Genomic DNA, 71,826 nt, shown 5'->3' on the forward strand with positions numbered 1-71,826 from the left:
TAAAAATAGAAAACAAAAACAAGTTTTTAAAAATAGAAAACAAAAACTGTTACTGTAGGGTTAGTTTTTAAGGCCCAACCCCAGCAAGTAGGTGACTTTGGCCCAAAGAGCCCTATACAATGAATTTGTAGAGAGCGGGTTACAGAACTAGGACTCAACGAAGTGAATGTTAATTAATTTCAAGCCATGCAGCGGTTGAATGTAAGAATATCTCCTTTATCTCCATTGGATGTTCGGTCCGAGGAAATGTGTGGGTGCACCTATGTTCCTGATTAAAGGATATAGTCTTACTCTCTTTCTTCTGGCTTTTTCCGATCCCTTCTTCATGGGGATGCCCTTCTCTTATATAGGCTCCTTAAAGTGATAAGAGCCCTACACTTGTTGATTATCTGGACCTTCACTTGAGTGCCTGTCCCATCGGACATCCACCCTACCTTTCTGTGAGTTGCAGTGGCCAAGGTAACACTGTTCGCCTGTCCTCTCCACATTAATGCAGCCAGAAAAGTAGTTTCCTTGCATTTAATGCAGCAGTTGGGGTCTCCCCCTGAACATCCTATGCTCTCGTTCTTCTTCCTGCTTTGTGAGGCTCATCCTTACTACCAATATTTGTTTGGAATGACTCCTCATTATGGATAGGGTGCATGTTGAGCCCATATTTGGCACGTCCGAGGAGACATTCCTCCTCGGATGTCTTTTTTAAATAAGTTTGGACTTATTAAGGTTGGGCTGGAAGTTGTTTTGGCGACCCATTTTCTCCTTGGTTGTAGCTGGACTCTGTATAGGGCCCAAGGCCCGTTGTTTGACTTGGGAATTTTATCCTTACAATAGCCCCTCAAAATTCCGGTTCTTTCCCTCTTATCCGAGGAGAAAAAGCGGGATTTTGACACTTACAGGGTCATTTATTGTGGATTCCTGCTTCACCTGTGCGGAGGTACGCTCCCCACGTGCCTCATTACTGCTAAAAGCGTTTTGCAACCCATAAGGCGCTAATTATTGCGCTTAGCGGCTTCATATCCTTTCTATCCAACGGTGGGGCGCCAGATCAACGGCTGATATTCTCTCCATTTCTCTGGGCGGGAGTAAGTCCGTTCAGCTTCTCCCGGGTATATAAGATTTTTAAAGGAACTTACTCCCATTTTTGGAAAAGCACTCGAGCACTCAGAGCACTCTAGCAAGTTCTCTTTCAAAGCGTTCAAACCTCCGCAGACATTCCCTTGAAGATTCCCAGTGACTTCCTCACCCGTAAGTGCCTATTTCCTTTCCGTTGCCTTTTCCGGCGTTTTTCCTTAAGTAAATCGTCTTCGCGTCACCTAGGATTAGGGGAACGGGTAAGCTTGAAAAAATGGTAGATTTTCCGACCGGTATGGAAGGCTTTAGGGCTAAGTACCGTATTCCGCCGGAAGTAGGTCTAGAGTATTGCTCTTTGGAGGAAGTCTTGATCAAGAGAAGGACGGGGCAGGTCGCCATTCCAATGATAGCCTTTGTGGAAGGAGGAATGACCATCCCTATGGGGAGGATTACTAGGGATTATTTGCGTGGCCATAGGTTGGCCCCTCACCAATGCATCGCGAACATGTTCCGGATCCTGGGGTGCATAGACGTCTTGAACGATCAGATGAACCTCGGCCTTTCATGGCACGACGTGGTTCATCTATATGAATGCCATAACCTCGGTGAGTCATATTACTTGAAATCTAGGTCCGAAGAGCTAAGGTTGATATCCTGCCTTCCCAAGTCCAACAAAGGCTTGAAGGACGACCTTTTGATCGTCTCCGGACTATGGCACGACGGTATTCACTGCCCGGTCAGGGCAGGAACACCAGGTGGGGCATCATAGAATTAGATCCCTTGGAGGGGACCTTAGTCTTGATCTTTCTTTTCTTTGTTTCATTTTTGGTTTTGCTTATTTGCCTCCTCGGACTAACGTAACTCTTTCTTTGGGCTTCGCAGACAAGGCGCGTACGACTCCTCGGCTAAGTTTGGTTAACGTCCCGGCACTCAATTTCCTTATGAGGTCTGAAATTTACGTGAGTGCGGACGGGCAACTGCGGGCTGCACCTCTGATCTTGGACTAGGAGCCCCTTTCACGTACTCTAGTGGACGCTGGTCAAGCTATTAGGGCTGGTAGTCTGTGATTAGCACGCATCGACATCTCCATACCAGGATTTCTCGCTTCGAGAGATTTACCTCTCGTCCAGGTACCTGCTCAACGTGCTCTTCCCTCAACAGTTGTCCCAGGGAAAGAAGCTGGTTCCTCGCATTCATCCTTGGAAGATCAGATAGACTGGTTCCACTTCGCCGAGGAGGGAGAGGTGTCGGCCAGGCCAGTAGAGCTCTCGGACTCCGATTCAGACTTAGACTGCACTTCGGCAGCCCCCAATCTTGGTTTGGTAATTGCACAAGTTGATACCAGCCAAGAGATCGAGGAAGAAGGAATGGATCTGAAACCAAGGTCTGGTCTCAGGGGCCTCATTTCCAACAGAAACAAGGGGCAGTCCTCCAAAGATGCCCCAAAGGAACAGCTTACCTTTAAGGCTCCTCCTCCTCTTCCTCCCACATCGGATGCAGCATTACAGCTTATACCCAATTTGAGGCGAAAAATGCCTGTGGAAGAATTGGAGGAGGGCGAGGTTGGCCATGAAAAGCCCAAGCACCAGAAGAAGGCCAAAGAGCCCAAGGAGAAGAGGACCAGGTCCGTTGACAGCCGAGACGAGGCAGCTATTCGGAGGGAACAGCGAACCTGGTCGCCAAGGCTTGAGTTGGATGGCGCTCCAATTTCTTGGGATGCAACTCTATGGGAGTCCCAACGAGGATAGGCGCCATTCCTGGCTGAGGCCCTGCAACAACCCCTCCTCTTGCCTCACGATATGGAGGGTCTCAGGGCTACTCGGCAACCAGACCTTTTCATGTCGCTGAAGAGAGACATGGCTATGGTAAGTAAGGTTTCTCTTATCTAGCTTTCTTGTTCCGTATCTGTTTATTTATCATTTTCCTTTAATTAGGCCTCTATTTTTTGGCCTAGGTCACTCAACAAATTTTTGTTGCCGAGGAGTGGGCAAGAAGGCCCGCGAGGACTTGCACAGTGAGGCTCAGTCCCGCCTCGCTGCTGAGAAGGCTGTCGACGCCCTTAGGCAGGAAAAGGATCGCCTAAGCAGCGATGTGAAGGAGGCGCAAAGGGGTCGCCCGAGCGCCGAGGCCGGATTGAAAAACGCCACCAAGCAAGCTGAGGATCTGCGCCAACAGCTCTAGCAGTCCGAGGCAGAACTCGCGGCAAAGAAGCAAACAGTCTCAAATCTCAAGGTCGAGCTTGCAAAGGTCAAGGAGGCGGCCCGCGTGGCCAGGGAGGTGGCCGAGAAAGCAGTGGCGACCTCATATGATCGCGGAGTCAGGGACACAGAGGTTAGGCTGACCGAGGAGGTGGTTGTCGTATGCAGGGATTACATCACCATGTCTTGGGGTGTAGCCTTGGATCGGGCAGCAGTTCCAGCGGACTTCGATCTCCGGAAAGTTGAGAATATCTTTTTTCCGGAAGATATTCGTGAGATTCCGGACGCGGTTGCCCCTGAGGAGCCTCTCTCAACGAAGGCCTTAGCCTCGGACTCCCCTATGCTTGAAGCTGAGGACGCGCAGCCGGCCACGAAGGACAAGTTGCCCGAGGACAGTCTCTCAATTAGGGATGTTGTTGCACAGGCTAAGGAGACTGTTCCGGGACCTCAGGCAGCAGATGATCAACATGAGCCTACTCAGGGTTTAGACTTAGGAAAGTAGTGTAGGATTTTATTTGTAGCTGCCCCCTTTTTTTTTGTTTTACCCTTTATATTTTGTTCTGTTAATGTTTGTAAAACAACGCTTTTGGATTTCAATGAAAGGTGTCGTTTTCCTTTAAATCTTGTTGTTCTACCTTCTTTTCTGCTTTTATCATGAATGAATGTCTATTCTGCCATTAACTGTTGAAAACCAAGCATGAATGAATGAATATGTAAAAAATGATAGTCAATAATTAGATAAGACTGATTCGAGGTTAATTTCCCCCAAGCCTGTGGTCCGAGGGGTTAGGCAGGACTTGAGTTCTGTTTAACACTTAGTGAAAATGGCTTCGAGGTTAATTTCCCCCAAGTCTGTGGTCCGAGGAGTCAGGCAGGACTTGGGTTCTATTTAACACTTAGAGAAATTGGCTTCGAGGTTAATTTCCTCCAAGTCTGTGGTCCGAAGAGTCAGGTAGGACTTGGGTTCTGTTTAACACTTAGCGAAATTGGCTTCAAGGTTAATTTCCCCCAAGTCAGTGGTCCGAAGAGCCAGGCAGGACTTGAGTTCTGTTTAACACTTAGCGAAAATGGTTGAGCTGTTAATTTCCCCCAAGTCTGTGGTCCGAGGGGCCAGGCAGGACTTGGGTTTTGTTTAACACTTAGCGAAATTGGCTTCGAGGTTAATTTCCCCCAAGTCTGTGGTTCGAGGAGCCAGGTAGGACTTGAGTTCTATTTAACACTTAGCGAAAATGGTTGAGCTGTTAATTTTCCCCAAGTTTGTGGTCCGAGGGGCCAGGCAGGACTTGGGTTCTGTTTAACACTTAGTGAAAATGGTTGAGCTGTTAATTTCCCCCAAGTCTGTGGTCCGAGGGGCTAGGTAGGACTTGGGTTCTATTTAACACTTAGTGAAAATGGTTGAGCTGTTAATTTCCCCCAAGTCTGTGGTCCGAGGAGTCAGGTAGGACTTGGGTTCTGTTTAACACTTAGTCCAAGTAGCTGTACAGTAGTGTGGCGCCAAGAATTATGTCTTTCATTAATAACAGTACCTTTTCAGGTTATTTACATTCCAAGGGCGTGGCACCGCACGTTCATCCAAATCTTCCAAAAAGTAGGCTCCTATGCCGGCTATGGAGGTGATACGATATGGGCCTTCTTAATTTGGTCCGAGTTTTCCCCATTCAGGGTTTCTCGCAGTGCCCAGTACCTTCCTTAGTACCAGATCCCCTGGCGCCAAGTGCCTTAGCTTCACCTTGGCATCGTAACCTTGCTTGAACTTTTGCTGATAGTGGGCAAGCTGGACCATTGCGCTTTCCCTTCTTTTCTCGATGAGGTCTAAACTTTTTTCCAGAAGTCCGTTGTTGGCACTGGGGCAGAATGCAGTGGTCCTTTATGTTGGGAAGTTTACCTCCAGTGGAATGAGAGCCTCGGCCCCGTAGGTTATCGAAAAGGGGGTTTCCCCTGTGGACCTGCGAGGTGTGGTGTGGTGTGGTATGTCCACAAGACATGGGCCAACTCTTCAACCCACCTCCCTTTCGCGTCGTCTAGCCCCTTTTTCAGCCCATTCACTATAGTTTTATTGATGGCTTCTGCCTGTCCATTACCCTGCGGGTAAGCCGGTATGGAGTATTTGTTGGTAATTCCCAGCTCGTTGCAATATCTTCTGAAAGCCTTGCTGTCAAACTGGATACCGTTGTCCGAGATCAGTGTGTGATGGGTTCCGAATCTAGTGACGATATTTTTCCAAATAAATTTCTTGGCATCAACGTCCCTAATATTCGCCAGCGCCTCAGCTTCGACCCATTTCGTGAAATAATCCGTGCCGACGAGAATAAATCTCTTGTTCCCTGTTGCTTTGGGGAATGGTCCCAGGATGTCTAGGCCCCATTGTGCGAATGGCTAAGGGCTGGACAGCGGGTTAAGGTTTCCACCAGGCTGGTGTATATTCGGGGCGAACCTTTGACACTGGTCGCACTTGTTCACATATTCCTGCGCCTTTTTCTGCATGCTCGGCCACCAGTAGCCCTACGTTATGGCCCTATGGGACAGGGACCTACCCCCCGTATGACTTCCACAAATTCCTTCGTGTAATTCCTCCAGGATGAGTTTAGTGGCGTCTGGGTGCACACACAACAAGTACGGCCCTGAGAACGAGCACCTATACAGTTTGGAGTCCTTGGACAACCAGAATCGAGAGGCCTTCCTTCTAATCTTGTCGGCCTCGTGCTTATCATCTGGCAAGGTGTCATGTTTCAAGAACAGCACTAGAGGATCCATCCAACTAGGTCCAGACCTGATATTGTGGACTCGTGTTCTGTTGGCCCTTTCCGTTGCTGGGCGGTAGAGATCTTCTACTAGAACAACCCGGGGAAGTGTCTGGGCCGAGGAGGTGGCGAGCGTTGCAAGAGAATCAGCATGGGTGTTCCCGCTCCTGGATACGTGCGCCAGATTGAAGTGACAAAAATGGGTTTGCAGGCGTTTAACTTGGGCGAGGTACTCTCGCATTCTTTCGTCCTTCGCCTCCAACTCTCCATTTACTTGTCCGACGATGAGTCTTGAATCCGAGAACATGGTCGCGGATTTTCCACCCAATTTCTAGATCATTGACATTCCTTCCAATAATGCCTCATACTCTGCTTCGTTATTCGTGGCCGAGAAGCCAAGCCTTAACAATTTTTCGATGGTGATACCTTCGGGGGAGACTAGAACGAGCCCCACACCTGAGCCCCTTTGGTTGGCTGCGCCGTCGATGTGTGCTTTCCACCAACTAGGCTCTTGCTGAGTGATTGTGCTTATCAATTTCCCGTCAGGGCTTAGTAATCCTCCCCCTTCTTCTAGAGTGGGCTCCGCAAATTTGGCTACTAGATCTGTGAGGACCTGACCCTTCACAGCAGTGCGAGGCATGTACCTAATGTCAAAGGCGCCCAGGATTGTCCCCCATTTTGCAATTCTGCCCGTGTAGTCGGCGCTTCGGAGAATGGACTTTAGCGGAAGCTGGGTTAGTACAACTACAGTATGTGCCTGGAAATAGTGGGGGAGCTTTCGCGTGGCTTGTACGATTGCCAAGACGGCCTTTTCGAGGGGGAGGTAGCGGATCTCTGCCTCGTGCATCGATTTGCTTACGTAGTAGACGGGTCGTTGCATGCCATTGTCTTCTTGGATTAGCACTAAGCTTACTGCATGAAAGGCCACAACAATGTAGGCGAATAGCACCTCATCGGCCTCAAGACTTGACATAATTGGTGGTCAGGCGAGGTACTCCTTAAGCTGTTGGAAAGCTAAAGCACATTCCTCGGTCCACTCGAAACCCTTCCACTTGTTTAAGAGGAGGAAGAAAGGTCTGCATCTGTCTGCTGAGCGAGAAATGAAACGGTTTAAAGCGGCGATCATGCCGGTGAGCTTTTGGACCTCTTTGGGATTCCGAGGGGGCTGCAGGCTATGGATAGCTCTAATTTGGTCAGGGTTAACTTCGATGCCTCTGTGGGTCACCATGTAACCTAAGAATTTCCCTGATCCCACCCCAAATGAACACTTGGACGCGTTGAGTCGCAGCTTGTACTTTCTCAGAATTTGAAAGATGTCGCCGAGGTCTCTGACGTGGTTGGCCACTACTTTGCTTTTTACCACAATGTTGTCTATATAAACTTCAATGCTCTTACCCATCTGTGTTCAAACATCCTGGTCATCATCCTTTGGTAGGTCGATCCGGCATTCTTCAAGTCAAAGGGCATCACCTTATAATGATAATTTCCGACGGGGGTGACAAAAGCAGTTTTTTCTTGGTCCTCGGCAGCCAGGGGTATCTGATGATAGCCCTGGAAGGCGTCCAAAAAACTCATTCGGGGGTGTCCGACGGTCGAATCCACCAATCGGTTTATCTGCGGCATGGGGAAGGGATCCTTCGGGCAGGCCTTGTTTAGGTCCGTGAAATCTACGCAGACCCGCTATTTCCCATTCTTCTTTTTTACCACGACTGTGTTGGCTAACCATTTGGGGTAGAATACTTCCTTGATAGCCCCCGCTTTCTTCAATTTTATGACCTCCTCTCTCACGGCGTCTGCATGTTCTTTCGACGGTCGCCGAGGAGGCTGCTTCTTGGGTGTTATAGCCGGACTAACATTAAAGCGATGGCAAATGAAGTTTGGGTCAACCCTAGGGCCCTCGTAGGCGTCCCAGGCGAATACGTCCACATTTTGTCTTAGAAAATCAATCAGTATCGCTTTCTCTTGGGGCGGTAACTCCGAGTCGACCTGAAAAAACTTCTCTGGGTCTGATCCAACAAGTACTTTCTCTAGATCCTCGCAGCTCACCTCCATGGTGGGTCCTCCACTACCCGGGGCTCGGACCAATGTCGTTAGTTGCTATAAGCCTTTCTCGGCTGAGATGGAGGGCTCACTGTTTGGTCGTCGTGAGATTGCTGACACGATGCATTGCCGGGCCATAACCTGATTCCCTATTATTTCTTTCACTCGACCTCCTGACAGATACTTCACTTTTTGGTGTAAGGTTGACGACACAGCCCCTAGTGCATGAAGCCACGGGCGGGCCACGATGACTGTGTAGGGGGAGTACGCATCTACCACGATGAAGTTCACTTCCACCACGTCTGAGTCTGTTTGTACAAGCAGCCTGATCATACCTTTCGTGGTGACTGTTTTTCCTTCAAAACTGACCAAAGGGGAGTCGTATGCCGACAAGTCCTCTGGCTTCAGGTTCAATCCTTTATACAAGTCGGGATACATTACTTCCACGGCGCTGCCTTGGTCAACTAGCACCCTCTTCACGTCATAACCCCCAATTCTGAGCGTGACGACTAGGGCGTCGTCGTGGGGTTGAAGGGTTCCCAGTTTGTCCTCATCCGAGAATCCGATTAAGGGCGTGAGACTCGCTCGGGCCCTTTTAGATTCCCTGTCATCGGCTTCAGGCGGGAGCGTGCTCACTGACATTACTCTGAGAGGATTGGATCCGGTCCTTCCAGGTGCGGCGAGAATGACATTTATTGTGCCAATGGGCGGCCTCAATGCGCTTTGCCTGGTTTCGATATTTGATTGTTTCTGCCATCCCACAGGGTGATGTAATAGATGTCTCAACTTCCCTTCTCGGACTAACCGGTCCAAGTGGTTTTTCAGATTTCTACAATCATCGGTGAGGTGACCCGGCTCTTGGTGGTACGCGCAATATAGATTCTGGTTACGCTTCGAGGGGTCACCTGCCATCCTGCTTGGCCATTGGAAGAATGGTTCGCACTTCACCTTCTTTAGGATCTTGTGTAATGGTTCTCGGAACATAGCATGGACTGCCTGTGCCCTAGTGGATCCAGACTGTTCCGCGTAGTCTCTTCTCGGCCTGTTACTGCTGTTAAAGTGGTCCGACTTGAAGTCCCTCCTCTCCTGAGGGACAACCTTCGCTTTGCCCTTCCCCGTCTGCTGGTCCTCCTCAACCCTTTTGTACTTGTCAATTCTATCCATGAGTTGGCGCACACTAGTGACCGGCTTCCCAATCAGGGATTTTCTTAAACCGTGCTCTGTCGGCAGGCCCCTTTTGAATGTGCTAATGGCAACGTCGTCGTAATTTCCCTCTATCTCATTGTTCATTTCCCAGTACCTGTCTGAATAGGCCTTCAGTGTCTCTCCTTCTCGCATGGACAGGGATAGGAGGGAATCTAGGGGCCGAGGGACTCTGCTGCTGGTAATGAAGCGGAAGCCAAATGCCTGTGTCAGCTGCTTAAAGGAATTTATGGAATTTGGCTTAAGGCCATCAAACCATCTCATCGCCATAGGTCCCAAGCTGGACGGAAACACCTTGCACATCAACGCCTCGTCCTTGGAATGGACGGCCATCGTCTGATTAAACTGACTTACATGCTCTACTGGGTCTGTCCGACCATTGTATATGGCAAAGGTTGGTTGATGGAACCGCTGAGGAAGTTCTGCTTCCTCTATTCTGCGCGTGAAAGGCGACTGGGAGATGCGGTCCAGGGCCTTACTCATGGCATCGTTGGCCAGGCCTTGGTATGGCGGGCTCTTGTGGCCGCGTTTACGAGGCTGCTCTTCCTCATAGGAAAAAGTTTCGCTTGGAGGGGTTCTTGATCTTCGCCTGTATTCATCGTTCTCATCACTACTGGTGTCTGAATCGGGTGAAGGACACTTTCGCTACGCTTGGCGTAGCTTCTTCTTCAAGTCATCAATTTCTTGCTATAAAGCCTTTCGATCGTTTCGCTTACGGAATGCATGGCCTTTCCCTTTCGAGCGGCTTCTGCTCGTGTGGGAGGTGTTCACACTGCCCTCTTGCTGCTTGTCTTGATCTTTCTCCCGTTCGAGATTCAAAAAGTTGTCCTGCCGTTGGGAATCTGCGCGTCCGGTTTGGCGTGAACCTGATCCTTCCATCTCTAATGGTTTCACTTGTCGAGACATAAGTTTTTCCCACAGACAGCACCAATTGTAGGGTCAGTTTTTAAGGCCCAAGCCCAGCAAGTAGGTGACTTTGGCCCAAAGAGCCCTATATAATGAATTTGTAGAGAGCGGGTTACAGAACTAGGACTCAACGAAGTGAATGTTAATTAATTTCAAGCCATGCAGCGGTTGAACGTAAGAATATCTCCTTTATCTCCACTGGATGTTCGGTCCGAGGAAATGTGTGGGTGCACCTATGTTCCTGATTAAAGGATATAGTCTTACTCTCTTTCTTCTGGCTTTTTCCGATCCCTTCTTCATGGGGATGCCCTTCTCTTATATAGGCTTCTTAAAGTGATAAGAGCCCTACACTTGTTGATTATCTGGACCTTCACTTGAGTGCCTGTCCCATCGGACATCCACCCTACCTTTCTGTGAGTTGCAGTGGCCAAGGTAACACTGTTCGCCTGTCCTCTCCACATTAATGCGGCCAGAAAAGTAGTTTCCTTGCATTTAATGCGGCAGTTGGGGTCTCCCCCTGAACATCCTATGCTCTCGTTCTTCTTCCTGCTTTGTGAGGCTCATCCTTACTACCAATATTTGTTTGGAATGACTTCTCATTATGGATAGGGTGCATGTTGGGTCCATATTTGGCACGTCCAAGGAGACATTCCTCCTCGGATGTCTTTTTTAAATAAGTTTGGACTTATCAAGGTTGGGCTGAAAGTTGTTTTGGCGACCCATTTTCTCCTTGGTTGTAGTTGGACTCTGTATAGGGCCCAAGGCCCGTTGTTTGACTTGGAAATTTTACCGTTACAGTTACCAAATATAACTTAAGGATATGTTTAGTAACTGTTTTTCCTCTTTTATTTTCAGTTTCCAAAAACAATTTTCTATTTTTGAAACTAAAAAACTTGTTTGGCAATTCAAAATGAACAGAAAACAAAAACTGTTCTCAAAACTCAATTTGTAAAGAAAACTAAAAACATGCAAAATGCTGTTTTTAGTTTCTAATTTTCAAAAATTAATGAAAATACGCATTTAATTTAATAAATCTCTCTCCTTTAATGAATTAGCATTAGTGTTCAAATCCAAATAACAACATATTTTAGTATTTTATATTTTTTTCTTCAAAAAACTTTTTTTTTTTTTTTTAAATTTCAACTAACTAAACATGTTTTGATTTCAAAAATATTTTAAAAAAAATTGTTTTTTCTTCAATTCAAAATGAACAGAAAACAAAAACTGTTCTCAAAACTCAATTTGTAAAGAAAACTAAAAACATGCAAAATGCTGTTTTCAGTTTCTAATTTTCAAAAATTAATGAAAACACATATTTAATTTAATAAATCTCTCTCATTTAATGAATTAGCATTAGAGTTCAAATCTAAGTAACAACATATTTTAGTATTTTATATTTTTTTCTTCAAAAAACTTTTTATTTTTTATTTTTTTATTTTTAATTTCAACTAACTAAACATGTTTTGATTTCAAAAATATTTAAAAAAAAAATGTTTTTTCTTCAATTCAAAATGAACAGAAAACAAAAACTGTTCTCAAAACATATTTTAGTATTTTATATTTTTTTCTTCAAAAAACTTTTTTCTTTTATATATTTCAACTAACTAAACATGTTTTGATTTCAAAAATATTAAAAATAATTTTGTTTTTTCTTTATATTCCTAAAAAAACATGTTTTGATTTCAAAAATATAAAAAAAATTATTTTTTCTTTATATTCCTGAAAACAAGATTTTGAAAATAAAAAACAAATACGATTACCAAATATCACCTAATATTCTGGTCCATTTAAGTGGTCAAATTATACTTTTTCACAGGGTACAAGCGTCCTGAAATTTTATTATCATTGTTATACACATTGGAAATCATTACTATGTTTTTTTTCTTTAACAAAGTGTTAGTACATTTTAAATTAAATATGTTAAAACTCAAAATAACTGAAGATGAATAAAGAGATGAGTTATAATAAAAATTGTTAAAGAAAGAGTTACTTGTATGTAAGTTAGATTAAATAAATTAAGAGAAGTTTTCTAAATTAATAAATAACATGTAGGTTATGTGAAGGGTTGGAAGACTATATATACGGCTATGCTATGGACTAATTTCATATCAAGAGTGAATGAAGAAAATAGTTAAAAGCAAAGTGTATTGTGTGAGAGAGTGAATTCTATAATATTTCTAAACACTTAAGAAATTTCGGGCCAAAGAAAGGTGTTTTTCTGGTGGAGCTTTGGGTTTGAACACTTTGTGCAGAAGTTGTTCTAGCCATACAACATTTGTTGGGCTGTTGTATCCTAGGGGAGACAAGTCAGAGAAGGTCTGCACCGGTTACAAAGTTTAGCCAACCAAGGGCTTGAATCTCCTTAAAGAGAGCGAGTGCCGCGCCTCAGTCCAAATAGTGTTGTGTAATTTTTCTCATTGAATTAATAATATTTAGAAGTACTATTCAGTTTCTCATTGTGTTATTTCCATTATTATTGTGTTTGCACCAACAATTTTAAGGAGATTCAACACATGGAGCCTACACAAGAGAAACCAAATGAACCTGTTGGAGATCTCAACAAGCCCTTTCGCTTTAAGGGAGCCCACTTCAAGAGGTGGAAAGGAAAGGTCCTCTTCTACTTGAGTCTTCTCAAAGTCGCCTACATTCTCACTGACAAGAATCCATCAAAAGTTTCTACCGATGAGATGAGTGAGGAAGAATATATTCTCCATCAAGAAAAAATAGATAAGTATACAAAAGATGAATATAATTGTCGCTCTTATCTATTGAATTGTCTTGCCGATCATTTCTATGATTATTATGATACAACTTACAATTCTGCCAAGAAAATTTGGAAAGCTTTACAAAGCAAGTATGATACCGAGGAGGCTGGTGCAAAGAAGTATGTTGCTAGTAGATTTTTCCGTTACCAAATGGTGGATGGAAAATCGGTGGTGGATCAAGCACAAGACTTCCAAATGATTGTAGCAGAATTGAGATCCGAAGGCATAAAGATTGGAGACAATTTGGTGGTAGCTGGCATAATTGATAAACTACCACAATCTTGGAGGGAGTTCCAAAAGACTTTGCGGCACAAACAAAAGGAGACATCTTTAGAGACTTTGATCACACGCATCCGTGTGGAGGAGGAGGCTAGAGGACAAGATGCACTCATGACACAAGAGAGCAATGGTAATTCCACCACAAAGGTAAACCTTATTTCAGCCAATAATAATATGCCCAAAAATCATTTTCCTAGAAATGTTCAATTGAAGCCTAAAAAAAGAGCCTTTAAAAATAATAATAGACCTCAAGGAAGGGGAAACCCAAATAAAAATTACAATAAGAACCAAGGACCCCCTTCACAAGATCAATTTAATAGATCCTGTTTTGTCTGTGGCAAGAGTGGGCATATTGCTCGATTTTGCAAATTTCGGAAACGTGAATCTGTCCCGCAGGTTAACGTAACCGAAGAGCCTTTAGTGGCTATGATTACAGACATCAATATGGTGCAATATGTTGAAGGGTGGTGGGCAGATTCTGGTGCTAATAGGCACGTCTGTTATGACAAAAATTGGTTCAAATTGTACACTCCTTTTGAAGAAGAAAAAACTATTATGCTTGGTGATTCTAGCAAAACCAAGGTTCTTGGGAGTGGTGAGGTTGAATTGAAATTCACTTCTGGACGTGTGCTAACATTGAAAGATGTTTTTTACACTCCGTCCATGAGGAAGAATTTGATGTCAAGTTTTTTACTTAACAAGGCTGGCTTCAAGCAAACTATGGAATCTGATAATTATGTAATCACTAAAAAAGGATTATTTGTGGGCAAGGGTTATGCTTGTGATGGAATGTTTAAATTGAATGTTGAGAATAATAAAGCATCCACTAGTTCAGTTTATATGCTTTCTTCTATTAATTTTTGGCATGCTCGTTTATGTCATATAAATAGTAGATATGTGGGAATCATGAGTAGTTTAGGATTAATTCCAAGACTGTCAAAAGATTTTGAAAAATGTGAAACTTGTAGTCAAGCTAAGATTACAAAAAGGCCTCATAAAAATGTTGTAAGAAATACCGAATTGCTTGAGTTAATTCATTCCGATTTATGTGAATTTGAGGGAATTTTAACTCGTGGAGGAAATAGATATATTATCACTTTTATTGATGATTTCTCAAAATATACAACTATTTATTTGTTGAAAAATAAAAGTGATGCTTTTGAAAAATTTCAAGATTTTTTAAAAGAAGTTGAAAATCAATTCGGTAGAAAAATAAAAAGAATAAGAAGTGATAGAGGCCGTGAGTATGAATCAAGTGCATTCAACTCATTTGCTCAGTCTTTGGGAATTATCCATGAAACTACTGCACCATATTCACCTGCTTCTAATGGTGTGGCTGAAAGAAAAAATAGAACTTTAATTGAGTTAACAAATGCCATGTTAATTGAATCTGGTGCACCTTTACATTTTTGGGGTGAAGCTATTTTAACTGCATGTCATGTTTTGAATAGGGTGCCACATAAAAAGTCACATACCACACCTTTTGAGATGTGGAAAGGACATAAGCCAAATTTGGGATATTTGAGAGTATGGGGTTGTCTTGCTTATGTAAGGCTTACTGACCCTAAAATACCTAAATTAGATATAAGAGCTAATACCTGTGCTTTTCTTGGTTATGCGATTAATAGTGCAGCCTATAGATTTTTTGATCTTGAAAACAAAATAATTTTTGAATCTGGTGATGCAATTTTTCATGAAGAAAAATTTCCTTTTAAATTGAAAAATAGTGGGGGTGAAGAAAATATTTTGTCACAACCTAGTTCTTCTACATCACATTTACAAAATCAAGAAAATTTTGAAATGGAACCTAGAAGAAGTAAAAGAGCTAGAGTTGAAAAGGATTTTGGTCCTGATTATTATGTTTTTAACATTGAGGAAAATCCCCAAAATTTAAAAGAGGCTTTAACATCACCTGATGCTATATTTTGGAAAGAGGCTGTAAATGATGAGATGGAATCTCTAATTTCTAATAGAACTTGGAAATTAGTAGATCTTCCACCGGGTTGTAAGACCATAGGTTGTAAATGGGTCCTTAGGAAAAAATTGAAACCGGATGGATCAATAGATAAGTTTAAAGCTAGACTTGTTGCAAAAGGCTTTAAACAAAAAGCTGATCTTGATTTCTTTGATACATTTTCTCCGGTAACAAGAATTACATCTATTAGATTGTTAATTGCTATTGCTGCAATTTTTGATTTGAAAATTCATCAAATGGATGTAAAAACTGCTTTTCTAAATGGGAACCTAGAGGAAGAGATTTATATGGACCAACCTGAAGGCTTTGTAGAGCCTGGACAAGAAAGCAAGGTATGTAAGCTAACTAAATCCCTATATGGCTTAAAACAAGCACCTAAGCAGTGGCATGAAAAGTTTGATTCCTGCATGATTGAGAATGGTTATAAATCAAATGAATGTGATAAATGTATTTATTCTAAATCATGGAATAATCTACATGTTATTATTAGCCTCTATGTGGATGATATGTTGATTTTTGGCTCAAATATGCATGTTATAAATGAGACAAAAAATATGCTTAAAAGCCATTTTGATATGAAAGATCTTGGTGAGGCTAATTTTATTTTGGGTATGAAAATTACAAAAACATGTGATGGAATATATCTTGATCAATCACATTATGTTGAGAAAATATTGAGAAAATATAATTTTCATAATCACAAAAGTGTAGCTACTCCTTTTGATTCTAGTGTTTATTTATTTCCTGTGAATAATGATGATGAGATTTTTAATCAAAAGGATTATGCTAGTATCATTGGTAGTTTGCGTTATGCTACTGATTGTACTAGACCTGACATTGCATATGCAGTAGGAGTGCTTAGTAGATTTACTAGCAAGCCTAGTAAAGATCATTGGCTAGCTATTGAGCGAGTCATGAGATATTTAATTGGTACCAAAAACTATGGCATATTTTATAAAAAGTACCCTGCTGTGATTGAAGCTTTTAGTGATGCCGATTGGAATACTTTGTCAGGTGATTCTCTCTCTACCACTGGTTATATTTTTACCTTAGGTAGTGGTGCTATTTGTTGGAAATCTAAAAAACAAACAATAATTGCTAATTCAACAATGGAAGCTGAATTAATAGCATTAGCTTCAGCTAGTGAAGAGGCAAATTGGCTTAGAGATTTGTTATATGAAATTCCACTTTGGGAAAAGCCAATTCCACCTATATTAATTCATTGTGATAGCACTGCCGCAATTGGTAGAGTTAAAAACCGTTACTACAATGGTAAATCCAGACCTATAAGAAGAAAGCACAGTACCGTGCGATCTTATTTGAGTAGTGGCATCATAACTGTGGATTATATTAAATCTAATGATAATCTTGCAGATCCATTTACCAAGGCCTTGGCAAAAGATAGAGTCTGGAATACATCGAGGGGGATGGGACTAAAGTCCATAAAATCATGAGCCATGTATGAGGATACCCAACCCAAGGACCAGAGATCCTGAGAATTGGGTTCAATGGGAAAAACGAATCATACGATGGTCGTAAGAAATGCACTATTCATTTTTTAATTATTTATTTTATAAATAATTTTTAATTGTTCATCCCTATGATGTAAGTGCATTTATCCTGTAATGTGGAGAGGTTGAGTAAAAAACTCTTAATGAAATTTGTAGCTCGTATGAGTGGGGTGTCAAAATTACAGGAGCACCCTTGACAAAATTTCACCTATGTGAGTGTGGGGGTGGGGCCGCTCTCTATGAGATTTGGACTTAATCTCAAATACACTCATGAAACTGGGATCAGCACACGGCCGTAAAGTGCTAGCTATAAAAGCTCATGTCAACACCTGGATCATTATGTGTGAGCATCAATACTTTATTTCCCTTAAGTAGTCATAGTTCAAGTCGGAGACCACTACTGACTCTGGAGTAGAGATTGTTGTTTCACTAAGTGAAGGTTCAATGCAGAGCACACCTTCATGATGCATAATAATCCCTCTTTGCCCGGTAATCTCTCATTTTCCAAATTTAATATTAAAATGAGTGGGGGAATGTTAGTACATTTTAAATTAAATATGTTAAAACTCAAAATAACTGAAGATGAATAAAGAGATGAGTTATAATAAAAATTGTTAAAGAAAGAGTTACTTGTATGTAAGTTGGATTAAATAAATTAAGAGAAGTTTTCTAAATTAATAAATAACATGTAGGTTATGTGAAGGGTTGGAAGACTATATATACGGCTATGCTATGGACTAATTTCATATCAAGAGTGAATGAAGAAAATAGTTAAAAGCAAAGTGTATTGTGTGAGAGAGTGAATTCTATAATATTTCTAAACACTTAAGAAATTTCGGGCCAAAGAAAGGTGTTTTTCTGGTGGAGTTTTGGGCTTGAACACTTTGTGCAGAAGTTGTTCTAGCCATACAACATTTGTTGGGCTGTTGTATCCTAGGGGAGACAAGTCAGAGAAGGTCTGCACCGGTTACAAAGTTTAGCCAACCAAGGGCTTGAATCTCCTTAAAGAGAGCGAGTGCCGCGCCTCAGTCCAAATAGTGTTGTGTAATTTTTCTCATTGAATTAATAATATTCAGAAGTACTATTCAGTTTCTCATTGTGTTATTTCCATTATTATTGTGTTTGCACCAACACAAAGTATACTGTTCTGCATCAATGTAGAGGTTTTAGCATTTTATACTTTTTGCGTGCTTATTATAGGATTCTTCCAATAAGGCAAAACTGAGTTCTCAACACCCAATAAATTAAAACATCAACCTAAAATTATGACAACATTGGCTAACAAGGCTGATTTGTTTAAAATTTGTTTCTTGAACGCCAAGGGCACACAAAATTCTGAATGCTGAAAACTTTCAATGTAGAAATCAAAACTCATCTAGTAATCTAACATATATGTATACAAAAGAATTAGTGCCCTTCATGCTTATACTTCATTGCTAAAGAAAGATCTGTTATTTAATTCATCCAGACATTCCTTTTCTTTACCTATACTGTTCGTTTTGTTAAGTGTAATTTGTATTGATGGTTTTCTTCAGGTGGCCACAGGCTTATTGTGTTATTCTTGGCCTGAGCCACTCGTTAACGTGTCCCACCCAGGAATATTTGCTGTAGCCTCATTCACCATCTTCACAAGTCTAACCTGCAAAAAGAATAGTGAAGGATCCATGAGAGAGAAAGAGGGATCACACGTTGCATTCAAATCGATAATGTGCAAATGGAAATGGTAGAAAGGCTATGTAGCATGCTAATATCAGTCATCAACAAATGCAAGAGTAAATTCATAAATCATATACATTAGTAACAAGGTGTCATAGTCAAAGCACTAGGTAGGCAAATCACAATGATGATCAGGGCTAGAAAAGACATTCTTTGAAGATACAAGGCAATGACATCCCAAGAATAGACAATGAGCCATGTGGATCCCAAAAGATCAGATAGTAATGCACCACATATATGAGTGCAAAGAGATACTTGGCTTGGGTATCATAGAATTCTATATAGGTATGTAGACATTTTTGTCTGTAGAAGTTTGAATATATTAAAAAAGAAAAAGTGGTTCAACTGAAAGGAAAGAAAAGAAATCAGACAAATACAAGGGCTACCTCCTAAAATTTAAAATACTCAAGATAAAATGATGAGAAAGAAAAGCCAGCTGATTTAGGCATCAAATCCAAAAGCAAAAACATGAGCTTATATGTAGGAAGCTCAACGGTAACTCATATCGTTCCTCTTTTTTTCTTTTTTATAAGTAAATAAGTAATAAATCTTATTAGAAAAATTAATTCAACAAGTACACCAGGAGTATACTAGCTGAGAGTTAAATGAAAGTTCTAAAATTACAATGATCAATAACCTCAAACAAGTTTGAAAGAAAAAACCTCCCTCAAGCTCTCACCCACTCTAGCAAAGCCTTCAAAAAAAAAAAAAAAAACTCTTTTAGTTCTAATAATGCCCATTCACACCCTTCAAAACTCCTAGCATTTCTTTCCTGGTAACTCCTATTGTTCCTCTCCCACCATGGACACTGTGATAAGAAGAAGCACAAGACACAATCCTCTCACACCCTTCCAAACCTTCCTTTCTTACTACCTAATCAATACCTCAACCACTGATATTGTCATTACCCAAGAGATCCCAAAAATAGAAAAAACCAGTCCCTAGTAACAAAGCAAGGTATCTGCTCCTCTCCACACTCACGTATAACATTATTTCACTATGAAATTGACAGCTTTAACATGATTTACGTTGTAAGATATTGGCATCCCAAAACTCTTCCATGGAAATGCCTAATCCCTTTTTAACATCTGATTGTCAGGGTTATCCTCAGCTCCCACCCTTAGAAAACCTGTTTTCCATCCTATTGTTATCTACATAAGGGATCTTCACTAATGCAATAAAGGCAAAGAGAGAAATATGGCAATGTAGCTAAGTCTGCATCAACCCCATTGGAGTTCTTAGAATGTAGACCCTCTTATGAGTTATTATTAATTTATTGTATATTCTAAAACAAAGAAGTCCCATCCTTTCTTTCACAAATCTTGTCAATAGCACTTTTACATTCAAAGCAACCACGTCGTCAGAAATATTTCCTTTCTCTAATTTCTTAATGGTTAGTCCTAGCAGTTAACAGTTTTGGGAGGCATATTTTGAAAATTCTTGGTCTATTTTGCTGGCATGATATCCTTATAATTTTAATAAAATAGATAATCGAGTTTCTTTCAGAAAAAAAGGGTGTAGCCCTGGAGGCATGCAGGAGATATGCAAAAGAAATGAACAAAACAAAATCCTAGATTCTATGATTACAAAGATCCAAGAACTCCAAAAGAACTGAACCCCCTATGGCCCTCATCCAACTGAAAAGGAGATGAGAAACAAAGACTTCAACCCCGACTGTGAGCTTCAACCTTCAAGAGTAACCTTATTATTATAAAAAAAGCTATGTTGATGCCACCAAAAATTTTATATATGGGGATTCTTTGTTGGCTTTTTAACAGGAACAACTAGACAGCAGTTGCTACTAACAAAGAAATTCTCTTTTTTGATAGGTAAACACAACTCATGCACCCAGACAGGATTGAATTTGTGAGCTCAACATTCACCTCTATTTATAAATGGAGGATCCATAGACATTGGCTTAATAACGAAAGAATTCCTCTCAATGAATCTAGCTAGTTAACTATCAAAAATTGTAACTTGTCCTTGCCATCTCCAATTTTGCAAGTTGCATCCCCATCATTCAGCAAGAAAAAGTTGGAATCTCCATCACTTTCAAAGTCCAAAAAACTGAGTTTGTCTCAGCCTCTAGCAATGAAAAGGGGAGTCGTATTTTAGTATTTTGAGAGGTGTAGAGTCAATTTTGAGACAAACTGAACAGTTACTGATCACAAGTAGCTCACCACACTCTGTGGCTCAATAGTCGTGATTTGTGGTGTAAATCAGTAAATGATACATTCAATATGCTTCTTGTTTTCATCCCTTTCAATCTGAGAGTTTGTTAAAAACAAAAAATATTTTGAGGTTAACAGTGACACTATACTGTGGTGTACCAAAAACAAAACTGAAGTTTCCCTAGCTTCAGACAAAATTAGATCTAATAAAGAAACTATTAGGATTATTCAATTATATAATAAAGTAGGGTTCCAGATTATAACCTATATAAATACAATTTTGGTTCAAGTTATTAAAATTCAATTTTGTTTCTGAAACTTGCAAAAACTCAAAATGACCCTTTCAGATTTTCATTGTTTTATTTTATAGGCAGTAACAGGTATTAAAGCAAAGAGTGACAATAGACACCTCTATGCTGAAAAAAGAGTAAATTTTTGGAGCAACTAGAACATGAATCCATAATTACAGTTGTTGAATTTGGCAAAAATACATGGGACTCAAGATTTAGGCTTGCACAAATAACACCGACAACATTTTCGTTTGATGCGTGTATTCATCAGAGCCATAAAATTAAGTTATGGAGCATGTGTTAAAACATATGGACTTTTTGTATAAATATCCAACATCTTAAGCTTAGCACTTTGTAATATTGTAACGCATGATCAATAACTTCATTTAAAACTTCATTGCATTTCTTAAAACACCATCATTGTGATAACTAAGGGGTATGCCTTTTGAAATAAAGGAATTTGCCAATTGAATATGTCTTTGACTGAACTGGCTTTATTTTCCTGTTTCTCAAATTGACAATTAAAAGATAAAAGTTACTAATGAACTTACCACAGTTTCAGGAACCCCTGGAGGGGGTAAGGAGAGATTTCTTGGTGGGGGAGCACTAAGAAATGATCTCTTGTCAAAACGCCATTCTCCTATCTTTCCATATGTTAGTTCTCCCTGGATGATTACCAACTTGGAATAAATGACTTAAAAAATAATGACCAACTGAGCAAGATTTTGTTAGAAGAAATGAATAAACAAATAAATATAAAGTTTCAGAACCATAAGTCCTTCTATTTGAGTGTGAGCGGGAGAGAGAGAGAGAGAGGGAGAGAGAGAGAGATCTGTTCACCTTTAAATTATAATCACATCCATAAGTATAATGGATAATGAAACTCTTTCCCACTTCCAAATCCCACGGAGGCTGGAAACTCAAAATGATGCATGTTAATGCGTATCTATGAGTTCATGAAATAGTGAATATGAAAAGGATCATATAGTATCATTCACACCTGCAGCATAAAGTCTTTGCGAAGAATATGCCGCACACCATGCAATGCAGATGCTACAGCATATGCATACCTTAATTTGACAAAGAAATGGAAAAAAAAAAAATCACAAGATACATCAGATGTCATAATTTGTTACCATCCAGTAAATAAAACTAGCATACTGAGATCTTCTCGAATAATACTTACATTTCAAGCACCCATCCAAAAGTCTTATCGGTCTCTGGATCATCTTTCATTCTCAAGGAAATATTCACCCATGTGGGAGCAATATCTTCCAGCATGGACTGAAGAAGAAAATTTAGTGATTACCACATCATAAGGCAATCACAGTAAAAGCAAAAAGGTCAGCCCAATGACAACACAATTATAACTCTGATGATGATGACCACAAAGTCATTTTTTAGTACTACTGCTGGAACTCATTCTTCTTTTTCTTCTATTACTACTACTTTGTAACAATAATTTGCACCTTCTAAATTTTCTACTCCTATGAAAAACCTGCTATGAATTGCTGAAAATTCAAATAAATATAGTTGTAAATCACTTAATATAAATGCGTTAACAATCAATGTCAGGTCATTACACATGCTACAACAGTAATAAAAGATTTTACCCTTCTGATGATTACAGGAGAATTTCCTATTGGATCAATATCAGTCACAGGACCACTTTCTTCAGGATAAAATTTCCTAATTATTTTCTCATGCTCAGTTGGTTTAATGTAGAAAAAAGGATATCCTGCTGGTTGGCTTCCATATGCCAAGTTAGGTATAGGTTTTACAAATAGGTGGTCAGGCTCTGCCATTAGAATGTATCTGCATCAACCACAAAATGCGCTAACTTTTGGATTTCTATCAAGGAAGAGAGCAAACAATCTTGTAAGAAATCAAAGTTTTTATTCTTACTCTTCTTCAATTGTTGCTTTCTCCAGCCATTGCACAAACGCCCATGGTCTATTTAGAACAACATAACCCTGCATAAGACATTAAATTTAAACATGAATAATTTTATATTTAGTCAAACAGGATTTTGTGATTGATAAAATATTCAAACTAGAATAGGACAAAAATAAATAAAAAAAGCAAGAAGAAGATAAAGAAGAAATGGTGCTGAAACTGATAAGTATTAGCTTTATACTACTGGTGATGTGAATACTATCCCAATGAAAAAAACTGATGGAGATCTATTAAACTTACAACACCAGTTGGCCTTTGGTGAGTTCTATTATGTTAGATGCTACTCTGATGTTGATGTTAGATTACAAAACCAATATATGTACTTTATAAACACAATCTAAACTTTGTATTCTGTTCACCACCAGTACCAGCAATCCACAACCTATAAGATCATCTAAGAGAGCTGATACCCAGCCTATATCACTATAAGCAAATTTCCACAAAATGGTTTCAATTCTTTTGAACCATGCAAAATTATTTTTTTAGCAGTATAGAAACAGGGCAATAGTGGCTTTATTTTGAAATCTACATGGCATGTTCATCAAAGCAACCCAAGGAAAATCTAAATTACTGAAGACCTGGCCAGATCAACACATGTAGAGGCATGGATACATGTATAACACAGGGAGACTGTGCGGCCCCATTTCATTGGATGAAATAGAAAGAAACTAAATATTTTTGTCATTTGCATGAAACCTGAAAATTTTATGAAATTCAGAGGATGTTATTACATGAGAAAATGACTCAAAATTTTGTAGAATGCTTTAATGGTCATGATATTCAAACCCAAGTACAATGTCTATTCGACCCAAAAAATTGCAATTTAGCAACTACCTCTACTTCTCATCATAATCAAATGAAGCCTAAGAAAAATTTTCTCCTTCATTTTGAAAAGTTAGAGTCTATATTAGTTTGGGAAGACTGGATGCAAATTGTTAAAGACACTTTTTCTCTCCAAACTCTGGTTTCCATAAAACAAATGAAGAAAGAGACGAGTTGTTGTATACAAGACATTAATTCCCTCCTCCAAAGACAGGCTGTATACTTCATTGGACTTTCTAACTATGAATTTAAAGGAAATTCATGAAAGCATTTGAATCTACTATATATTTTTTGGAAAAAAGAAAAAAAAATTTATGATGAATTGACAAAATCAACAAAAATAATCAATGCAAATGAATTGAAGAATACAACAAAAGATATGAGAAACCATGATACAGCAGCAATAAGATTCTCACCCTATCCAAGCCCTCAGGAAGAGGATCAACCACAAAACTTGGAATCTCCTTCATCAACTTGTCTGGAGCCCCAGAATGCAAAATCCGGGTAAACTTTCCCATGTCTGATCCAGGCATGTCTTTTGTCTTCTTATACCAGTAGTACATAATCCTACACTGCCATTGGCTATAAGGAGCATCTGTTGCTGTAAGAGCAACATGGTATTTCGGTTTCAAATCCCCTGAAGAGTCCAATCCATTCGACTCCCAACTCCCCAAATTGGAAGCTTTGTTGTGTATTATCATAGTCAACAAATTATATGTTGCAAAGAAAAACCCAAATGACAAAAGCGCCAAAAGTATTGGAGACACACGCCCCATGTTTTTCCTTTCAATCATGCCTATGTCTTATTACAGGAAGATCAAATTACAAATCTTTATAACTCAACTCAACCCAATTCCCCTATCTACAACAGTTTTTGAATGCAACCCACTAAATCCCTTCAACACCCTTCCAAGTCACAGCTCCAACACACAATTCTAAGAAATAAACAATACCCTTTTATAATTTCTTAGTGATTGAGTGAATCACAATCCACAAACCCAGACAATTGCAACAACCTATTCTGCATTACAATTATAAGAAAGCCATTATAAGTCAATGTGATATGAGTGAGCCTAGCTACTACTGTTCTAACAAACCAAATAAATGAGTATAAATATTGAGAAGGATGCTTTATTTTTTATTTCCCAACAAAAAAAAAAGTCCCACAAAACAATCCCATTAATTCATAAGAACCGAGAACAATGAATCATACATAGATCTGAGTCTCTACTTCAAAAAAACCAAATGGGCACACCTAAAACTCATTTCAGAACAGAAACATAACAACCAAGTTAAGCGAGAGAGAGAGAGAGAGACAAGAGGCAGTTATATAAGATATAAATTGCACACACACAACAACAACTGACAAAATTAAAAGCCAAAATAAATGTTCATAAAAAAATAAAAAAAGCAATACCTGAAAAGATAAAAAAGGTGCACAACAAAGAGTGTGAGAGAGAGAGAGAGAGAGAGAGAGATTTTGGGTTGGGACTTGGGATCGTTAACGCTTACTTGAAAACGCGGAGGTTGGTTTGTTTATACAAGTTGGAATATTGAATATTTTGGAAGATTTGAATCTTTGTGAACATTTTTGATTGTTGAATGACAAAAAAGAATATCTTTTTGAACGCTGGACTGAGTGTACTTTGGTGGAAACTGATGTGTGAATACTATGAAATAGACAGAGAGAGCAACATGAACAAATGGGGACCACATTTTGGTTAAAGACATGTTGCTTTTTTATCTTCTTTTTTTGTCTAATCCTACATCATCTACCATTGCCAAAGCCAATTGCAATGTATATTCCTTTCTTCCAGGCCATTCATGCTTTTTTTTGTTCTTATCTATTTGGTTTATTATATGAAAAAAGTTTGAGCCAATTGCAAACTAAAATAGGACTTCCATTTTGATTGAACAATCATGCATCACCAACCAAAAAAAAAAAAAATCAGCTTCCTTTTCATCGAATCTTCTTACATCCAGATCTACACTTGTAGCCTTTTCGGCTTTTTGGCTTAGTGACATTATTGTACATATTAAATAGTGCTGCACATATTAAACTATAATATCAAACATCAATAATTACCTGCCTTTTATTTCCCAATCAAGATAAATGAACTTCTTTTTTGGCAAAGGAGACATGTTAAATTTATAAATTATACATTACCCAACTAAAGGAGTGCGCAACATATGGTGAGCTTATTTGATTAGCAACAATTTTTTAAAATCTCATATTTAAGTACAATAATATTTTTTTTTAGATTTTCTCCACAAAAAAAAATTATGTAGATTTGTTTTTAAATTAAATTAACCAAGAGAGTAAAAGATTTCAAGCACACATTATATCATATACAACTATTATATAATACTGGTACACTTACAAAAATCCCATAGGAGATCATAATACAAAAGGTTAGGACAATGACACTATGTGCAACAAATCTTTATATTCTATACATAAAGGCAAGAAACTTAGTTGTAGTAGGCCAAGGTTTATGTGGCTCAAATTTTTTTTTTTTTTTTTTAAATGAAGGAGAATTCTCTTTATTTAGCCTTCCACCTCATCAAGACTTTGTATTTTATATCAAAACATTAATTAATTATCATGTATTAACTGCTTCAAAAATTCTTATAAAATAAATGGTTCAAAAATAAATGGTCATGCATTAATGGGATAGCTGCGTTTATTTTTATGTATTAATTATCTATAGATGGTGTAGTAAGTTTTTTTTTTTTTTTTTTTTTTTTTTTGAGGAATCAATGGTGTAGTAAGTAGTAACTACATTTATATATATATATATATGTGTGTGTGTGTGTGTGTGTGTATGTAGAAGGATTTTGTTTTGAGAATCATATATGAGGAATTCATATGGTTATTTTTATAAAAAAAATTGTATAATAAACAATTTATTTGAAATAATTATTATTAAAAATTGATTAGAAATATGACATTTTTTCTTGTGTTTATTTGCTTTGACAACCATCGAAACAAAAACTAGTAAAATGAAAACAAACTTAATAGCACATGCAAACAATAGTATTAAAAAAAATGCTTAAATTTAGATGGTTAATGGATACTCTAAGGGCACCGGTTAACCTGACTTATATATATATAGAGTCCAACTTTCATGTATTTTTTTTGGTAAACTTTCATGTATGGTAGATGTGATGGATGCATGGTGTGATATACCCTCACAAGTCACAATGTATCAGCTTCATTTGAGTTTCAGGTTACAGGGTTTTTCACTTTTTCTTAAATTGGGCAACATATATAAATTATTGAGTGTAAAAGTTTTTTTGTTTTTTTATAAATAACATGAGACAATATTAGTTTTGTTCTTTTGAGTCATATTTCTCTAATGTAGCTTGTCGTGTTTTAGAATGCAGGGATGACTGATGAGGGATCTAGAACCATTTCATAAGATTGAGACAATTTGACAAATACAATTTTAGACTAAACTTACATGAATTGTCCAATGGTCCACACATTCTAGATTAATCTTTGTCTTTACTTCGGATATGCGTGAACTTAACTGCAGAAGTGACTTTATGTTATGTCCTTAAGTTAGGATGCTTTACGTCAGCTCATCTTAGACTTTTATTTTTATTTTTATTTTACATATATATACAAGATAGAAATTATACTTAAACTTAATAAGTGTATATGTGTGTGAAACTCTTTCCTAAATACTTGAACTCCAACCCTTGCCTCTCATCCCAAAAGAATTTTGTATTTGTAGAGTGACCATCATGTCAATGGTGCTCAGTAGTCATCTTAGACTTAGGTACAAAAATAATCAATAGTTTGATCATAATAATTATTCTTGTGATTAGTCTTAACGGATTGGTTCAGTGGTTTCTTATTAGTCTGCCCTAATTAGACTTGATTATTGTGTTTTTTACTAGCTTATATTTTGGTAACTTATTAACTTAAAGATAAGGGGAAAAAAAAAGATTAAAAAACTAACTTTTTTGCGTAAAATCATTTTCTACCTTACTTTTAAGTTAATAAGCTATTTTTGAGTCCTTGTTGTATTGTCATGTGTAGATCTTGATTCTCGATTGATGAGTTCTTGGAATCGAGTTTGTGATAACAGAGAAATGAGTGTAAGTAATAGTTTGCATAAGAGGATTATAAGTTTATAACCAAGAGAAGGCAAAAGTTTGGTGAAGAGAGAGAGAGGAAAAAGGGAGTTTCAATTGACTAGTAATTAAAAGAGGACTTGATGCTGGACCTTTTGAATGTGAAAAAACGGAGTATTTGTGTTGGAAATTAATAGAGGAAGAGAATTTTTGCTAAGAAGTTACCTGTTGAAGACTGGTTGGCTTTGCTTCTTATAATGATTTTATGAAAAAGTCCTTGTGAATGAAGAGGAAACTTGTTAGAAAAAAGGGATATTGGCAGAACTTGTACGTTGAGCAATGCAATCTATAGAAGATTGACTTGGTTTCTTTTTGTGTAGCATCTGACAGGTAGGTTAATCTGGTTCAATTTGGTATGTTTCATTTCTATAAGGGGAATGACATCTTCTTGTTCTGCAAAAACATACTAATAGTACTTTGAAACATTCCAAGATGTTTTTTTGTAATGAAGTTAATTGGCAAGTGATATATTCAATTCCATTTGAAAGGAAAAAAAAAAAAAAATCAATGCAAACCGTAAGTCCAATCGATTGGAATAGGACACGTTTGATACACTAAATAGAGATTACATGCCGAAATGACGAGTATTTAACAGCACAAGCCAAAATTAATTTCTTTCCAATGAACTGATATTTTTTGTTTGTAAACTGTGACTGGCGTGTGAAAGTAAGGATTGAACATGCCCTTAATTTATAAGGTTTCCCAGGTCCTCATTTTCAATAAAATTTTACTTATTTGGCAATGTTATATTGGCAATATGCTAGCTACAAAAAAAATTATAATATGCTAGAAAATTAAGGTTCTGTAGCCCTACAGTTACTAACGCCTATGATTGCTACTTGCACTACTAAAGCCTAAAAGGTCCATTATAAATTATTAAAAGGAAGAAAATTAGTTAATTATTATATATCCGGTATAATGATCAGCGTCCTTTTTTCTTTTTTTTTTTCTTAGAATCAATGATCAGCTTCCTTAATGCAACTTATGTGGAAAGTATTTTCAGACCAATAGCTGCAAAAATATGACAATATATAAAAATGATTTTTTGTATGCTTACCTGATACTACCTCCCTCCCAAGAAAATATTTTATGCCATCTCATGCCAAAAGAAAGTATGCAATATTTCCTCACATATATCATATAATGGGCTCTATATAAAATATGGGGCATTATTTAACCTAAAAACTTAAGGATATGGGTTTAGAATCAATTATGTTATATTAGTTCCTTAACTTTTTTACTTCTTCTCTATGTAAGACTTGCACTCATACAACATACGTCTACTCCCAATAATCTTCTTCTCACATGTGGTACTCACATGTCACAACCTTCAATAAATTATTAGGGATTTGAGTCAAGCTAATCCCAGTTGCAACTTTTTCTTTTTCTTTCCATTGGGGTAGGAAAAGCACATCATTTAGTACCTAGCAAGTAATCATCTTTTAATAAAACTAGTCACAAACTCACGCGATACGCGAGAAAATTCGATATGATAATGTTTTATTGGATAATTATAGAATTAATATATTAGATTGTATATTTTTAAAGGTCAATATGTGTTATTTGAAATTATGTTTTATATTAGATTTTTTTTTTTTTTCGGTGGAACAACTAACAAATTAAATATATTTTGTAGTTGGGTATTATATATAGTGAAATATGTATGAAAATACAATGCAATAATTTTTTTATAAAAAAGAAAAAAAAGAAATTAATAGCGTGAGAACTATTAGACCAAGTTCTAACCATGTATACTTTGTTTATTACTGTATAGATGTATGCGATTCAACATTTATAGATATATTTTTCTCCAAAACATAGATCCATGTTTCTTTCTTCCATACAATTGAAACTAAGTGAAAAAGTATATAAAGATAACTATACAACAGATCATATTCAATAAATCGTATATCATAAAGTGGAAATATAAAATAAAACAAAATGCAAATAGCAAACTTTATTTCATCCTATGAACAAATCTCGCAATATATAACTCTTCAAATTCATAAACCATGTGATTATTTAGATTTTATAATAAAATAAGACCAATCCATCTATCATGACATTGCAGTATAATCTAGATATAATTATGTAAGAATCATGTTTTGTTGATCATGTTTCATAAACAAAAAGTGCCATCTATACATCTAATAAAATTTGTTAAGGACATATTTTATGTAATTGGCTAATCCTTTATCAAAATGCACTTTACTTGTAATTGGGTAGATCTAAGATGTGTTTAGTACTTCAAGAAACAAGAGTTCAAGTCAAGCATTAAAGTCATGAAGATTGGACCAAAAAACAAGTAAAGAAAAGCTATTCATTAAAGCTCGACAGATACCTCGACAGAAATAGTATCTATCGAGATTTAAGAATGAAGCTCAACAGAAATTCGATAGAAGTTGAATCTGTCGAGATCTATAAAATCAGAATTTCTAAATCTAATTTTTAGCTCATGTTGACATATATGTGTAGGGTTTCTTTTTTCACAGCCCTAGACATATATAAATTTTATTTTAAAGGGTGTTATACATAGAGAACACATGCAAAAAAGTGACCTAGTGCCTTATTCTCTTTGCAAGAAGTTACTGCGTCTTTGCGCCTTAGGGTTTTGCAGCTAACAACATCTTCTTTAAGTTGCTGAGAGTTAGTCACGTACTGGGATCCGTGCATCATTGGTGGCGTTCATATACTAGAAAGTTCAGAGATTCTGAAGCGGTAAAAGGTTTCTACTGTAAGTTCATCTACTGGGATTGTAGAGTCTAGAGATAAAAGTTTTGTATTAGATTTGAAACCTCTCCTTATTATAGTGAATTGCTTTTCGGGAAGGTTTTCCCCCAAGTTTTTTACTGTGAAACTAGTTTGTTTTATTGGTTTTCCAAAGTCATCATATCTTATCTTATTTACTATTCCGCTGTGCATGATATTGACGTTTGTTTGTTTTAACAAGGTTTATTCATAATAAATCTAATTAACAACTTGAGTTTTAAACTTGTTAGTTCTATCAACCGGGGGTCTAAATTTCCCAACAAAATCTTTAAAGAGTAACACATGAGAATTCTTAATTTGAATAGCCGATTATATATATATATATATATATATATATAGAGAGAGAGAGAGAGAGAGAGAGAGAGAGAGAGAGAGAGATGTAGATGGTGGTGGAAGGGGGATGGTGGGGTTTGAACCACAAATAGGGGACACCATAAAGAATATTGCTAGAGGCTATCACTTGAATCTCCCAAAAATTAATCTAAAAGGCTAGACATAAGGATAATAGAAATTCTAAGAAAGAATTAATCAAGTTCCTTAAGTATCTATACATAAAAACATTAATAGCATAATGATGCTCTAGAGTAAATTATATTTTGTCTTATTCTCTTTTTGGCATTTTCCTTAAAGATGATCAACTAAACAAAGTAAAAGCTTACCAAAAAAACTCAAATTAACTAAAAATTTAATGATGGAGATGTCTATTATTTGTATAGAATGAACAAAATAAAAATCACAAATAGATTTGAGAAAGACGCATAAGATTTCTAAAAGAAATTTTACCAAACACATGGGATGCAACAATAACAAAATTACTACACTTAATACTTTTTGACACTCTACAAATAAGCACAAAAAATGTTCATTATTAATACGTTTCATATCAACATTAGGAATTTCCACAACAATGATAGGCCAAATAAAACTGCATTAACAATTCTAAGTCAATTAAAAATAACAAAAGTCAATATTATTAAAAAATTTGGAAAGGAAAACAACGGAATCACTTTTGAAAATGCAAGAATACTAAAAAGAAACAAAAACGGAAAAACAAAAAAATTAAAAGAGATGATTTTTTATTGTGTGTTTTGTTTACCTCAATGGTCTTCCTAATGTTGCCTTAACTTTGAAAGTTTCAGAAAAATTTAATTGATGTCTTCTCAAAATGGTGAAAACTAAAGCTTGATTGAAAAATATGGAAAACAATTCGTATTGTGCTAACTTTTTTTGTTGTAGATGATGGGTGATTGTATCTAGAATGTGCTTTGATATATATATAACATTGTAAAACTTAAATAAATAATCAATGTATGAGTGAGAGAGAGATAAGGTTGTGAAAAGCCAAAATTTTGGAAGAAAAAACACTATATTGGTAGATAAACAAAAAGACACTTAATGCTTGATGTCTTCCCAAAATGGTGAAAACTAAAGCTTGATTAAAAAATATGGAAAACAATTAGTATAGTGCTAAATTTTTTGTTGTAGATGATGGGTTATTTTATCTAAAATGTGTATTGGTATATATAACATTATAAAACTTAAATAAATAATCAATGTATGAGTGAGAAAGAGATAAAGTTGTAAAAAAAACTGAAATTTTGGAAGAGGAAACACTATAACAGTAGATAAATGAAGGGACACTTGAAATGTTAATTTTACCCACTAAAAAGATAATGAATTATTCAATTTTAAAAATTACTTGAAATTAGAAAGAAGAAAATAAAAAGTTGAAATCAATTTAGGTAGCTAAATAGTCAAATATTTGTATCTAATGAATAATAATGTTTGTCCATGATTTGTATTTAATTATTTTATATAAAAAAAATTAAAAAATCATAAAGAGAAAAATGATTTAAAAAGAAAAAAAAAAAAAGTATGATGTGGCTGATGAGGTGGCTCAACAGGAGTATAGCAACATTAAATGCTACGTCTCAACTTTTAGATATATATAGATATAGACTACAGTGTTAGCTACTAAATTTTGTCTTCCAAAATTGGTATCAAAACTGGAATGTGATACTGTTATTTCTAGATGAAGCTTACAAGTTTGCTGGATTACAATTTCATCAGTATTTCTAATATTTTCTTACAAACATTACAAGTTGATAATTGGGAATTACATGACTTAAAGTTCATGTAGTTAATTTGCTAGATGCATCATTTATATGAATAAGAAAAACAGCTTATGAATAAGAAAAACAGCTATCTCCACTGTAAAAAAGTTCATGTGCCAGTTTTTGTAGTGAATATATGGTAACTAGCAATGCTGTGTTGATGATGATTCAAGATACAAACTCATTCATTATATTGTCGTTTTGGAAGCTCTTCGAGAAAGAATGATCCAACAAAGCACACGATAGAACACGAAGAAGCAAAACATGATCCCCACATTCATCCACCTAGTGTCCTTGTCGAGTCCTCTACTCTTCAACACATCCAATCCTGTCAGCAAACACTGGGAATGATCTTGATCCTGCCAAGAAAAACACTCACTTCTCACACTCCAGTATTCATTTATGAGAAGTGAATCCAATGGGTACCTATAAAGGGACACATAATACATAAAGAGCCAATATTTTGGGATGATATCTTTTGGAATGAAGTAGCCAGAGAAGAGGAAGTAGGCTCCAAGAACTGTGCAGATGAGAGAATTCCCAGAAATGAAATCCGGTGAGACTGCACTTAAGAAGAGCACTAGGGAGCTAGCCATCAACAAAATAAGCCAGACAATAAAGGTGAAAAACGCAAAAGCAGTGATGGATGAATTAAGTCCTACAAGCCAATATATTGGAACAGCAAAAAGAAGAGCTACCACAAATAAGAAGGGCAGAAAGACAATAGTATTTGCAATCAAATAGGATGATATTCTATAGGCGCCTCTTGAGGCTTCCTTCATCAAAACTCGCCGCTCTTGAAGGTATATCGGGAGAGCTTCAACTGTGGAAGAAAGAAGAAAGCTAAGACTGAATGCAAATAGTCCCAATCGTTCTGTAACACCTCCTTCATCTTTTCTCACTTTCAGGTATACGCTTCCCAAACCAAATCCCCCCACAATAGCTTGCATTGTTCTTGCCAAGAACAGCTGCTTTGTTCTATAAATAATCTTCCAAAATCTTGAGCACAAAAACATGATCTCAAAAAAAAAGGAAAAATAACAATTACCCATTTGTCCGCCATCTTTGTATTGTGGAACTCTGCCTAATGCCCCTGCTGGCCACATCAAGAAGGAATACTGCCCCTCCTCTTCTACAGTAGACATGATTGCTTTGGAATATGAATCCTCTAGTGTAGATATAATTTCCATGGAAAATTCTAAAGCATTGAGTTGCATTGGAATTTGATAGCCCAGTTCATTTATAATTCCCTCAAGTGATTCAAGGCTACCATTATGGACAACCGAGCCACGAGAGAGGATCAAAAAGTTGGAAATGTATTGAAGAATTCTATAGCTTGGTTGGTGAATAGAAAAAACCACTGTCCTTTCCTTCCCTTTTGCAATTGAAGAGAGCAGCTCAATTACTTGTAGCGCTGACTTGCTGTCTAGGCCTGAAGTTGGCTCATCCAGGAGCAAAATTGGAGGGTCATGAATCATGTCAACTCCAATAGACACCCTTTTCCTTTCTCCACCAGATATCCCTCTATTCTCTTCATCTCCAACAAAACTATCCGCAACATGCAAAAGACCAAGCTCTTGCATTAAGCTCTCCACCCTTAATTCTCTCTCTTTAGCATTCATTTCTTTGAGCCTAAACTTGGCACCGAACATCAGAGTTTCCTTTACAGTGAGTAATGGAAGTAGATTATCTTCCTGTGCCACAAAGCCACATATCTTTCTCAACTGAGCTGGACTACTCATACGCTGATCATTGATTGAGATAGTTTTAGGATCAAAATATTTTTCCTTAACCCTTCCTGATATTACTTGGAGCAAAGTAGATTTCCCAGTGCCACTTGGGCCAACAATGGCTAGAATCTCTGAACTCCTGGCAACAAAGGAGACTGACTTGAGTATGTTGATGGGCTTAGGCTTTTGTACCAAGTGACAAAATGAAGTGGCTAGTGACCCATGTGGGTGAATAGTGTAGGAAAGATTTCTCACAGCTAGTTTGTAAGTTGTTTTGGAATTTTGAGGTGCTGCACTTGGTGAGTGATAGAAGGAAGAGGAAGGGCTAGCACTGGATTCTTCTGGGGAATTAGAAGTTGAGAAGAGTATCGCAGAGTCATCTTCGATGGGCATCTGCCTAAGGCAAGAAGGCATTGTTTCGAGCTTAATTCTGTGTAAGAATTAAGTGCATGGGAAAAAAGAGGTGGTGGATGTGTCTTTCAAGTGGGATTGTTCAAGCTGAGAAGAAATGGTGGTTAAAACAACCAAGTTGATAGCTTAAAAAGGTTCCTTATTTTCCTTCCAGTTGACACACCTACAAACGCCTTTGGAATCATTGTGGCAGCTTCTAATAGGTTCATTTCCATGAAAAAAAAAACTTGGTGAAACATCTAGACTAGAATGAACCAAACATGCGCTTTGTCAAATTTTAACTTAAGTCAAATTTCTCAGATCACCAAACGCTGCCAACCACTTACCACCCTCACCAACACTGTTGTATTCTTTTGATTCTGGCATTGACTATCATGATGGTAGACACCATTCTATAAGCATCACCTCCACTGAACCTGCCACATAACCTTGCAACATTTTTCCCCATGCCATAGCCTCAGAACCGTTGCAATAAAGATCACATTGAGTCAGTGACTACTATAGCAGAATTGCCACAGCCACAAACACAACCTCATTGTAACAATAAAGACCTCATCGTTTTTTTGGACATCAGACCAGCTCCCATTCAATTTTAGCACATGTGGCTGGACTATCATTGCCTGAAATCCAAGGGAAAATATTGAACTTTAATTTTTTGCTCACCAGTTTTAACAACCTTATTGAATATGAAGGTTGGTCTAATACACCTGGAGGCTATACAATACCGATTGAAGTTGAACCAACCTATCTTCCAACAAATGAGATGCTTAAACTATTGATAGAGTGGAGCCTTTTCTGTTTGGGCCTAAATGACAAATCTTTTAAACCTACCAAAAGGCTTGAATTTACTCAATCTATTACAATGGGCCTATAAAACAAATGTTAACCAATTCTGACCTCAAACCTTACAAAAAGGCACGATATTTACCAAATCCATTGCAAATTCACAATGGCCTAAAATTCATAAATCTCCATTACAAAAAATGGCCTAAAAATAAAATTCACAAATCTTGTTAGTTTAGTTAGCTCAACTAGTAAAAATTGTTATTTGTGAATAAGATATTTAGGATTCAAACCCATCTACACTTAAAATTGATTAATGTTTTAGCCTAATAAGAGCAATTATCATGAAGTGTATGCCATAATTTGAAATTCTAGTATTTATATATATAAATATTCACAAATCTAATTAAGAAGCTTTAATACAATAGTACAATACAATTAAGAAGCAAAAATAACAATATTCTCTACGATGAGCCTAAAATTAAACTTCAACAAATAAAAAAAAAATACAAATCCATTAAAAAAATACAAAGTGCACTAAAAGGATAAAAAGTCTACGACTAAAATTTAATAAGTCCTTTACACCTATAAGTACAAACCAGTTAAAAATATAACTTGAAGGTCCCAACATTACATAGTCCAAATAAAAACATCAATGTCCAAGTACAAAGTCTAAATATCAATAGTCAATACATTAGTGTTTCAAAAACATATAATACTTCACATAATAATGTTTAACATATAAATTACAATTCCCTAAAATATAGAACTCCATAAATACAAATGTCTATTGATAATCCTTAATCATCATCTCAATAAGTGTGGGTGTGGTCGAATCCATTGAACTTGCAACTTTTCATTCATAAGTTTTATACATAAAAATGAAAAGGCACATAGACACTGATTTCAATCATTTATTTTTATTCTTTAAAAAAAAAAAGACATATTCCAAGATATATATAAGTAAATCGCATCTATTGGATTCTCATCATTCGTACACTTTGGAAGGGATGTTTTGTAGCATCCATTTAAAAGAAACCAAGAGTACATTAATGATCATGAATTCACATGATGCAAACATGTCTCTAATTTTACACATACGGAAACAAGTTTGATTCATTGTACCATACAACCTACATATGTTAAAACACATTCAAGGAAGTTGGGCACTAGGACTTCAAATAGAATTTGGGTTTTGATGATTCGTGTTGATCGATGGTTCAACCTCATTGATATAGACACCTGCAAAAGGAAAAACAAAATACTAGAGATTTAAGAGAACTGTATCGACAGAACACTCTCCGATACTTAAAACAATAAAGAATCCATTCTTGAATGGATAAGAATAAACTAAGAGGATAATTTGTTGTATCTTTTCTCTAAAGACTTTACCTCATATTATGTTCCATCATCCATCAAAAATTAAACGGATTCCTCCTCATCATCACAATGCCATTCATGTGGAGCAAATTCAGAGAGCAAGAATTGATGAATGTGAGTATATGTGACCAAGAAACACTGTGACCCCACGATAATCAGGCCGTTAATAATTTAGGTGGATAATGCAAAAATGAACAAACAAAAGAACGTACAATTGTTGTTTTTTTTAAAGATATCTTCGTTCCTAAAGTGGAGGGACGGAAAAGACAAAAGAGTCCTTGGATCACTGCATGTGCACCACGTGTCCATACTTGTTTGTTTGGTAGTGCTGCTAGTAATTGTACCATTGTCTGCTTCGACTCCGTACATGTTTTCCCCCACAGATATAATCAATGCTCTCACTGTTCCAAAAGATAAGAACCTTTTATGTACACTTACCTGTTTGATGCCGGTAAGTTTGAATGATGATATGATATTTGTAACTTTTTGAAATAAGTGAAGATGAAAAAATGTATGAAAATATATGTAAAATTGTTTAAAAATTAAAAATGTGAGTTTGAATTTGTCTAATAAATAGGTCTTTAGAGCATTCACAGCAGTGAAATTAAAAATTTAGCTATTTAACTTTACTAAAAGTTACTTTATCTATTTTACCTACATACATGCTACAGTAATGGATCTATTTTAGTTTTTAATATAATAAAATAATATAAACATCACAATAAAATAATTCATCTCACTATAATAAAATAATATATTCATTACACACAACTATCATAGTTATACACACAACCACAACCACCGCCACCACCACCACCACCATAGGCCACAACAAAGAAAAAAAAAATTAACCAAGTCCACACCCACCAGACCTACCAGGCAACAACCACATCCACCACCACGAAACCTACTCGAGCCACCACTACGAACACACCGATCTACCCACAAACCTAACCACAGCCCAGCCACCCACAGAGAAGTCTGAACTCATACATGGTGGGAGAGATGGCTTGAGTTGATAATGAAGCTTGGATTGGCGATGGAGCTTGGATCAGCGATGAAGCTTGGGTCGGCGATGGAGCTTGGGTCGGCAATGGAGCTTGGATCAGCATTGGGTGAGCGGTGAGATGGAGGACTGGGCAAGATGGGTTGGCGGCGTGGGGAGGTGGGTTGGCAGCGTGGAGGATTGGACGAGATGGGTTCAAGGGCGACGGCAAGGGTGTGACTTGCAGAGGTAAGGGCGTGACTGGCGGCGACAAGGGCAGGACCTGATCTGTGAGATGAGAAAGGGAGGAGCTTTGGTCTGAGAAAGCGGAGCGAAGTAACGTGAGAGAGAGAGAGAGAGAGATGAGCTGTGAAACGGGAATAGAAAAGGAAAGAGAAAAGAAATATTATTTTAATGAAAAGGGGAGTAAAATAATTTTTTTTTATAGCTCTCATGAATAGTGCACATCTATCTATAGATGTGCATTGTAGCAATGGAGCTAAAAAAAATAGATTTAGCTCCACTGCTAGAGCATGTTTTTTGGTGTTTGATGAGCTAAAAAATACAAATATATCAATATAGCACCACTGCTGTGAGTGCTCTTAGAATTTATTTCTGGACGATGTGCATTGAATTAGCTAAAGTCTAATTGTGTTTTCTAAATTTTTGATCATTTTAATTTTAATCTTTATCTTTAAAAATTTAAAGTTTTTATCCCAAAGTTTATATAACTTTTTATTCAAATGGTGGAAAGAAATTGAGTTAGATTTTTTTTTTTTATGAGCAAGATTTAGGTACAGTATTTAAGTGTTATTCCTTAGATTTCCCTTTTAAGATTTTGTCATGTGAATTTTTTCTCATGGGATGGAAGTGTATTTTTTAATTAAATAACAACATTGCTGAATTTTAAGAGGGGAATATAAAGAATAACACTTAAGGTATTGTACCTAAGTTTTGTTCTTTTTTTATATAGTCTTTGGATTTTAGATCATTGTTTCAATTTTAAATCTTTTGAAGGTATATAATTGATTTAAAATAATTAAATTGACGTATCATTATTTGATTAGAATAGCTAGCACTCATAATTGGCTACGCTTAAGATGGGAAGGCTCGAATTAAAGCATAATAAAAACGTTAGAGATGACCATCCAAAATTTTAAATATAAGGGAGCAAAATCAAAATGAATTCAATTAAATGATGTAATTTACAATTTAATATAAAAAAAGAAGAAGAAGAAATTTGAGAAAAATTGTGGTGATTATAATCACTAACACAAGGTTTGACTTGGTGGAAATAAGACGGGAAAAATAGGAGATCAGCTAGGTAAAGAAAAGCATATTGTTATTAATTCGATTGGTTGAGGTAAAGAAAATCTGAATGGAAGCAATGGGGATGGAAGCAACATAAGGAAAAATAACATTTACGTTGTTTGGTTGAATAGAGAAAATGGACTGAAAGTGATGTGGAGGAAAGCAAAGTAATTAAGAGGACAGAATGCGATGGATTATGGAAAAAAATCTTAACCTGTTGTAATAAAGTGAAATTACTTTATCGCATTGCACATATTCCTTTACTGTCCACTAGTATATAGTTTCGTGCATATGCACAGGTACAATTAAAAACAATCATAATTATATGGTTCAAATTATACATTTTTTTAGAAGAAGTTTAAATTATACACGGTATTAGCTTAAACTTTTTTAAAACTATAAAATTTTAAAATATGTATTGGTTTCTCATTATATATATATATATATGATTTAGAATTTAATTGGATTTAGATTTTTTGGTTTCACTCGCCATAAAAATTTAATACTTAGATGGACACGTGGCAGAAAATTGGACTCTAATTGAAATCCAATTTAGAATCTAATTGAATTTGAACTTTTAGATTTTTACACTCAATAATTTACTTGACACAAAATTAAAAATTAAACAGGATACATGACACAAAATTGAAAATCCAATTTAAATCTAATTGAATTTTCTCTGAATTTTGGATATATATATATATATATATATATATACTAGCATGTAATCCGTGCTTGCACATGAAAACATTAAATAGTAGTGAAAACAAATTTTTTTTTTTTTGTTTTGTTTTGAAAACAACGTTGGTGAAAACAAAATTTGATTGCTATTACTAATGTTAATATTTTTATACTAAGCTTGTCATTGTGAAGATTGACTGATACAACCACTAATGAGACGTAATCTCACATTTGCAATATTAAATTTTCTTCCAATCTCATAACATCTATAATATTGGCATGCAATGAATGAATTATTGTCAGCAATCCTAAAATCTATAATTTGCTAGCTTGAGTTTAGAACTTTACTATCTCATTAAACGCCGAATATCCATAGTAATATGTAATAAATGAATTAGTATCAACAATCCGAGGGCAAACAATACTAATTAATTTTTGGGTAAACTACGTATTTGGTCCCTATTCTGTACACCATATTTCAATTTGGTCCCTAACTTTTCAATTGTGTCAATTTGGTCCCTAACTTTTCAGTACCGTGTCAATTTAGTCCTTACTATTATTTTTTGGATGAAAATTGATAACACGTTTAATGGTCAAAATAAAAAATTAACTTTCGTTGATGTGACAATACGCTATAATTTTATTTTGACCGTTTGACATGTCATCAATTTTCATCCAAAATATAACAATAAGGACTAAATTGACACAACACTAAAAGGTTAGGGACCAAATTGACATAATTAAAAGGTTAAGGACTAAATTGAAATATGTTATAAAGGATAGGGACCAAATATGTAGTTTACCCTTAATTTTTCCTACAATATCTCTTTTTAAGTTTTATTTTTCCCTTCTTCCCCCCCCCCCCTCCCCAAAAAAAATGTTTTATTTTCCCCCATTGTTTGGACTTTGGAGGGGGAGGGGGGGAGATGCAATTTAAATAATAAAAAATGTTTGGATCTTTTTATTTGACAAAAATTCTAGAATTTTTTTTTTTTACTCAAATAAAGTTGTGCTTTTCACATTTTTAACGTCTTACTATCTAGCAAACTACCCCATGATCTACTATTCCTAAGCTTTAATGGTCTTTAATTTTTCATGTTGAGATAATAATTTTAATGATAAACGTGATAGTCACAATTGAATGATATTATAACTCATCAAAACTAATTACTAAATATGGATCTATACAAACTTTAAGAGTATCATCATATTATGTTCAATAACAAATATTTAATAATAAAATCTATGAATTACCAAATCCAAATCCAAAAAAATAAAAATAAAAATAAAATCTTTGAATTACAAAGGGATGCCCACGGGTCTAAAAATGTTACAAATAAGGCAAGCACATCTCTTGTGTAATCAATTGACCTCTTGTTTTTCTAGCATATTATCATCTAAATAGCTCCAAAAAATTTGTATTTTATAACCTGCATTTGAATCTAAATTATTATAGAAAATTTTCTATGAACAAAAAAGGAGAAAACACCTTAAGGTGCAAAATTTTAATTATTTTCAAGTAAATGTACTGAACATCTAAAACAAACTCTAGTGAAAACATTTAAAAAAAACTTTGATACTGCAATAATTTCTAGTGCAAAAGCTCAAAGAAAAAGGGAAAGAAATTCTACAATTGACTTTTAATAAATCCAAATTTTAGTGACAAAGGTGATGATCCAAAGAAGCCAAATACCTACTGCTTCCAAAATAAACTCTATTTTTTTTTATAGCATTTATGAAGTAAATCATCATATGTTGTAATGATGTTCATCATATGTGGTTCAAAACACCCAAAGGCACCCACCCAAAGCAAATTAGTTGCAAATTAAAGCCTTTCATGTTGGGCTAGTGAAGTTTTTTAAGCCTTGGGTTTATAAACAAAATATAGCCTAAATTTCAATAGGTGTTAAGTAAGCATTGCATTTTTTTCACCCTTCAATTTCTAATGACAAGCTGTGTTGTTTTTCAAAATAAAAAATGTCAACCTTGTCATGCCAACACTTATGCGAACCAAGCTCATCCAAGTAAAGAAACTTCAAATTGTTAGCTACCTATGGACAGAGTTAGGACAAGTGGACTTAATGCCAAAAGTGAACTCTAGGACTAATATGAACTACCTATGCAGACTAATATAAACCACCAATGCAAATGAACCAACTAGTAACTTAAGCAAATGAATCAATAGGAAGTCTAAATTTGAAGCACAAATCTAGCAATAATAACTTCAAAACCAACCTGCGGGGGTTAAAAGACCAGGAGGCCCATATCAATGTCTACACTAGGCCAAGGGCCCAGCCTAAAGAAAAACCCCTCCTCGGCCATGGGGAGAATCCTCCTTGGCATGGATGTAGCCGAGGATAAAGGAGGCAACCTGCTACTGGCAATGACACTCCAGATCATTCCACGGAATAGGACAAGTACTAAAAGCGGAAAAGGACAACAGAAAAGGACAACGGAGAAAAGGGAAATGTCTGAGGGAAAGGCTGCCATCATCACGTTCAGTGCCTTGTGCCTGACATGACCATACTTTTCTATCTTTATAACCACTCCCAACAACTGGAGGGAAGGGCTGATGGGACAAGTACCTACCCTAAGAATCTCATCTATGAGGAAGGAAACTAATATAAAAAGGAGTGGAGGGAAACAGAAGGGGTGGTGAACCATCCCCCTAACACACCAGAGGCACCAAAAAAAGCTTCTCGGATTGTGTCGAGGATCAATCCTCTCTGGTAAACTCAGTCCATCTCAACTTGATCGTGAAGAACACCGTGTTAACCGTTGTCCATACACCAAAACCTAGCTCTTTGGCCCACTCTCTACAAATTCATTGTACTAGGCTCACTGGTCTAAGGTCCCATGCATCTTGGGTTTGCCCTGAAAAACGTGACCCTACAATTGGCGTCGTCTGTAAGGAGAGCTTGTGTGTTGGCGAATGCAATGGTTAATCACGGTCAAGTTCCTATCAGCGAGAGTCCCTCGAGAGGACCACTTTGGCGGTGGTGCGAGCTACACGAAAGCCACCCCCCATTATTTCCAAGAACACACTGTCATTGTCATTACTCAGCTTCCACTTAGGTCTACACTCCGAAGCGTTGACTACGCGAGGAGGATTGCTAAACAGAGTTTGGTTCTAGGGGCTTCTGACATCAGATGTGTGCCCGGTGCACTTGTTAAGGGGCTAACTCTCACGGGCCTAGTAGTCCGGTTTGCTGAATTCCCTTCGGAGAAAGAGGCCGGGGGCCAAACCAGAATCTTTTGAAGCGGTTAAACAAAACCTTAGCTATGTCGAGTCTTTGGACCTCCAGCTTTAGGGAAATTGACGCGCATCGACGACACTCCAAAAGTCTAAGTGCTAGACAGAACCAAGGTCTTGCATGGTCCTCGGACTCAAACTTATGGGGAAACTAGCTACTCCAAGAAGAATCTAAGTACTAGATAGAACCAAGGTCTTGCATGGTCCTCGAACTCAAACCTATAGGGAAATTAGCTACTCCGAGAAGAATCTAAGTACTAGACAGAACCAAGGTTTTTCATGGTCCTCGAACTCAAACCTATGGGGAAACTAGCTACTCCGAGAAAAACCTAAGTACTAGACAGAACCAAGGTCTTGCATGGTCCTCGGACTCAAACCTATGGGGAAACTAGCTACTCTAAGAAGAATCTAAGTACTAGACAGAACTAAGGTCTTGCATGGTCCTCGGACTCAAACCTATGAGGAAACTAGCTACTCCAAGAAGAATTTAAATACTAGACAGAACCAAGGTCTTGCATGGTTCTCGGACTCAAACCTATGGGGAAACTAGCTACTCCGAAAGAAACCTAAGTACTAGACAGAACCAAGGTCTTGCATGGTCCTCGGACTCAAACCTATGGGGAAACTAGCTACTCCAAGAAGAATCTAAGTACTAGATAGAACCAAGGTCTTGCATGGTCCTCAGACTCAAACCTATGGGGAAACTAGCTACGTCAAGAAGAATCTAAGTACTAGACAGAACCAAGGTCTTGCATGGTCCTCGGATTCAAACCTATGGAGAAACTAGCTACTCCAAGAAGAATCTAAGTACTAGACAGAATCAAGGTTTTGCATAGTCCTCGGACTCAAACCTATGGGAAAACTAGCTACTCCGAGAAAAAACTAAGTCCTAAACGGAACGAAGGTCTTGCATGATCCTTGGACCTCAGGCTTTGTGGAAACTAACACGCGATGGTACCTTTCTAAGCGTTCAAGCTAAGTTCAATCATGCCTCGGTCCTCGGACCAGACGCCTAAAGCAAGTTAAAGCTATAAATATTATCGGAAATGTGGAAAAGAACCTTAGTACCCGGTGATCCTCTCGAACAGCTTACTTTAGGTTACACGTCCTCGGGCGGTCACCCCGTTCGCAATACAGAATATGCGGTTGTTTTTCCCGGTTAGTCTTATACAGATAACTTACTTAAAATTGGCGTTACTGTGCTTGTTAGTTTTGATAAGTTCAAAGTGACAACTCTTTACCATCAATGGCATCAGTTCTAAGTACTATTCGAAAGAAAAGACACCAGCACATCCATTCATAAAACAAATTATTACAGAAAAGAAAGGATACGCAAAATGAAACAAAATCATATTTTTATTAGATAAATAAAAAGTACAATGTACATAAAAAGGGTTAGACAAGCCTACATCAGAAGCTAACTATAAAAAAAAGGGGGGGGGTACATGGGAACAGTAAATCCTCAATCTTGCTTCCGCAGCAATCGAGTAAGTATGGATGGCACTGGTGGTAGAAGAGAAGAGGAAGCGGAGACGCCCGATCCACGATCTTGCTCTAGCAGCAACCAAGCAAGTCTGGATGGCACCGGTGGTGGAAGAGAAGAAGAAGTAGGAATGCCAAATCCTCATACTTGCTCTAGCAGCAATCGAGCAAGTATGGATGGTACCGGCGATGGGAAACTCGAACCCTCACATGCGTGACACACGGCGCCGGATGAAAGTCCCAATTTTGTCACACTAAAAATCTGATGTGACCTACACCTGCTTCGGATTTTGGCTGAAGGAAGAGAAACTTCTTTCTCATCCAATTGAGGGGAAGAAATATCTTTGGCCTTTGTCTCCCTTGCCCTGACTGGGCCATTTTGAATCTCGGAGACACTCGAGGCTTCTGAAGAGGGTTTGGTTCCTTCACCCTCACCCTATTCTTGACCATTTCACTCCCTAAATCTCAGTCACTCTCATAGTGGAGACTTTGGGAACATTTGGTGAGTTAGAAACCTGAAAAAACTCAAGGGTTTGCGAATAAAGGGGGATGATCTCCCACCATGCGTCTTATATAGGGGGCAAACTTGGTGGTAATCAATTTGCCCAAATCTCCAAGAAGGAATTGCAAATGAGAAAAATCTCGCTCAATTTCCAAAGTAGTCTTCAGCCGTTGGATTTATGTCACCTAGTGAAGAGGCCCTAATTAAAATGCACCTCGTGTACCGAAACGACAGGAACGCGGCTTGGATAGACTAAAAGAATGTCTCACAGCTAGGAATGCGCCTCAGCCCTCAGGCAAGCGAAGAGGCTCTGGCATTAATGGAGGACAAGACTTGGCAAATCGTAACAGAGGCCCGTTGTCACCAAAACCCTCCTTTCCGTCCGAGGAGCTGGACAACAGGATTTTGAAGGCCTATTGTGGGAGGTAAAAGACCAGGAGGCCCATGTCAATGTCTACACTGGGCCAATGGCCCAGCCCAAAGAAAAACCCCTCCTCGACCATGGGGAGAATCCTCCTTGGCATGGAAGTAGTCGAGGATAAAGGAGGCAACCTGCTACTGGCAATGACACTCCAGATCATTCCACGGAACAGGACAAGTACTAAAAGCGGAAAAGGACAACAGAAAAGGACAACGGAGAAAAGGGAAATGTCTGAGGGAAAGGCTGCCATCATTACGTTCAGTGCCTTGTGCCTGACATGACCATACTTTTCTGCCTTTACAACCACTCCCAACAACTGGAGGGAAGGGCTAATGAGACAAGTATCTACCCTAGGAACCCCATCCATGAGGAAGGAAACTACTATAAAAGGGAATGGAGGGAAACAGAAGGGGCAGAGAACCATCCCCCCAACACACCAGAGGCATCGGAAAAAGCTTCCCGGATTGTGCTGAGGACCAATCCTCTCTAGTAAACTCAGTCCATCTCAGCTTGATCGTGAAGAACACCGTGTTAACCGTTGTCCATACACTAAAACCTAGCTCTTTGGCCCACTCTCTACAAATTCATTGTACCGGGCTCACCGGTCTAATGTCCTATGCATCTTGGGCTTGGCCTGAAAAACGTGACCCTACACAACCCAAAAACTCAATCCACAATGTAGTAAATAACAATTGCTGATATGATAATGGGAACCAATCTATACATGCAAATATTAATAGATATATAGGAGATTAGAAATATAGTAATATACTACCTAACACCAGCATCATAAACACAATCAATTGCCATACCAGCAGTGAGCCCTGCAAAATCACAAGCAGGACCAAAAGATAAATGTGCATAATCATCAAAATGTACTTTTACTTGGCCTTTGGGTTAAATTATGTACAAATGATAACATCAATAGCGAGGCTGTAAATAGTAAATAACAACACTCTAGCCATAACCTAAACAATGACTTTCATCTCCAACTGAAGCCTCATCACACCCATCAATGCCATTCCCAACCTACATACTCACCAAAGATTAAAAAACTAAATTAAAAATTCCAAAATAATAAGAAGCTACTTATTTTTATTTCTCCCCAAATCTTATAATTTTGTTGTACAACCTAAGAATGAGAATCTATAACACAAAATGAGGAAATTAGCAGAGGGGAAAAAAAAAAAAAAAAACAGCAACTAAACTAATTTATAAAATTTACCAATGAAAATTTTCTCTGAGCCCAAATAGAAATTCTCCATATGAATAATATCCTCTGTTCTTCCGCACTCCTACACCAAGATTAGAATTAAGAAGCAATTGATGACAAAAAAAGTCAATTCAAGGAATTCTTCAAATACTTTGAGAGGAATTGAAAAACGTATAGGAAAAAATTGACCTGAAAGCATGGAAAATTCAAGAGAGAGTGAAGAGAAGGTACCTGTGAGGAGATCGTTGGAAACTTGCATACAACCTATTTGTTATTCTCCTTTTTCTTCGTTTGCTTTACTCCATCTCAGTTTGTTCATCTATCTTCACTTTCTCTTAGTGATTGAGTTTGATTGGACTCTGGGGTAGAGGTTCTGTATCTTGGAGTTCCAAAAGCTGAGGTTTTTTTAGGGATTATGGGAGCAAAGATGTGGATTATGAACGTAAAGGACATTGATGATTTTTTTTTTTTTTTTAATGCTCATCGGTTTTTTTTTTTTTCCTTTCATTTTTTGAAATGAGAGGTTTGTTGATTTTGCCTCTTTGATTTTAGCAATAACTCAATTGGCATACTATTCATTGTTTTTTTTTTTTTTTGAAATTAGAGGTTCATTGATTTTGGACTCTTTGAATTTAGCAGCCTATTAACGCAATTGGCATCAAAAATTTAAAAATTTAAATGGAACACGTGACATAAAACACATGGCACAAAATTAGAACTTTAACTTGGAATAAATATATATATATAGATTTTTAAAATTTGTTTGTGTTAGGTTCTAAATGTTTAGAACTAAATCGTGAACACAAACTTGTCTCTTAGAGTCTTAGGTATTATCAGACAATCTTGATTCTATGATTCAAGAACATACAAGCTGCAGAAGAAGATGTCTGGTTTGATTCGAAAGACAGGCTCGATCGATCGAAAGAAGAATCCCAAACAGCAATCAAGCCCATCTAATCTACTTCTCCCAGTATATAAAGGAAATCCTAAGCACGTTTTTATAAGGCTTTTCAGAGAGAAAAGAGTGTGCCTCTTTTGTATTTAGAGTTTTGTTCCTAAAAAGCTCTCTTATGTCTTCTACCGGTCTATTCCTTGAAGAATCTCAAGATCCGGTATTGTAGAAGTTGCTGCCTTCTCTTGTCATCAAAGGTGCTGATCTAAACCTTCAAGGTTGGTCTTGGAGTCACAAACAGGAGAGTTTGTGTTGCTAAACCTTTGAGTGGGATCTCAAAGTCACAAATGGAGGTGTTTGTGTTTTGCAAAGGCCAAAGAAAGAAGGAGTCCGTGGATTCGGAGCTTGCACGTGGTCGTGTCAGTAAGTTCTACTGGTGGGTAGCAATAAAAAGTCGAGCGTGGGGGCTTGTAAGTCTTATTGTATGAACTTCGATTCTTTCTAGTGGATTTGTTTTTACCTTGAGGATAGCTAAGTTAAATCCTCCCCAGGTTTTTTACCGGTTTGGTTTTCCTGGGTTATCATATCGTTGTGTTATTTATTTTCCTCTGCTATACATGATATGATTGTTTATTTGTGTTAACCTAGATCTGTTAATTTGACTAAGTAATCACTTGGCTAATTACCTAGGTTAATCTAATTGTGTTTTTAAGGGGTCTAAAAACTAACAAATTGCATTGAAATAAGTGTGCCTAATTGTTTTTCAATTGTTTCAAGGAGTCATATTAAGGATACAAAAACTTTACAATATTTTTCACAACTTTTTACCGTACTTTAATTACTTTCTGTGGTGTCCTTATAGTCTAATTCTAAAATGCATAAGAAAACTAACAATCCATTAGTACATGGATCAGAATTTTAAAATTACATCCTTTCTTGGAAAGCACTTCTGTTATTGGCACATTATCAAGCATGCATAGCGAAAAGAAATTCTTCATCCGAAGGATGGCTTCAATTTTCCCATAGTAACATCTTGTGAAACTGATCCTTAGTAGCACAATGTTGCTGTGGAAAAATTAAAATTGTGTTATAAATTATAATGAGTCTATTAAGGGCATATATATATAGGAAGGATTAGCCCTAGGATGTAATACAAATTAGAATGTGCAGTATAACTATTGTAGTTCTACAATCAAAGTCAAACTCAAAGCAGAACCTTGTTACACCTTAATTTGGAATGTAAGATCTGGAATGGAACAAGTGAGATATATGTTGGTTACACCAAACAACAAAGTGATGGACAACGATCGAAGGACAAATGTTATGATCAAATAATAGTTACGTGTCCGTTTGGGAACAACTTGGGTCCGTTTGGATTGAGCTTATTGTTGCTGAAACTGAAAACTGAAAACTGAAAACTGAAAACACTGTAGTAAAATAATTTTTAAATGTGTAAATAATGTCATGGGACCCATGAATAGTACATGAACAGTGCGTGAATAGTATTTTTTGTCCCCTGCACAGTGCTTTTACTGTTCACGTGCAGAGGAAAAAAAAAAAAGTTAGGAAAACGTAGAGCTGAAACGCAAGTTTCAGCTCTACCCAAACGGGCACCTTATTTAGCTGAAATTGAAAATTTTTTGTTGAAAATATTGTAGATAAAGCTAAAAACTAGCTGAAATAGTACAGTGAGACTCATGAATGATGCCAAAAAGTATAATGAGACTCATGAATAGTAGCAAAAATAAGCTAAATAAAAATAAAATAAAATAAAAAAACTGCATTTTTTAGCTAATGCCAAACGCAACCATAATAATAACCATAATAATGGCATCAACAAATGAAAGAACCATGAGTTATGGGCGACATTATTGATGATTGGTCGACAACTAGTGTGGAAAATATATTTACCCTTATGAGGACCGACATAATTGATACCATATTAGAAATTTAGAATGGTTATCAGGATTGAGAAAGTGAGAGGAAAATAGAGAGAATAAAAGTAAACATAAACATAATTTGGCTTAACAACCTACGTTCTAAACTAAAAAGTAAAAAGTCTACATTTTTACTATACAATTAATATAAAATTGTTGTATTGCAATAGATTAATTGGGTTTGTATAAAGAAAGACTAACCATAGATTAATGATAAACTAACTTTATGAGATGTAATACAAGTTATGGATTTTATGCAGTACTAGGTAGTTGTAGAGATACAGATACATTGAATCCCATTTATGTTATTTTATTGAAAACAGATACATTAAAGATTAAACCTAAAATGACTATCCTTAACAATGAAAAAAAATTTCATATGCAGGAAAATTCAACTTTGAGAACTAAAACAAATAAATAATTAGGAGCAACATCAACGACGAGAAGATGAAATCACGTGCATGGGAAGAATTCCACTTTTCATCATTATTATGATTTTGTTAGGTGACCAAATCCTGTGCAGAGTGCAGACAATCAAAGATATGTGTGGCCCTTAGCTCACCACGCATCCCACACTGTTTTGTTACCAAAAATGGTCATTGCTGAGTTGAGAAACTCCAATGTCTCGTGTATAACATGCTAAAATTGCATACAATGGCTCAACTTTTACTTGTGTAAGTTATGTAATTCATCAAAATGATTGACCTCAATGATGGAGACTAAAGTGGATCCATTTAAGTTTTTACCTTCAATGTTTTTGGTCCGATAATGTGACTGTAAAATTGATTTAAAAAGATGTGATGGTGATTATCGAAAATACTAAATAAATAGACGTGATAGTTATTGTGATTGATGATGATGTTGTTGTTATGTTATACTTTGATTTTTTTTTTTTTTTTGAGAAATGTTATACTTTGATTTTGATATTAGTTTTTTTAGGTTTGAGTTCATTGACCGGAGTATTTCAATATCTAAGATGTTGTGTCAAGCTCTCACCCAAATATATACTAATAATATTGTATCCAAAAAACTCCAACAAATGGTATCAGAAGACGATCCTAAAAATTAAGTGTGTGATACAATTGTACTTTATTATTGGTGGCTAGTGACAAGAGGGAATACTTTCTTAGGTCCAAACTCATTAACTTTGAAATTTTGGGATGAAGTTGTATTCTAACCCTATATTTGAGAGTTTATAAAGAAAATTAATATATCAAATTTATACAAAAAGAATATTGATGTTATCATGTTATCCCAACACATACCATACATTAATACCACGTAAAATTGTGAATGCATTTATATAAATACTAGTCGGAAACCCGTACAACGCACGGGAACTTACCTATTTATAATAGACTAAAATAATTTTATAAAATTTTAAATTGATTATGAAACTATATTATTGTGTGAATTGCTCCTATCTTTTTGAGTTACAATTTGATGAATAAGCCATTGCTTGAACATGCAATGGGTTGCAAAAAAATCTAGCTAACAAATTTAGATATTGAAAATAAATAACTAAAAATTTTAGATATTGAAAATAAATAACTAAAAAATTATGTTATTAAAACGTCCGAAAGGAAAAAAAAATTCAGAAAATTTACTGGCATTGCCTAGAAATTATTGAAACAAAACAAAATATATGGCTACCAAATAGAGAAATATAAGAGAAAGATAGGTTACCTTCAAGAGAATAATCCATAGTTATAACAGTTGAAATTTGCTAAACTGTTTCAAATATTGCAAAAAATTGAACCCAAAAATTTAGATGGTCAAACTATCAAAAGACAATAAAATTAAAAATCAAAAGATTTAGAACCTACAAATTATTATATAAAAAAAAAAAGTCATTATTGCGAGACAATTTCAGTAAGGATGGAAAGCTTTTCTAAGTTTTTTTTTATCCAATTCTTCCTAATTGATGAAAAATTTGGTTCAAACATTGTCAAACACTTTGAAGGTGCAAATAATATAGGCTTCCAACATAATCTTTAATTAATAAACAAAGAAGCATGACACCATAAGAGAAAACATAAGATAACATATAGTGCATATACCTTACTCCACAACTGTGAAAAAATATCCACACAAAAGGAATTGAAAACTTGTACAACAAATGCAATAAGCTACTTCTGATGTGAGACAACCTAACATACGTCTCTATAAGGTAAAGTTTAAGGTTATAGAATCTACAATAATATAGAATATAGCATCTTTGAACCACACAAAAAGTTAGTAAACTTACTACAATACTTGTAGTTATACTATATATTGTAAAGTACTACTCCATCGCCAATGAAAGTCATGTAAAATCTCATGGGGCCTGGAAGAACAGACAGCCGCAAGATCACCTCCACCAGACACAAAACAAAAGCAAAAAAAACTTATTCACAAAAAAGAGAAAAAGCAATAGCAAGCGTACCAAAGAAATTGAAACTTAGGGTTTTCTCTCTTAGTGGAGACGGATAGAGGAGATTGCTTTAAGGTTTTCAAAGATTGTGTCACTTTTATATATATATATATATATATATATATATATAAGAGACTCCTATTAGGACTCTCACTATTTAGTTTTAAAAATTAATTTTTTTTAAATTAAAATGATGATGTGGAAAATTGTGAGAGTTTCAAAAGCTTTGGTTTTATATAGATATATAGATGACATGCCTAGTAGGAGTGTGAAGGTTCTCTAATCTTTTCAATATTTTAAATTCTTTTGATTGGATTATCATCTATATTAGTGACGTAATTACAACAATTTTTGGCTAAGGTGATAGCTTCAATTTTTTAAGGTGCATTTGAATTAAAAGAAAAATATACATTTTTACAATTTGTTCTAATTTGAACTCACATTTGAAATTATATTTTTGCTTACTAAAAACAACCAATAACAACTTGTCATTTAGAATTTGTTGTGAAAGTATTGTGAAAAAATTGTGAACATAACATTTCTCAAATTTTACTACATAAAGTTTATAAAATAATATGCCAAGGAGTTTAATTGGTGAGCTTCAATCAATCATAATTGAATATTTAAATTATTTCTTTATAATTTTTTCAATGAAAATTATGTTTTTATATTAGTGACACATTGACTTGTAAAATGAATATAGTAAAATTTGTACCTTGTAATATTTATAACACTACTTTCTCTTTTAATTCAAACGGTAAATTTTGTGAATCATTTATCATAAATAATAATAATAATAATAACAACAAACAAACAAACAGAAAAAAACAAAATATCAACATTAGAAATTTGATTTACATTAAATATATTTGACCACTCACTACAAAGTGGGCAGTGTATGGCCAATGCCATCACTTCCTTCCACACTTCTTGTAGACACAATAGCACCCCCACATCCTAATAAATTCATCAAACACCATAACTTTCACTTCACTGCCTTCAATACTCTCTCTCTCTCTCTCTCACAAAGACTAGCAACAGCAACAAACCCATGTCCCGTCATCGCCGCCAAGCCTCTCAAGTCCTCCCGCCGGAGCTAATAGTCGGCAACGACGAGGCACTAAAGCCATCAGATCACATGGGCCAAGCCACTGCAGCTGGTCATGGTGGTGCAAGTTCCACTGTCACTGGAAAGTCCAAAGATTCTCACACAGCTACTCATCAAGATGCCTCTGTCTCTACTCATTGCCCAGCCACCCCAAAGAAGCCACCAGCTGTGAAACCTGCCTCTGCCTGCAAAGCTGAAGATCAATGTTGAATCCATGAAATTTGCACTTTGGAACTTTTGAGTACTGTCTTTTTCTTGCTGTTGAATGTTTGATTATGCTTTTCTTCTTTTGTCCTGCTTTTTCAGTGCTACCTGTTGTTTAAGATGGCTTCTTCTTCTTTCTTTTTTTTTCTTTTTTTTTTTTTTTTCCTGCGTTTGTAGAATTTCCTTTCTCTCTCTCTCTATATATACAAAAATAAATTGAAAAAATGTGAGAAAAACTAAGTCCGTTTGGTTAAGGAGTTTGAATAATATTATTTAAGTGTTTTTGATATATGATATGAGTGAAAAAATATATTGAAATATGAGTAAAATTGTTTAAAATGTGAAAATGTGTGTTTGAACCACACAACCAAACAGGGCGGTGCACGGCTTGGATATTTGTGCACAAATGAGGAGAAAAGATTTGAACTCGGATTCTTCTCCGGCAAAGAGAACCAAGCAATAACACCAAATTACAAAGTTCTTGATGAGATTTTAATCAATATCCTAAATAATGAACTTTCAACATTAATTTTTCTTTTAACTTCTACACACCCATAGATTCATTAAAAAATTAAATATATATTAAGCATTAGTGTCTAAGTTCAACACAATCAATTTTTGCTTTTTAATTTTGGGAAAACTTTGGCTTCAAACATGTTTTTAGCTTTGGAATTTAATTTTTTTTTTAAAGGTAAATTTTTACTTATTTATTAATTTAGTTTTATTTTTATTTTTATTTTTATTATGATTAATAACAATGTGTCCCTTAAACTCCATATCCTCCCTATATAAAATGGAGCAATGTACCCTTAGTTAATTGGTAGTATGCAAAACCGTCCTTGTCTTACTAACTTCTGGTTTCTTTTTTTTTGAGAAAAGATACTAACTTCTGCTAAATTCAAAAAAATTAACAATTTAAAAAAAAAATATTAAATTAAAGTCTTAAAAAAATGTGGGATGGGCTTCATGGTATGGACAGCCAGTGAAGGCATAGGAGTTTCGATGGCAAAGCTGTTGGTTAATGGATTAATGTCAAGCTTGAAAGCGATTGTGTTTTGGGTATTTGGCATGGTGACTAGCTATTACGAACATCATTCATATGGTTCTTATTAGTTCCTTCTTACACAACATTTGGGTCCCAAATTTTACTTAAAGAGATAGTTTTGGAACCATACCCAATTTTGAAGAGGGCCGGCCACTTTCACACCCTGTTTCGAGCATTTGTATAGCTTCAAAATGCTTCCTTCTAGTCCCTCAAGTTGAACTCCAAAGAGCTAACTTCTAGTTCTATGGAACTTTTATGAACCCTTTCCCATTCTAGAAGATTTTCTATCACTTCTTAACTTTGGATACTTGGATTTTAGGACTTTCAGACATGATATCCTTCATTCACCCTACCAAGGAGTTAGATACTTTGGGCCTATTTGGTAGCGGAGTTAATTCATTGTTTAAGTGCTAAAAACTATGGGCTCAAAAAATTAAAACACATTATTTTATAACAATTATTAACAAATAGTATTTGAATCACAATTATCAATTTAGAGTGTTTAAATACTATATTTTGAGCACATCTAATAGGGTGTTTTTAATTTTTAAGTAATAATTTTGAATGATATTGTTGTAATTATTTTGAAAACCGTGAGATCCTCACATGATGTTTTTACAACAGATAAAACACATTTTTTTTCTTCTTTTTTAAAAACACATATTCATACCAAACACTTAATGGTATGTTTTCATTTTGAAAAAGTGTAATACAAACATGGTACTTCTTACTTTTTCATTTTTTTCTTTTTACATTATAATCACTCAAAGTCAAAGTATACTTTTTTAGATCACAGATTTCACTAAATCCGGCTTAGATTTTACTTGAGCAAACAAACATTCTACAATTGAAGTTGGAGCTGCACATCCCATCCACAATAACTCGGTCGGCTTGACTGTCTCAAACATGAAACCCAAAATCATGTCCATTATTAATGAGGGTGAACATCACCTACTACACTAGAAAGTCAAACATCTAACTTCTCTGTAAGCCAAGGCCTTCAATTCACCTCTACTCAGAGCCCATCTCTCTAATCCATTCCCAATATAGCCCAACAAATCCCTATTCAAAAGCCTAGATAAGAAGGATTTCTCGAGTGGTTTTAACTCACTTAGGAACTAGGAAAATTATATAGATTAGAGTTTGGCTCCAACCACCGGCGACTAGAATACAATATTTGTACTTATTATGCACAATGCATATAATCATTTAACCCAATTAACCAAATGAATTATGTGCATTACACATAATGGATACGTGTAATCTTTCTATTGATAGTTAAAACCAAAGGCTCTAAACATGTTTTAAGTCAAACTCGGTCTTATATTATATACAAGTATGCACCTGACTTACAAATTTTTCATGAAAGCCAAATCTTCAACTTTGCAACATATAAAACACATTTTTTTCTTCCTCTTAAAAACACATATTCATACCAAACACTCAATCATGTGTTTTCAATTTTGAAAAAGTGTTATAGAAACATAGTACTTCTTTCTTCTTCTTTTTGTTTTTGCATTATGAGTACTCAAAGAATACTTTTTTTAGACGACAGATTTCACGTCATTTAAAAACCAATACCTAAACAATACTACCAAATCCAGCTTAGATTTCACTTGAGCAAACAAACATTCTACAATTGAACTTGGAGCTGCACATCCCATCCACAATAACTCTGTCGACTCGACTATCTCCAAACATGAAAACCAAATCATATCCATTATTAATGAGGGTGAACATCACTTGCTAGACTAGAAAGTTAAACATCCAACATCTCCGTAAGCCAAGGCCTTCAATTCACCACTACTCGGAGCCATCTCTCTAGCCCATTCCCAACATAGCCCAACAAATCCCAGGACCATATTGACCTTTGCAACTAACAGCCCATTCAACCTGCTTAGTCTATTAAAAGCCTTCAACTTAGCTCTTGCCTCTTCTGACTTCCCTATTCAAAAGCCTAGATAGAAAGGATTTCTCGAGTGGTTTTAACTCACTTAAGAACTAGGTATATTATATAGGGTAGAGTTTGGCTCCAACCACTATTGGAATATGATATTTGTACTTGTTATGTGTAGTGTATATAATTCACTTAACTCAATTAACCAAGTGAATTATGTACATTACACAGAATGGGTACGTGTAATATTTCTATTGATGATTAGAGCCAAAGGTTCCAAACATATTTGAAGTCAAACTTTGTCTTATATTATATACAAGTATGCACCTAACTTAGAAATTTTTCATGAAAGCCAAATCTTCTCAAGATAGTTTACTAGGAAATTCCATTCCACTTTGTCTTAGCTTTCTATAGATTGATTTTAACACTCCCCAGCTACTATCCTTGATTTTTCTTATGTTGAAAACTGTGCAGTAGCTCTTGAGCAAACAACTATATTCTCCACAATACATCATCCAAACACAAATACAACTTAAGCCGGATCAATTAACATTGAGAGAAGGGGTTTGAGCTTGGACACTAAAATTGAATTAGTTATATTTTGTTGCAACTTGTTTCAGTTGCTTTCGTTTCGATTTGTTTTGGAGAAGAACTTTTTATTTAAAACAATTTTTTACATTTTCTAATGTTTTGTGAGGTAGAAACGCAAATCAATAGAATGTAGTTTATATGGTAAAAGAAAAAATACGTCCAATAGAGCACGTAATATTTTATGCTTTTAAGAGTAGCTAAAGTTGATAAGAATATCACATACTCAATAAGCCACCACAAATTTTTTTTTTCAATGGTAATTTCTCTCCCTTTAGCCTTCATGGACCAATTATTAACTGTGGATTGGTGTTTTTTTTTAATGACTATTTTTTTCCTCAATTCAGACACTGAACTCACACTAAAGATTTTATAAATAAAATATTTTTTTCTATTTGGAATACGTTTTCATAGGTGTAAACCAAGATTTTGAGTTAAAGGGGTCTAAGTATAAACCAAAAAAAAAAAAAAATGTTGATGATTGGTTTTCAATTTATTTTATTTTTATAATAAGTTTTTATTAAATTTTTTCCGTTGATGATCTATGGACTGTAGTTGTTTGGGCTGATATGTGGAGTTGTTGGGCTGAATGTGTGGAGGACCAAGATTTTGGAGAGAAAAAGGGCAAAAATGGCCCATTACCATCAATTTTGGAAATAATTTGCTCAGAAACATTGTTTCCGAACTATATAGCAATCTACCACTTTTTCGGGCCTATAGCGGCGTTTTCCTGAAAAAAAATTTTATAAGTCCATAACAGGTTCAAGGGGCCCTATAGTGGCGTTTTTAAGCCCTATAGTGACGTTTTTGGGCCCTATAGCGGCGTTTTCCTGCAAAATTTTTTTGCAAGTCCCATAACAGTTTCAAGGGGCCCTATAGTGGCGTTTTTAAGCCCTATAGTGACGTTTTCGGGCCCTATAGCGGCGTTTTCGGAAAAAGTGGTATTTTCCTAATTATTTCCGAAACAGTGCTCTGTTGCTAAATATTTCAAAAATTAATGCTAATGGGCCATTTTTGCCGAGAAAAAGGGTCAAATTTTATTTTCCTTGGACCCAATTCGAATTGGGCCCTAATATATCTACACCATAGATAATAATATAACCATAAGTGAAAGCTGTACAAATTTACAATGCCCGTTGATCACAAAACTCATAAGTGGTTTCTCAAAAAAAAAAAAAAAAAAAAAAAAAACTCATAAGTGAAAGTTTTTGTTTATATATTTGTCTTTGTGGAAACAAACCAACGTGTTTATACTTTCATGTCGCAGATATTTCTAATTCTACTTTAATCAATTAATTGAATGAAATGTTTAATTCATGAAGAAAACAATTAAACCATAGAAAATAATGTAACATAACCAGTGGCAACTGATTACAATGAACTGTTAATCACAAAACTCAAAAATCAAATTGTACGTTTGGGCAAAATTATTTAGGCTGTGTTTGGTTGAGTGTAAAATATTTTAAGGTGAAAATATTTTCGGGAAGGAAAATATTTTCAAGTGTTTGGTTACATTTCAAAAAATACTTTGGAAAATATTTTCTAGTGTTTGGTTGTATTACTAAAAATGCTCTAGAAAACCCATTTTTATCATGTTTCTCACATTTTCTTAGGATCCAAACAAATATTATTACAGAGAATCAAAATATATAAACAACACAAGAAACAAAAATCAAAACAAAAAAATCAAAATCACAAGACCAATCGTGAGAGAGGGACAGAGAGAGATCGGTTCATGGTTGCGACTCGCTGGTGGATGATCGGTGATGAGGGAGGGGTGGATCGGTGATGAGGGAGAGGCCCGGCCCAGACAGCGGTGCCGTCGATCTCAAACGTGGGCTAGTGGTCGGTGATGGCCAGATTGGTGATGTTGAGCGGTGACGGCCAGATCGGGAGAAGAAGCGTTGAGGAGAGAGAGAGAGAGAGAGAGAGAGAAAGCTTGGCCGACGCGTGATCTGGGCGGTGGGGGTAGTGGTGGGGGTGGCACGATCTGGGCTGGCAAGAGCTTGGCTGGCCGGAGGGGTGTGCTCTCTCTTCTTGCTCTCTCCCTCTCTCTCTCTCTTTGTCTGTGAGGGCTGGAAACCATTTGAAGGTAAAATAGAAACTGAAATTGATTTCCAGCTTGAGAGGGGTATTTTATAGTCAAAGCTGAAATTAATTTCTGTTGACCCTATTTTCCTGTGCTTACCAAACACATATAAGAGTGTAAAATGATTTCCTGAAACCTTGTTCAGCCAAAACAAACGGACCCTTACTGATTTATTTATGTAAAGAAAGCATATAAATTTGCAACAATAAATAGGCCAAACATACACTATTATTATTTATTTTTATTTTTTTGAAGTAAGTCCTTTGTTCACAAAATTCTTTATAAAGAGACAAAGAGAGAATGACTGATGAGAGAATAAACCGTGGATGGAGTCATAGAATTGTTGGACCATTGGACCAGAAATGGGACCAAAGGAAAGAAGATACTGATGGAGTGTTCGTACCAAGAAAGAACTGTCTCTTCGAGATACATTAACCATAGCCAATTACTGACACCGCTAGGCTTAGCATTGGAGAATGTTATTGATCAGAGAGGCCCCTCAACACAGCTGATGCTGATCACGCTACTTCAATTCAACCCCCTCTGTACCTGTTAAAGCAACAGAAACAAAAGCATCTAAAATGGTTCTGAACCCCTGCTGCCTCAATACTCAACAAGTCACAATTTACCTCCAATTCCCAATACATTTATTGCCTTTTCAGTTTTTCCCACTAGGATTTAGATTCGGTGTGCAATTACCTCTTTGTTTAGTTAGAGGGTAGAAAAGAATTATAATTTTCTACCCTGTTGGTTTGGGTAGAAGAATGAAAATTTGTATTAAATTTCTTTTATTTAATTGAGAAGAAAAGTGAATATATAGAAAATATAGTTTTGTTTAAGATTAAAAGTGAACATTTTCTCGAACATTAAAATAAAATAACTATTACTCGACGATGAGTAACCCTAACTCTATAGCTGTTTTAAACTTTAAAAGCATATGAGACTGGAAAAGCTTGTATTGCGTGAGCTCTTACCAATTGGGATCACGGTAATAGAACAATCTTAATCTTAGGACCGCAACTATTTACACATCTTTAGTAATCCTAACTCTATAGCTGTTTTAAACTTTAAAAGCAAATGAGATTGGAAAAGCTCGTGTTGCGTGAGCTTTGACCAACTGGAATAACAGTAAACTATTTACACAATTTTCATAACCCAAACTTTATAGCTGCTTTAAACGTTAAAAGCAAATGAGAATGGAAAAGCTTGTGTTGTGCGAGCTTGGACGAACTAGGATAACTGTAATAGTACAACTTTTTTTTAACATGGCTAGTCTGAAAGAAGTTGTATAAATTTAAATAGTTGTAAACTCCTACTAGCATTTTTCAACAGTAATAACTAATAAGGTTAAAAAGGAAGTCAAAGCAGCTTTTATTTCTCTCACCAAGCCAATGGGAGGCTGCCACATGAGCCGTCCAACCTTGGTCTTCTCTGCATTGATCAGATACAGACCTCGCGTGCGCCCACTTGGGCTTGGCTATTGGCTATAAAACTTCGCAGCCATTCACAAGTCACCTTCACAATACATAGACACAATTACCATGTTCATGTTCATTGCCAGGTTTTCAGTTTTCACTAAAGTATCTTTCATCATTTTCTTCTTTACCAAAATTAAAGTTTTTTACCCTCCTATCCCTCTCATCTCATATATGTGTGTTGAAACTTGAAAGATGACAAAAAGCAAATAAATAAGAGTGCAGAGAGGTTGGATTGGACTGCTCTGATTGTCACGTTTGAAAGCAAAGTATATGTTCTGATCAGTATTCTGATTTTGACTGGAATCTGGACTCTGCTCTCTCTTCATACCTTCTTATCTATCATGTGACATTACTTCCACACCCAATCCATCTACTTTTTTACTCTGTCTCATTTCTTCTTAAATAGTAGTACTAGTAAGGACAAAGCTTTTGAAATATTAGCATAAAACAAGCAAAACCCATTTACAAGGTACAATCGACCATTGACTATATATATATACCTAGTTCTAAAGGTATCCATCCACATATAATGCCATATTGTTATCATAGGCATAGCATAGTATTTTGTACTTCTAATTTCATAATATTTCTTATTAATATAAAAAAAATTGTTGATTCCATGTTACAACCCTTATCACTTGTCAGTTGTCACCTTATCAGCCATCGCATGAAGCATGAGCGATGCGATGGGGGTGCGGAGACAATAATTTTGGATGCTACAAGCCTATAAAAAGTGTAATTTCATGTAAGGGAAGTGTTTGTTACACGTATAGTTACACACATGAGCAATGGTATAGTAATGCAGGGCATTTCAAATAGCTATATCTAAATCCTCTTTAACTAATTAGTTAGTTAATTAGATAATTGCTTAAGCATTTGTCAATAATATTTATACATTTGTCAACCATCTAGAGGCTGTTAATGGCAAACAACTAGCACAAGTAGCTAAATATAAGGGTAAATAAGCACTTTGTAGATCAGTTGTATATGTGATTGAAAATAAACCTTGAGAGCTTTTATTTGAACACTTTGTGTTCTTTGCGAGGTGCCTAATCACTTATTAATGTGTTCTAAGCAACTCACTTTCCATTTAATTTTAAATCATATCACAGTCCATCACTTTCAGGATGGAGACAAAATTTTGGATGCTTCAAAGATTAAAAACTAGTGTTGTTACACACGTTATTACACAACAATTTTTTGATCTGAAATTATGAGTTGAAAATAGTGTAACAGGTTTTATTCTTAATTCAGTACCTGTCTAGCCTGCAGCACAAACAAACAGTAAACGTACCTTGAAGCCTTGAACACAGTCAACAGACCCACCACCACCACCACCTCCTCGAAGGGACAAACATTATGAACAACAACACACAAACACAAACATATTTCTTTGTAACAATGAATAGCACCAATAGATCCATGAGAACACACACAAAAAATAAGTACCAAGCACAAATATATGAGATTTTGCAGCTGGCAAAACGAAACCCATTTCACATTACCTCCAATAGATCCAACTAACCACAATAAACTGAGAATAATTAACAAAACTACAATAGTAAATGTTTGAATTTTGCATGTTATATATCATATGATCTAAGTCAATAAGGAGGACGAGAGGTGGGTCCCCAAGGCATAGCATCAGGAGCAATGCAGTTGAGAGGGGTTGGACTTGTACTACCTACAGTACTGTAGATAGACATGGACATAGCATTTGTACTGTTAGTAGTGCAAGTCTCCCTAGCGTTTGCATTTGCACCACCACCACCACCACCGCCACCGCCAGAATCAATGTTAGGCTTAACCTCTTCATGATGAGCTTCATCAATGTCATCACTAGGAAGACAATGAAACGCGGGGTTGGTATATGTTGCAGCCATCACAACCACTAAACTCTCCGCAATAACTTTCCCACCAACAATCCCTCCAAACACTTGCCCTTGTGCCCCTGCAAGACATATACCAAAAGAAGAAATGGAAACAAAAGAAGAAGAAGGAGATGATGATGATGAAGAAGAGGGTGGTTTAGTAGAAGATGTTGTTGAATAACCAAGAAATGAACCCGAGAGAGAAAGGAGGTTAAAGGGTCCATGAAGGGAAAGACTTGGAGCGTGTGGCACGGCGGGGTGTCTAAGTGTCACGTTGGACACGGAGCCTGAACCGCTTAGGACACTGATACCAACGTGTCTTTTGCGAGCAAACTGAATGAGAGTCTCCACGACGTCGTTGCCAGCGGAGATCTCGAGGATGACAGGTTTCATGGCGGAGTCACTGTTTTTGGTGATGACAATGGGAGGTTTGGGCTTGTTTTTGGACCCAGCTGGTCTGCCTCTGGGTTTCTTTGAGACTTCTGGGGTTGATCCAAACTCGGTGACACAAAGAGTTGTGGTGCTTTTTCTCTTGGGCTTGGAAGAGGATGATGAGCCAGGATTAGGTGGTGTGGGTGTAGAGAGAGTAGGCATGCTACGAGGGCTGTGCTCAGAGGACTCATCGTCTGAGGTGTGAGAGAGGTCTAGGCCTTGGGAAAGAGAGATTGCACCACCATAATCCGCCATTGTTGGGAAATGTTTACAGAGAGAGAGAGAGAGAGAGAGAGAGGAAGTAATGGTTTGAGTTTGAGCACTGTGTTCTGTGGTGTTAAGTTTAAGGAGGGGCTATATAGGGTTCGTTTGGATTCAACTTATTATTACTGAAATTGAAAATTAAAAATTGAAAAATACTGTAGTAAAATAATTTTTAAATATATAAATAGTATCGTGAGATCCATGAACAGTGTATAACAGTACTGAAAAAAATACTTTTTTTTTCTTGGTAAAATAATGTGATTAATGTGATTTTACTGTTTATACGCAAGAAAAAAAGAAAAAAAAAAAATCTTGAAAACGCAATATGACTTTTAGCCACTATCAGCCCAATCCAAACGCTTACATAGTCAGGTTTGAGTGTAGGGTCTACTTGGAGTTGGAGGGTCCCAATGGAGAGATTTAGTGAGAGAAAATGTTTGAGAGAGAGAGAGAGAGAGAGAGTTTTGATCGGAATGATTAGCCACATGGGGAGGGATGTATCATGTGGTGAGGGAGACGACAACTCAAAACTCTCTAAACAAAAATGGAAGGGACAATTGAAAGTGGGACCCGTGCTTGAGGTGGGGACCAAATTTCCTTTTTGTCTTCATAGGGTCTTCTCTCTCTAGCTCCTATCTCAAGATATAGGAAGAAACTTTTGACAATGGAACTAGTACCAAAAAGAGAGGAGGCCATAAGTAACAGAAGTTTTTTTTTTTTGGGGGGGGGGGGGGGGGGAGACAATTTATGATATTCTATGTTTATCCCATGATCTCCTAGGGTGATAACAGATAAGTTGGATTTGGGTTTAGTGTTGATTGATCCAATTATAATAGGTTTAAGCTCTGACTATTGTCGACCATCGATGCATAGATTGTTAATCAATACAATAAGCTTCACTTGATCATTGAATTGATTGAGCCCGTGGGTCAATGATAACACTAGCAATCTATGATTTATGAGGCATCATGACGATCGCAAAATGATCAAAAGGATGATGAATATCTAAAGATATCTATTGAGATTTTCATCAAAGAGGAACAAAAACACTTAAAGTGGAACAATGGGTAGCAAGAGAAATGCTAATAATTAATAAATAAAGCACTATTCAAACCTTTGTCAAACAAGTTAGGTTTGTCTGATTTTCATACGGGAAACCTGACACTTGATTTAATTGAAAATATTCAACTTGTCGTTGATTATTGTAAATTTTGAAACTCGTTTGTTCAACCAAGATTAGATGGATGGGCCGGATCCCTAAAGTGTTGGCTTAACTCTAATTGTCTCAAGATGTAGTTAAAACTTTTTAAAAGGTGAAATTTTAGCTATCAAAATATTTTAATTTTAGACATTAATTAATTTCTTTTAATGCATTGGTATAAAAACCTAAATTCAAAACAAAGTTTAGTGTTCAAACCATGAAACGGTTTTTAGAATATACTTAAATATGATTATCTATTTCAGTCAAAAGAGAAAAAATAACAGTTATTCACAGAGACCATATTAGGTAAGACCATAATAATTTGTATCTACTAATAAACCAATACTCAAAAAGCCTAAATGTAATGTATGATTCCAAGCATCCACTTAGGTGGGTAGTCATAAATTTTACATATTGGGGGAGGGGGGAGAGAGATTTTTAGAATAATAAAAAAATACTTATTCTTAAAAAAAAAAAACAATTAATTTTTTTTTTTAACTCCGTTAAAAGTTATGAGCTCCTCTCACTAAAGAGAGGAAAAAGAATAGTTAAATCTTATAAATTCAAAAACTCAAGAGGAATTTTTAGGGAATTAAAAATTATCTTATAAGAATAAATCTATATGTATATTATAAATGGACTAAAGTACATGTTTGCTTTCTCAAAGTTTTGGGTGTTTTCATTTTGGCTATTTATGTTAAAATTTTAATTTTCATAAAGCGTCAAAAAGGAAAAAAAAAAAAAAAAGTACTAAAACACACATTAAGGAACCAAATATAAATCATAAATCATAAATCTTAAAACGAAAATAATCAAAATAAAAATATCCATAAATTTTAAAGGCCAAAGCATATTAACATTCATCATGGATTTGGACCACAAATCAAATTGCATATCTTGTAAGGCTGTGGGCCTTATGCCCTTATGGCCTTATCTTTCAGTTGGTTGTATGACCTTCATTGTTCGTGGTTGATATGGGTCCTTCGGCCTATTTTGGCACTCGCTGATGAGCTTGGGCCCTTAAGGTCTGCCATGTAATTTGCCTAAAAAAATACTCTCTATTTTTTAACCAAAAAAAAGATAATAGCTTACATCGTCATAAACTCATAATATAACTCATAAAGAGCATTCAAATTTCACATTAGCCTAAGTGGGTTTTTAGCAAATTTATTAGCCTAAAAAACTCACCTTATTAATTTTTCTAATCTACTACGAGTATTTATAAAAAACTACATCAACCTCAGTACTCTATTATTATTCTATTTTAATATTATTTTCTCCCTCTTCAAATATATTTTTTTAACCCATTCTTCCCAATGTGTAAATAAAATAAGATTTTTATTTAGTGTAATGAGTGAACAGTGCTCAATAGATGTACTTAGGACACTGTCCATTGTTAAGTTTTTAGGACAAAATATTGAGGTTGATGTGTGGAAGTTTTGGTTGAATTTAGCTATTTTTTTTCACTAAATGTTGCTTTAGCTAGGCTGATGGGAAAGATAAAACTACACTAGGGACAGATAAGAGATAATAAACTGCATATCTCAGTATGCTGGAGCATAGCTAGGATTATCTTCAATTATGGTTGAAACCCACCATGGCCAATGGCTCTTAACCTTCCAAAAGAGTTGCCAAAAAGATAGCTATGAAAACTCTTGAAAACAATTGGAACTGTATTTTGTTGACAATGTGGCTCGTTGTGTTCCTATTGTTACATTCATTGCCCCCTTTTAAATCCTCTTTGTATTACCATTACTTTTCAAATTTTGTTTTGAAAAACATTGGGCATCTTTCCCAGGGCCACGAGCCACCATCACATTCAACTATTCTCCAGAAAATTTAGTGGTCTTACAAATTGTGTATTGTTTTTCAACCATAATCTTACTCTAGTAAGGAATTTATGGGTAGGAGGACTACCCATATGGTAACATAACAATTGGCTAGTCATAACTAGGATGCTTGACCGGCTTTGTTGAATTACTACTTCTTGAGATTTCATTTATTACTACTTCTTGAGATTTCATTTTTGTTCTAAGGAATGTAAACTTTTTGACTTACAATGTAATCCGTTGAGCTGCCTTTTGTAATTGGGATGATCCTATCTCCATCTCCTCTCTTTCTTCTCAGGTCATTTTTCTCGAAATTAAAGATGGTTTAATATATCATTTTTATTCCTAGAAAGGGTAAAAAAAACCTGATTTCTATTTCAATTAAAATGTAGAGACAAGTAACAATGTTTTTTTGGTATTTGACAATGTTGATACAACTTGAAGCAAATATGATTGTAAAAGTTTGACAAAAATGACATTGTTAGAACTCTGAACAAATAAAGAATAAAAGTATCATGGGTCAACAGTCAACTAAACTTGGGAGTCTCAACATTTTAATTGAATAGAAATCGAATAATTCAACAAATCCTTTCAAGCACCCTTATGACCAGCTCATATATATATTTTGTCATTTTTCACATTTTGCAGTCTTTCCCCGTTGCCTTATTCAACAAACATGTGCTTTTGATGACAAATAAAAATGACATATTCCTCATTTTTTCACCTTGTTTTGAACAGTTAAATTAAATGATTTATCTTTAACAAGTTGTAGTAATTTACCCATAATCTAGCTAGAATAGGTGCTCTTCCTTCCTTTCAAACCCTCTCCAGTCAATATTTATCATTTAAGTTAAAAATTTATGGGTGGGGGAACTGGGAACTCACTCGTTGAGAAAGAGTTTGTGCCTATTTTTGGGAAGGATTGCAAAAAATTTACATAAAATAAAATTTTACACTTTGCAAAGCTATTTTGGGGACGATATTCTCTAGTGAAGGCTAGTACAGTTTGCTAACGCTATTCTCTAGCATGCTTTTGTATGTAACAAAATCCTCTTTATTTCATAGAGTTCATTTCATAGTTGAGATTTTATTTATTGGATTAACAATTCACATCATTTAAATACACCTTTAAATTTGTAATATAAACTATGAAATGGATCCATTTCAAACTGAGATGATTTTGATATTCTTATATATATATATATATATATGTGTGTGTGTGTGTGTGTGTGTGTAGTTAGCTTTGTGGAATAGTATTTCCACTGAACAAAGACTTGCTAATTGGAGGTTAAGGGAAACTGTTTTTTGTAGAAGCGAAATTGAGTCCCTTGGGCAACTGTTTTTTTTTTTTTTTTTTTTTTTTCTTTAATAGAATTTTGGGTGATGTTCTAGAGTCTTGTCTTTGTAAGATTCAACTGAAATATGCTGGTAAGACAGAATACAAATGATCATGAAAAATAACACGAATTTAATCACCGACCTTTTGATGGCATGAGTTAAAGCAAAACTAACTAGTAACAACAAAAATTAACTCATGTGCACACGGCATGGGCAGGCCTTCCTCTCCTAGCTCTTTCTTCTTTCAAGATGACTCTCGATGGGGCAAGATAGGGTTTCATCTAATGTTAGAAATAGAGAAGCAGCCTAGCTTTAATGTTTATAGTGAGTATCCACTCATCATAGATTAAGCTTCAAATTACACACTCTATCTCACATCAAACTACAACACAATTTTTTCTTGTTTTGTTAAAAATAAAGGTGTAACAAGAGTCGAAGACCTATTATATGACCACAGCATACTAATGGTACCCTCGTATATATTAACTGACTCACATTCAACCCGTTTTAAGAAAACAAAAGACCAATTAATGAAAGTCCAATTCTTACATTCTGCTCAACAACGGAGTTGGAGGCTAGATTGATGAGATTGATTGGGCTGTAGCCTGTAAAAAAGCTTAAAGGGTTTCAGAAGTTGATTGGGACCTTGGCTTGGCTGCTGGGTTATACCCACATTTGAGTATAGCATACTTCTAGATGCCTAGAATTCATGCACGCGAAGTTCATTTGGAAGCTAATATTATCCGAGCAGCCATTAGGCAGGATGTTAGATATAAATTATTTCTGTGTAAGAATGTTGAGTACACTGTCACTATCTGAAACAGGTATCTTTGTAGCTTGTGAAAACTTCCTTGGGGCTTAGTTAGCTTTTGGTTCTTGTTTCTGGCTTTCCCAGATAGCACTGTTTGTAATCTGTTCTGCTGCTTCTGCAGTTGTATTGGTTTTGTTGAATACAGTTTTGTTAATTTGTCAAAAAAGAAGTTTACTTATTGGATCCCATTCGTTGAAGAGTAGTTTGTGCCCACGAATTAAAGAGTGTTAGAATAATGATGTACACCATTCCTTTGGCTTAAGAAGTATGGAATAAGCTGTAATCTGTCCTCAAAATGGACGGTATAAATGAAAATTAATAAACCTGTGGCATACACATTTGAAACGAAATTGTAAGCAAGTAACTAGATGCATGTTTCCAGACCTCATACCAATATCATTATAAACAATATAAAATTGTTTTTGTGTATTACATACATACACTTGTATAAATACTAATAGTAGCTTTATATACAAAGACTTAATAGTTAATACTGCACTAGTAACAGCAATTTCCCGAGTGATATTAAACAAAGACTTCTAACAACACAAACAACTTTCAAAGCAGACCCAAACGATAATAAAATTATCATAAGCTCATGAATCAGTAACATACTAACATGTAGCTATTTCAGTCAATGGAACAGATGCCACTAAATTTCAAGAAAATATCTGACATCAACATAGGGGAAGAGGTTAAGTAAGCCTCAAGAAACTGAAATCTGTCATGAATAACACATAAGAAGCTGAGAGGAATCAAAAGTTACCATAAATTAAACTCCATATTTAGCTAGAACAAACTCACTGTCAGCTATGCAGCATCAATTAGCAATCAGAAGAATGCCCTGCTACCATAAAACACACGCGATCCATCCTTTTTCTTCTTATCAATTTCTAAATTGGTGCTATGGTTTTGAATCACATCACCACGGTCTTCACTTTCTGGTTTATCAAGATCCATTGGAAGCTTCATTTTTGCCAAAGATTCAGTAAACTGATGCATGCTTCTCATATACATGTCTACTATTTGCTGCTGCATGGCAGACTGCTCAGCCTCAAGATTGATATTCCCAAGTGGAGGTGAAAAAACTTGACCAAATTTGGCAGAGCCCATATGCCTATCCTTTTTGTTCTCCTCCTCTTTGCTTGTGAAATGTGAATCTTTTTCATCTCTGATTTCAGTCCCCTTCTTTGAAGTTGGAGTGTCTGGACTAGCACCGGAGTTCTGATTAGCCTCAGTAGTGATTGAGACATTGACGGAATTTGATGATTCACCGCATAAACGACTCTTTTTCTCGATTGAATCTGCCGAGTTTCTGTCATCACTTATGCTGCTTGTAGTTGAACTTAAGAACCCAGAATTCTGTATGCTTTCATTAGGAGAATCCAATCCACCACGATGTTCCTCAGATGAATTAACAGTCATTTCATAGTCATCAACAGATTGAGGAGAAGAACCAAGTTGGAGAAACGAAACGAGTCCTGTGGATTTAAGCCTAGAACCAGAGCCATGCCCTGCCAAGTCAAAGTACTCAGACACCATTTGTTGATTCTCTCTAACAACATTAATGTCCGGAAATTCAATCCTGGAATACTCTCCTGGGTCTAAGATCACTTCTGAGATTTTTCTATCAAGCAATACAACTTCTGAAGATATTGATGAATTGGTAGCTGATTCAGATAAAGACTTGGCAGAGGGATTAATAGGCAGAGAAGTGTCTAAAGAAAGACTCAATTGGACAGTGCCTGCAGGGGAGTGGAAGAGATCAGTGGAAGAGAGGCTGTAATCTTCTGTCACCTTTCCTTTGCCAACAACTTGTGAAATTGGGACCAAAGCAAATCCCAGAAGTTGGTCTTCCAGGTAGTTTCTGGCCCTGCTGAGCATCCAAATTTCACATTTTAAGACTGCATCAACTTGGGTGATTTTCAACCTCAAGTTCTCATTGAAATCTGGATTTTTACCACCACCATTAATGATTCTAGTTGAGACAGTCTCATCTGGGTTATAAGTAAGAGAAAATTTTGCATAGACATCTTGTTTATCATAGATACATATGTTGTGAATGTTCCTAGCATGATGAACATAAATGTCAAGAATCCCTGAAAACTCAGATTCATCATCAGAATGATGACTCATTCTGTTTGAGCATGGGTTATAACGGAAGCCAGTGGTTTGATTGAATGAATCCATTTCAATGTTTTCTCTAATGGGTATATTAATATTTTGCAATTCTCTGTTTGGTTTGCAAGATAGATACCAGACAGGGAAAACAGAACAGAAACAGAGTTGATATAGCGAAATAACTAATCAAAACAAACAGATTGATACAGTGTGTTTATAGTTCTGTATCCTTTTGATATGTTCTGAGTAACTAAGGTTCAAGTACGTTAACTTAAAAGGAAATATTTAAAACAGGGAAAAGTTGGATTCTTGGAGAGAGAGAGAGAGAACTGGCAAAAAACAGAACAAGGACAGAGTTTTTTTAGTACCGGAATGATTGACAAGAAGTATTGGAAGCCCTGCTTCAATATCTCTGACCTCGTGGGTTCTTGAAGAAGTATGACGAGTTCTACCTATGAAAATTCAAACAGAAGCATAGAAAGAAAAGAAGGGTTGGAGAGAGTTACAATAAAATGAAGTAACTTGGTTTTTTGCAAGTTTGAAGAGGTGGGTATGTATGGTAGTTGGTGGGAATGAAGGGAAAATGAAAATCAAAGGAGATTATGATGATGTTATGGAGTATGATGATGATGATGATGATGATGATGTTACTATTGGCTTTATGTCACTCTTTTTGTTGCTTCTTTCTTTTTAGGGGGTGGGTGAGAGATAGAGAAATTTGGGGGGGTTCCTTTGCTTGACATTGCAGCTTCCACTGCTAGTGACTAATTTACTCCACTGAGGCTATTGGAGGTCCCACTTGACCCAACCTTCATTATCACTCTCCCCACCTCTCTCTCATAGATGCTCTACAAAGCTGTAAACCAAGATCATCTCTCTCTCTCTCTCTGGCTTTAAGGCATCATAGTGGCTCAAATGTCCCCAAACTCCATGTGGGAAAGAAATATGTTTACATTGATAGTGAGAAATTATGAGGCACCAATTAATTGGCCTTGACATGCAAATCAATTTGGTCCATGATTTGTACGTACATGAGAAAAGAGAGACATATGGCTCACCATGTGAATGATATGATTTGATAAGTCTTACCTTAACCAGTTACATATACCTAAAGTTTTACTGCATGTGAATAAGTTTTTCTTTGAATTTAAGCATCTCTTTTCCATGGTGCTCTCCAAAAGTTTTGCTTGTCCTGACTTGAATCAGGTATTTGAATTTGTTTTCCACTCATCATAATATGCTGCTATTTTTGTATGTTCATCCATTTCTCAAGTAGACCCATTCACGAAGGAATTGTCTGCCTGTCAAATCACTCTTAATTGATCAAGTTTTTAACCTGTGAGAAGCTAATCTACACCTAACTGGTTTTGGTACTTTACATGAGGTATTCGTATTATGGTTTTAAAACAGGATCTTCTCTATTTTATTTTTTAAATCTACATACTTTTTAGATTTGTAACTTTGTTTGGGTGAGAAAAGTCCAACAAAA

General features: G+C 36.2%; 6 protein-coding genes across 12 annotated transcripts; all 6 read right to left on the minus strand.

The window, feature by feature from the left end:
* Positions 1–5,183: 5,183 nt before the first annotated feature.
* Positions 5,184–6,314, minus strand: LOC115949930. The gene is made up of 2 exons (XM_031067191.1): positions 5,801–6,314; positions 5,184–5,590 (listed from the first exon to the last, which is right to left on the minus strand). Exons 1-2 carry the CDS (start codon positions 6,312–6,314, stop codon positions 5,184–5,186), a joined length of 921 nt encoding a protein of 306 aa, XP_030923051.1.
* A 1,790-nt stretch (positions 6,315–8,104) lies between these two features.
* On the minus strand, positions 8,105–10,129 carry LOC115949937. The gene is made up of 3 exons (XM_031067198.1): positions 9,967–10,129; positions 9,605–9,870; positions 8,105–9,463 (listed from the first exon to the last, which is right to left on the minus strand). The coding sequence occupies exons 1-3, from the start codon at positions 10,127–10,129 to the stop codon at positions 8,105–8,107; spliced, it is 1,788 nt and encodes a 595-aa protein (XP_030923058.1).
* A 7,836-nt stretch (positions 10,130–17,965) lies between these two features.
* On the minus strand, positions 17,966–25,321 carry LOC115981476 (hydroxyproline O-arabinosyltransferase 3-like). Of its 6 annotated transcripts, none has more exons than XM_031103691.1 (9): positions 25,154–25,321; positions 24,058–24,657; positions 22,769–22,836; positions 22,477–22,678; positions 22,050–22,147; positions 21,864–21,933; positions 21,704–21,775; positions 21,415–21,528; positions 17,966–18,325 (listed from the first exon to the last, which is right to left on the minus strand). In XM_031103691.1, the coding sequence occupies exons 2-9, from the start codon at positions 24,433–24,435 to the stop codon at positions 18,242–18,244; spliced, it is 1,086 nt and encodes a 361-aa protein (XP_030959551.1). In that variant the 5' UTR covers positions 24,436–24,657; positions 25,154–25,321; the 3' UTR covers positions 17,966–18,241. The 6 variants fall into 6 exon arrangements, with proteins under 6 accessions (XP_030959551.1, XP_030959532.1, XP_030959523.1 ...); XM_031103672.1 differs by having other exon boundaries at positions 24,058–24,662; XM_031103663.1 differs by having other exon boundaries at positions 25,059–25,321.
* A 7,226-nt stretch (positions 25,322–32,547) lies between these two features.
* Positions 32,548–34,975, minus strand: LOC115982851 (ABC transporter G family member 23). 2 transcript variants are annotated; one of them, XM_031105684.1, is made up of 2 exons: positions 33,716–34,975; positions 32,938–33,026 (listed from the first exon to the last, which is right to left on the minus strand). In XM_031105684.1, exons 1-2 carry the CDS (start codon positions 34,809–34,811, stop codon positions 32,974–32,976), a joined length of 1,149 nt encoding a protein of 382 aa, XP_030961544.1. In that variant the 5' UTR covers positions 34,812–34,975; the 3' UTR covers positions 32,938–32,973. The 2 variants fall into 2 exon arrangements, with proteins under 2 accessions (XP_030961472.1, XP_030961544.1); XM_031105612.1 differs by having other exon boundaries at positions 32,548–34,974.
* Positions 34,976–61,940: 26,965 nt separating this feature from the next.
* On the minus strand, positions 61,941–63,085 carry LOC115982981 (AT-hook motif nuclear-localized protein 28-like). Its single transcript, XM_031105766.1, has one exon. The coding sequence runs from the start codon at positions 63,026–63,028 to the stop codon at positions 62,075–62,077; it is 954 nt and encodes a 317-aa protein (XP_030961626.1). The 5' UTR covers positions 63,029–63,085; the 3' UTR covers positions 61,941–62,074.
* A 5,525-nt stretch (positions 63,086–68,610) lies between these two features.
* Positions 68,611–70,981, minus strand: LOC115981508. The gene has a single exon (XM_031103703.1). The coding sequence runs from the start codon at positions 70,404–70,406 to the stop codon at positions 69,048–69,050; it is 1,359 nt and encodes a 452-aa protein (XP_030959563.1). The 5' UTR covers positions 70,407–70,981; the 3' UTR covers positions 68,611–69,047.
* Positions 70,982–71,826: the final 845 nt, after the last annotated feature.

The sequence above is a fragment of the Quercus lobata genome, chromosome 1 (genome assembly GCF_001633185.2).
Source record: "Quercus lobata isolate SW786 chromosome 1, ValleyOak3.0 Primary Assembly, whole genome shotgun sequence".
Lineage (NCBI taxonomy): Eukaryota > Viridiplantae > Streptophyta > Magnoliopsida > Fagales > Fagaceae > Quercus > Quercus lobata.

What these genes read in the sequence shown, in the direction of transcription:
- LOC115981508 (XM_031103703.1), bottom strand. Translation starts at nt 70,406, where the DNA reads ATGGATTCATTCAATCAAACCACTGGCTTCCGTTATAACCCATGCTCA.
- LOC115949930 (XM_031067191.1), bottom strand. Translation starts at nt 6,314, where the DNA reads ATGTTCTCGGATTCAAGACTCATCGTCGGACAAGTAAATGGAGAGTTG. An exon ending in TTGTGGAAGTCATACGGGGG is followed by an intron (nt 5,591 to 5,800) that starts GTAGGTCCCTGT and finishes CCAAAGCAACAG; the next exon opens with GGAACAAGAGATTTATTCTC.
- LOC115982851 (XM_031105612.1), bottom strand. Translation starts at nt 34,811, where the DNA reads ATGCCTTCTTGCCTTAGGCAGATGCCCATCGAAGATGACTCTGCGATA.
- LOC115949937 (XM_031067198.1), bottom strand. Translation starts at nt 10,129, where the DNA reads ATGGAAGGATCAGGTTCACGCCAAACCGGACGCGCAGATTCCCAACGG. An exon ending in AGGGAAAGGCCATGCATTCC is followed by an intron (nt 9,871 to 9,966) that starts GTAAGCGAAACG and finishes CACCCGATTCAG; the next exon opens with ACACCAGTAGTGATGAGAAC. An exon ending in GGACAGACCCAGTAGAGCAT is followed by an intron (nt 9,464 to 9,604) that starts GTAAGTCAGTTT and finishes TCCTTTAAGCAG; the next exon opens with CTGACACAGGCATTTGGCTT.
- LOC115982981 (XM_031105766.1), bottom strand. Translation starts at nt 63,028, where the DNA reads ATGGCGGATTATGGTGGTGCAATCTCTCTTTCCCAAGGCCTAGACCTC.
- LOC115981476 (XM_031103691.1), bottom strand. Translation starts at nt 24,435, where the DNA reads ATGATTGAAAGGAAAAACATGGGGCGTGTGTCTCCAATACTTTTGGCG. An exon ending in TTCCTGAGGGCTTGGATAGG is followed by an intron (nt 22,837 to 24,057) that starts GTGAGAATCTTA and finishes TGTCTTATGCAG; the next exon opens with GGTTATGTTGTTCTAAATAG. An exon ending in TTTGGATGGGTGCTTGAAAT is followed by an intron (nt 21,934 to 22,049) that starts GTAAGTATTATT and finishes TGTCAAATTAAG; the next exon opens with GTATGCATATGCTGTAGCAT.